The sequence below is a fragment of the Amblyomma mixtum genome, chromosome 9 (assembly GCF_055824585.1).
Source record: "Amblyomma mixtum isolate Tamu chromosome 9, ASM5582458v1, whole genome shotgun sequence".
Taxonomy (NCBI): Eukaryota; Metazoa; Arthropoda; class Arachnida; order Ixodida; family Ixodidae; genus Amblyomma; species Amblyomma mixtum.
The window spans coordinates 3624018-3695709 of record NC_143020.1 but is presented as its reverse complement, the minus strand read 5'-3'; the positions used below and the strand labels follow the sequence as shown (position 1 = coordinate 3695709).

General features: G+C 49.0%; 2 protein-coding genes across 2 annotated transcripts; both read right to left on the bottom strand.

Annotated features, from left to right (window-relative positions):
* Positions 1-13979: 13979 nt before the first annotated feature.
* Positions 13980-19234, bottom strand: LOC149328100 (uncharacterized). Its single transcript, XM_089561423.1, has 2 exons — positions 18178-19234; positions 13980-14085 (listed from the first exon to the last, which is right to left on the bottom strand). The coding sequence occupies exons 1-2, from the start codon at positions 18549-18551 to the stop codon at positions 13980-13982; spliced, it is 480 nt and encodes a 159-aa protein (XP_089417549.1). The 5' UTR covers positions 18552-19234.
* Positions 19235-37693: 18459 nt separating this feature from the next.
* Positions 37694-65590, bottom strand: LOC149328099 (uncharacterized). The gene is made up of 8 exons (XM_089561422.1): positions 65519-65590; positions 64545-64592; positions 64376-64411; positions 64102-64204; positions 58020-58174; positions 57057-57110; positions 38601-38750; positions 37694-37955 (listed from the first exon to the last, which is right to left on the bottom strand). Exons 1-8 carry the CDS (start codon positions 65588-65590, stop codon positions 37812-37814), a joined length of 762 nt encoding a protein of 253 aa, XP_089417548.1. The 3' UTR covers positions 37694-37811.
* Positions 65591-71692: the final 6102 nt, after the last annotated feature.

Genomic DNA, 71692 nt, shown 5'->3' with positions numbered 1-71692 from the left:
TCCGCCCACCGTACGAGGCAGAATTAAAAAAAAAAGGGCGGGAGCCGGCCGTTAATTCGATTTAATTTGGGAAATCGGCCATACAGGGCAATAAGTAGCAGTTTCTAAGAATGCTAGGAACATGTAGATCGAGTTCCCGCGGCAAAAAGACAAGTTCAGATTTCTCTTCAGTGCACCTTTAAGGGTAACGCAGAGGATTCCAAGAGAAGGCAAGCGTAGCAGGGGGCGGCAGGAAGTTAGGTGGGCGGATGAAATTAAGAAGTTTGCGGGGATACGTTGGCCGCAACTGGCAAAGGACAGGGTTACATGGAGAGACATGGCAGAGGCCTTTGACCTGCAGTGGGCATAGTCCGGCTGATCAATATGATAAAGATGATGATATCTGGAGACGACGTTTTAACCTGTTCTGGTACCGAGGGAGAGATCGCTGCTTTTTATAGCGGCACGCGTCGGCGTACTAGTATCCACGGTCCATGGTGGGTGCGTTACCTTATGGACCATTCGGAGGTCGGCTTCTCGTGGACAGAGGATGGTCTGATGTGAGCGTAACTAGGGAGTGGTTGCCACCAGAACCAAACGGAGGGCGGTTACCGTAGAAAGAGGAGGGTATAGTCAGAGCGGAGGATTGTCACACGGTCAGTTTGAGCAGCTGCTCCGACGTGCGCCGCCGAGGAGGGGGTCATCGGAAGCACTGCGCGCCTATTATAGAGCGTCGGACTGGAAAGGCGAGGTAGCCAGAAAGCAAGTATGCGTGTAAAACCAGAAACAGCCCTCTAGGACTATGAAGATAGGAAATCTCTTTCATAATTGCTATCTTAATATACCATGAAATATAAATACATTGTCAGCTGTCACTGAATCTCGCGTTACAAAGTGATACCATCCTGTGACTTTTTTCTGAGTTTTAAGCTTATTTCTGAGCCCAAAGAGTTCCAAGGAAATCCATTTCTATTTTGATGGCTGTTATTTAAGGCTCACGAATCAACCACACTCAAGGCCTTTTATTCACAAAATTCAATAACTCCTAGGCTGCGGTACCTTATACCGCAGCGTCGCAATCGATTCTGTTCGTTTTATATCAAATGTAGTTAATTCTACTTGCATGAATCTTGCTCTAACTATTTAAGCACGACTAATGGCGGCTTCCATGCAGTGCGGTAAAGGTAAATAATTTTTTTTCACAATCAAAAACTTTTGAGAACAGCAATGCTGAACGTTCATTGAAGCCCTAATAAACAATAGAATTCTACATTTACATACTGCGCATGGTTCAAAGAAGGGACCGTCTTCAGGTGACAGTTACTTCCGCTTTTGCAGAGCTATAACAATTACACATTTCGTTGCAGCGATGCTTATGTTATAAGTAGGTGCCTTTCCGATATAAGATAAAACTACTTTTTAGCAGCCGACTACGACATGTATAAAAATGAAAACCTGTTACAAGAGATAAAAAAAGCCTGTTGAATATCATGGTTCTGGCAGTTTTGCCGAGTTTAGTCTTCAGACAGCAACAACTACCCGTACTTACTGTCAAACGTTGTCCTTCCGTACACAGCTGCTCGATTTCAAGGTTCTGGATGCACTTAAAAATACGAAAAACAGACAAGCATTCAGGTCATACTCAGGTCAACGCAGGATACCCCCAAAAAATGGTGTAACGGAAGTTGCAAAGGGAAGTGTAACATTCATCATCGGTAGTCGGCGAAAATACGGGGGACACGATAGTTTTAATGGCTCCGTTCAGCGGCCTCGCATTCTCTTCATATCACTTCGGAGACACCGAACGCTTAACGACGCAGGCCCTAGCTTTAAAAGCTCAGGCCTGGGACTTTACGCAGGCCCAGGGTGCCCCAATGCTGTTTTCCAATGAACCTACTTACGCAGTTATATGCAAGTCAATAACTAGAATGCGAAAGCCAACTGGAAAAAGTTTCGGATGTGATAACAACCACAGGAGTGATTTGCTGGTTTATATATGTCAGGATGAAATAATGATGTAATCTATTTTCACAGTGTGACCTGCAAAAAAAGTTCCGAGGATACCTAATTACCAAAGTGTTTGCAACGCAATAGCAAGAAACTGTTGATGCCTTTTGCCGTTAGTGAATAGTGACGTCATTTCCGCTCTCGTGACGCCACTTCTCTCAAGTCGACAGGAATTCTGAGGACGGCACTTCACTCCATTTAATGGGAAAATGTTATTACCGACGGCATTTTTTTTATCCCGATGAGGTTTTTTTTTGTGCTGCCGCAGTAAAAACAGGACTGCCTTTTCTACACTTACTTGGCCCAGGTAGCTGACGTCGGGAACGATAAGGGTATCAGGTTTCTCGCACGTAACCTGGACCATGGCCAGATAGTCCTCGCACGTCAGGCTGCTAAGGTATTCTGGCAGACGGTTTCCCGTGACGCACCTTCGCACGATGGATTCAGTCTTAGCTGCATGAAATCAGAGCATTCCAAGTTAACAAATTCGGCTGTACTGTCTGCTTCGCCGGAAGGAAACTGCGGCAAGCATGCCCTTACTGGCCTAATGAGTGCGTTTCGTTTGACGCACTCACCCCAGACACCGTGAATGCGCACGCTCCTGTCCCCTAGTGACCCAAACGACAGCAAATTAGATCCCCTGCAAAGCTTTCCATCTCCATACACGCTCGCAATACCGCCTTTGAATTACGGCCTCTTAGGGCTACATGACTAATGATGGCAGACTGTACTGTGCTGCTACCCATTGGACGTATACAATCCCCCCGCCCCCTTCAGGGCAAACACTGGAGCACAACGGCATCCACTCAGCTGTGAAGGCATACATCGGTGAACACTAAGATTCCGTCAGGGAAGCCGTAAAAGACTTGCAACACCTCTTTTCTTCTCAAAGTCCCCACGAGGACAAAACGCAGAGATGAAAACCAATTTCTTTAAGTAACGACCTTGAGTTGGAAAGAGAAAGTTTTATATAAGCAGCAGTGGGGCCTGCGTACTTGCAGCTCCTCTACGATGCTCAGTTTATCGCTTGGTCGTCTATCCCATCCCGCGGGCAGCAAGTCTAACAAGCGCGACAGTGACCACCGCCGACAGGATCCCGCTGCTAGTCGACTGGCAGCAACTGGGCCGCTACCACTGCCACGTGCTCATAGGTGGGGGACGTCAGCGGAGGAGAAAAAAAATGGCTGTGGTTTAACTCTGCTTAAACCTGGAGTGACACGATAGCTACAGCTGGCCGAGTGGAACTCGCTGAGTCGAATTGCAAAGTAAGTCTTTCGCCGCTGCGTTTCGCTGGGCGTTCGTTCTTCCTCTCCGTCCCTGGATACGGCTGTCGACAACGGCTGGGGGCGACGGACGCCGCCGTCGAGGAGAGTGGACGCATCCCATGTGCGCTCCGCAAATGTTCGATGTTTTCGTCAGTTCTGTCGTTTGTGCTCGCAAACTACTGTGCTATTTCAGCGCCGGAAGTCTTCGCGACCACCGCGATACCACTTTTTTGGCAAGTGAAGCCCTCTTTGACAATTTCTAGAGACTTTTGGACTCACGCCACCCGGCAAGGCGGCTCAGCCTAACCTGGTGAGCGGCTCCCCGAGCCGCCCGCAGAGTGTACGCACTGGCTGGCTTGTCGCGGTCATGATTCGCATGGTAGTAAATGTGGAAGGAGAGAGTACCCACCCTGAAGAGCTCTGCTCTCAAGTAGGTTGGTTTCAGGTTAATAATTGCAAAGTCAAGGCCCTCTCGCAGACAGGGGAGGGAGAGCAAGCTGGCGACACGAGCCGAGATGGGAGGCAAGACAAAGCTTCAGCGCAAAGAATGGCGATAGAGAGAGAGGGAAGGAAGCTGGCGAGGCAATCTGTTGACACGCAGCAGACGCGCCTCTCCCCCGAGCTCCATAAAATAGTGCTCAGACAGAAAGGTGATCTCAAATTTATCATGGAACGCACTGACGCAACAGCGGCGGACGCGGTGAGGATGACGGCAGGTTTTAAACCGGCGGAAGTTAAGGAAGATATCGCACTCCTCAACCACAAGCAAAACTCGATTGTCATCGGCACTGACAGCCCGGAGAGGACGCAAAAGTACCTAAAAATCGGCTCCATTCCAACGCCAAAGGGACGCGTTGAAGCGTTCGTCTACCTGGCTACTCCGGACGGCTGTGGGAAAGGAGTTATACATGGAATTCCGGTCTCGCGCACCGTTGAAGTCATTCAAGATATGCGGAAGTGCTCGCGTAACACGGAGGTGATGGGAGTCAGGCGACTTGGCCGTGAGTCTCGCGCCATATTGTTACTCTTTGAAGATGAGACAGTGCCACACTGGAATTATTATGGAGGCATGCAGCTACGCTGCCATCTCTGCAAGAAGAAATATGAGGTCTGTGTGACATGTGGTCAATTCGGACATCGAGCCGACGTATGCCCGAACCCAAAGAACATTAAGTGTCGAAGAAGTGGAATAAGCAAACCCCTCAGGAACATACTTGTGACACAAAGTGTGCCCTCTTTAGGAAAGGGCCCGTACTCGGAGACAAGAAGCGCCGTGAACTGTACAGGACCCCGCACATAATTAAGAAGAGACAGTGGGAAGAACAAACGCAAGACAGTGAGAACAAGGCAGCAACAGACAGCGAGAGCAACGCGTCTTGACGACAGAGCAGACCAAGAACCAGGGCAGAGGGAGGATTTCACATGCGACAGGACTCCCTCCCGCGCCTTCAGTCGGGGACAGGCTCTGGTGGTCACGCCCAGCTCACTGGACGCTCCAACTCCCGAGGTCGCTCGAGTTCCCGGGACCGCCTCAGCTGCAAAGGCCCTTCAGGCTCCCGGGGACATTCCAACTCCCGGGGTCGTTCCGGCTCCCGGGATCGTTCCAGCTCCAGGGGCCACTCCAGCTCTCGCAAGCGCTCCGCTTCCAGGGGGCAGGACAACACTGGCAACAAATGGAACACCGGAGCCCGGCCCAAAATTGAGGGACGCTCTGACTCTCATCGGCAAGGGTCAACGCCGCCCACGGACAAGACCAACGTGCCGGATAAACACAAGAGGGTGAGCTTTGTAGATAAGGTCTTCCATACTCATCCACGCTGAGGGTCTGAGGACACCTTACAACTTAAACGCATGGTGCAAAAATCAACCGGTGCGGTTACGGCCCTTCAAAATGAAAACGCGGAACTTAAGAAGCAGCTGCAGCTTAAGATCCAGATAGATAAGAAACGACAGAACCCGAAAAACCCAGAAATAATACCCATGAGAGTACGATGGTGGTGGAGAAATCCCTACCACCACCCAGCAAGAGAAAATCGTTAGAGGGCGCACAACCAGAACTTACGCTAGAGGAAGTCTGCCATAAACTGGGGACCAACATTCAGGCCCAGATTCAGGCCCTGGATAACAAAATGCAAGCGCAATTTCAGGCATTGGAAACCAACATGCAAAGTCAAATTCAGTCGATTCTCTCCGCAATACAGGGACTCAAAGACGTAACACAAGGACACAGGAATGAGCTCTTAGCCATCAACATATGGCAGCAAACTGTGGAAAAGACCATTCAGCAAATTCAATATGGCCATTTACACAAAGAATAACAACTACTCGCTATGGCAATGGAACTGCCGGAGGTTTCGACGGAAAAGTCCGATCCTCCAGCAGATCCTTGCGTCTCTGAAGGTCCACCCAGAGGTTATCGCCCTCGAGGAAACTGAAGGCGCGTCAAAAATTAATTGGTTATCAAGCTTTTAACTCCGCAGGCGACAAACCTAATGTTACCACATTCGCTAGAAGGAACATTACGGCCATTGAGCATGACACGGGCATCCGCTACATACAGCACGTCCTCGTCGAACATATTCCGGCCAAAAAGACCCAACGCAGTTTTTTCATTCTTAATATTTATAGCACTCCAAGTCAAAAGAAAGTTAAATTCGACTCGCTCTTCAGAAAAGCGATGCGTATCGGCAACAAGCACGCGCTGGTTATTCTAGGTGACTTCAATTCCCACCACCCTGCGTGGGGCTACCCGCGACCCTGTACGAAGGGGAGAGAGCTATGGCTCGACATACAGCAAATGGGCTTCACCCTGCTCACGACCCCTCTCACCCCCACAAGAATGGGTAACAGCGTGTGCGCTGACACGTCCCCAGACCTCACCCCGGTGAAGAATGCGGGTACAGCTGATTGGTAAAAATCCTTGCTAAACCTAGGCAGTCACCCTTATATACTTGTCACGGAAACTGACATTGGCCCTGCCAAGCGCCAAATGCGCTCCCCGCGTATTATCGAATGGGACGCTTTCCGCGACGCTCGTAACCAGGACGGGAGAAAGGCAGAAATCACCAACATAGAACAATGGGCGGAGGAACCCCGCAGTGATGCTAAGAATGCGACTAAAACACTCGACGACAATGCGAAACTTGAAGTACTAGACAGCCGCCTTCATCATTTGTGGGAGGCCAAAGCTAGTATGGAAAAGCGATTAAAGCGAGAAAAGTGGAATCGCAGTCTAGAAGACGCCTAGCGCGCCACAACAAAGAGATTGAAGAATATGCACTTAGACTGTGCGATCAGAACTGGGAAGCAATGTGTGACCAGCTTGAGGGCAATATCGGCCTATCCTAAACATGGAACCTCCTTCGCCACCTCCTCGATCCAGAAGGTAGTAAATTCACACAGCGACAAAATTTACAGAAATTATGTTATAAACTTGAAGGTTCGAAACAGGAACTCCTCGATGCAATTTGTTGTCGATATATAGGCTCCGCCACCAAAATTCCTTACCACGTTATGAGGGTAAATCCACAGCAAACTTTGCGCCCCTATTCACGAATTCGAGGTCCGAGCAGAAATACTAAAGCTGAAAACCAAATCAGCCCCGGACCCGAAGGTGTAACCAAAAAAATTCTAAGAAACCTAGATGACAAATCTATAATAGCGCTGACCAATTTCATGCAAGAATGCTGGGAGAAGGGTGAGATTCCCAAACAGTGGGAAACCGCTGAGGTAATTTTCATACCTAAGCCAGGGAAACCGCTCAATCTAGAAAATCTAAGGCCTATATCCCTCACATCTAGCGTCGGCAAACTGATGGAACATGTGATACAAACGCGACTATATTTCATCGAAGACAATGACTTATACCCCCATTCGATGATAGGTTTTAGATCTAATTTGTCCACGCAGGATTTCATGATACAGCTCAAACATGACATATTAGGCACTAAGTCGCTCGATGCGAAAGTAATAGTGAGACTTGACCTCACTAAAGCTTTCGATAATGTAAAACACGAGGCGATACTAGTAATCTTGGCTCTTTTAAACGTCGGGGAACACACATACAACTACATTGCCAATTTTCCTTCAGTCAGGATAGCGCGCATCCACTTTGGTGAAAGTGAAAGGCAGCATAGGCACCTCGCAGGGTTCGGTACTTTCCCCTCTTCTCTTCAACGTGGCTATGATACGGCTAACCGAAGAGGCTGGAGGGGATAGATGGCTTGAACTTCTGCATGTATGCGGACGACATCACCATGTGGATGACCCATGGACACGACGCGCACATCGAACGTACGCTACAGAAGGCCATAAATGAGGTAGAAAACTATGTCAGCCGTAGGGGCTTGCAATGCTCGCCGCAGAGGTCTGAACTTCTTTTTTATCGAGCGCTGCATCAAAGACAAACTAGAACCATCCCTAACATCAGATTACAAACGCAAGGGGCGGAGATTCCTCATGTTGAAAAAGTCAGAATTGTAGGCATGATTATACAAAGCAACGGGCATAACGGTGATGCAATAACTAAGATGGAAAATTGCGCGCAACAAACGATGCGACTCATACAGCGGATTGCCAACAGGAGACACGGCATGAAAGAGCAGAATCTCCTGCGGCTGGTACAGGCGTTCGTAGTAAGCTTTATCTCGTATGCTGCCCCGTTCCTTGATCTTAAAGTTTCAGAAAAGGAAAAGATAGATGGAGTTATCAGCGGTGCACGAAACAAGCTCTAGGATTGCCCATCCGTACATCCACTCACCGCCTCCTAGAGATAGGCATGCATAATTCCCTGGAAGAAATTACGGAAGCAGTGATTACGTCCCAAATCGAACGCTTAGCCGGGACCGCAACCTGTAGGGCCATTCTAGAAAAACTCAATCTGAGCCGAGATAACAGAACAAAAGCCAAAGTTGACATGCTCGGAGAAATTCGGGACAATATAGTTGTACCCCCATTACCGAGGAATATGCATCCTATTCATCACTCACTGCGCCGGGCCAAACGGGCAGAGGCGCTAGAGAAACGCTTCCGTTCCTACAAAGACGAGGACGTGGTCTACGTGGATGCCGCTGAGTATGGTAAGAACACGATGACCATTGCGGTCGTCAATATTAAACAACTCCTCAAAATAAGTGCCTCCATACTCTCGGGTAACCCAGAGACTGCCGAGGAAGCTGCCATAGCACTGGCTTATGTAGGCACAAAAGCGAGGTACATCTTCAGTGACTCCAAAGTAGCCATACTAAAGACTTTCTCCAGCGGATAGATCCTTGTCGAGATACCAAGCCATCAACTGGCGCCGGTTACAAACTTACACCTTTCCAAACACGGCCCTCTGGAGTCTAATGTACTCAGGGCAATTTTCAGACAAATGCGCAAACTGCGACCTTAGGGCCACCTTGGACCACATACTATGGGAATGTCCTCAGGACCCCCGGGATGGACGAGGTAAAAGACGAAAGATCAATGGGAGACCTTACTACTGAGCTCCGACCCGGCGACTCAGCTACAACTCGTCCGACTGCCCGAAGCCGCCGCCGAGAGTCAAGACCTTTCGGCCCTCGTCTAGGCGGGTAGCCCTCTGGCTACCCTCTGTCTGTTGGACAATAAGTTTTCCTGTCCTATCCTATCGCCCCTGGACGCGGATTCACAGTTACTGGGATTCGCCGCTAGGGGGCCAACGGGAGCGGATGCCTGCAACGTCGGCTCCGGCAAACGGCACGTGCGTCTCCTACCCAATCTTTCCTACGGCCACTAATCTGCTCGAAAATCGTCATAAGTGTCTAAGGAGGACACGTAAGCCGCCCATTACGGGCAAATTCGGACCTTTTCTGAGAGAAGAGCGACTATCGGACCGAGACGCCAGACCGCACAGCAAGGCCGAACTCGGATTCCTCCCATCCGCCGACTCCGTCGGCGACGGCAGCCGTTGTCATGGAGGTAACGGTTGAAGGCCGCACCATCACCGCGGAAGAGCAAAACTCAAGCGACTGGACACCGGTTATATATAAAGCCTACGCCTCCCGACCGGCCAGTTCGCCGAAGCCTTAACGCTCCGACAACGCAACCTCAGACGCAGCTCACCCGAACGCCAACAACGCGTCGCGCGACGCAGCAGCCGTAACCGGCAGCGGCAAGACGCCGGCCCGCCTACCACCTGCGACTAAGGAGGCTCGCCTCGCAGTGCAGCGCAGCAAGCGGTTACCACTGCTCCCACCTAACGCTATTCGAGTAGTCGTTCGCCCGCGACGCGAACTACGACTCCAAGATGTCCCAAGACCCCGGCTCTTGAAGACAGCGCAGACCCAGCTCGATATCATTCCACCGGACGACTTCTGCCTGCGCATCCACCCGACCAACAATACTTTCACCATGGCAACCACACATTTCCCAACAGTCGAGACTCTCAAGACGCTGGACTCCCTCACCATCGGAGACAAAACATGTCCGTGCGCGACATGCGTGGCACCACCACCGGGGGCTGCCAGAGAAGTCATCACGAACGTCTATGACGACGAGACGCCAACGCAACTCTACCAAGGCATGGTCATCAGAAATCCGGAATACACCATACTAGCAGCACGACGCATGGGAAAGACACACTCCATCCCGATCATCCCCCTCCATCTAATACACGGGAGCGATCCACCGCTGCACCCCATACCGTGGCAGTCCGGATGCCTATACTAACTGCAGACAGCCGGGCCACCGCCACGACGTATGCCCGAGCCCCAAGACAAATATCTGCCCCTGTTGTGGAACACAACACTCCGAACAAGGCACTCTTTGCACGCCCAAGTGCATTCTGTACGAGGGCCCACACCTGACAGGCACGGGATCCTGCAAGGACGAAACCTCCACCAGCCACAGAAACAGCCAAACCACCAACAAACGCAGCTTGAAGACTTGGTCCTATCAAAAGACAATTTTCCCCAGTTGTCGTCCGGACTCACCCAGCCCAACCAAAACAAACAAGCGTGGACAGTACCGTTGAAACAAGTCTGGGACACTTCCCCCTCTTCACACAGGCACATGACATCCTTGACAGTACTACCCAGTCTGCAACAAGCCCTGGAAAAATCACGGGAGGAGGCAGCAGTGTCTAAAGTAGAAGCTACAGCAGCCCGAGGACAAGCCGCTGCCCTCCGTCAACATATCGCCAAGCTGGAAGCCCAGATAAGTGCTCTTGCCGCTGGTTCTACCATTCCACCTGCCCCCGCTCTACCACATCCCAAACTCCGCCCTCCCAGCCCGCCTACCGCCCATACCTCGTCCACCCACTCCGAGCCTAATTCCTCTCCTGATTTGCTAGCAATAGAGGTTGACACTGATTCCTTTACAAATTCACCTCCGTGAACAACGCCCCTTCCCTCCACACCCATCTCACTAAACAACATACCAACCCTGCTTAAAACGTTTGCAGCTCGCTTTGAGGCAAAATCGCAGGACGGTTTAACTCGCATCAAGGAGGAATGCGCACCCCTCAAAGACGCAGTAATCCGCATAACAGAAGACAACGCTGTTCTTAACCATCGATTCGACGTGCTCACGCAAGGATTCTCTGACCTCTGTAAAGATCTTGAGTCCCGGCTCCCAAAGCGTGACCTCACACCAAACAGACGCAAGAAGCCCAAAGCACCAGAAGAACAGGGCAACCCTATCCCTTCCATAGTTCAGGGCTCCCAACCCCCCGCTACAGCTCCCTCCTCCATAGATTGTCCTGATGGAAGTTCCAATCCGTAGTCTTACCCTCTGGCAGTGTAACTGCCGGGGATTTGGCCAGAAGCGTCAGGTGATCCACCAAATGCTGTCCTGCGCTACAGGACCGGACATCCTTGCCCTGAAGGAACCCTCAAACGCACTCACCCTACCCGGCTATGCTCCTGTTCTGCCCACATCTCCTACACCCCCTCGGGTAGCATTTCTGGTTCGTCGTTCAATCACCACCATCTCCAACTCTAAAGTGATTGAAGACATTGACCACCTTCTAATTGAGCTTGTGCCGCAACACGCTCGAGAGAACGGTATTCTCATCCTATATGTATATAGCCACCCTAAGTGCCTTCAAGATAACTTCGAACACCTCTTTACCCTCGCGAAGCGCATAGCCAACAAGTGTCCCTTACTCTCGTGGGAGACTTTTAACACCCCACATACAGCCTGGGGTTACCCACACGACACACCTAAAGGACGTCGGGTATGGTCAGCCGCTCAACAAGCCTGTCTCTCCCTGCTCACAGACCCCACCTTGCCTACACGCACGGGAAACAGTCTGTGTAAAGACACTGCGCCAGACCTCAGCTTCGCACATCGCCTTCCTCACGCCATATGGTGCAACACACAAGAGAATCAAGGCAGCGACCGCTTCATCATCGAGATTCTCTTAAACATTCAACTACACCGCAGGCCTCCCAGGGGCTCGACTCTCACAAAGTGGGACTCTTTCCGCTCATGTAGAACAGCTCGCGCCCATCACGGACATAACCGAATGGAGCGAGCAGCTGAAAAGCTATGTCCGATCCGTAACTCGTACTCTACCCGAAGACCGCCCAAGCGACACAATTGACTCCCGCCTCCTCCATTTATGGAACGCTAAAACAGGCCTAGAGCGACGCTGGCAAAGGCAGAGATGGAACCGGACACTTAAGCGTCGCCTCGCCCGCCTTAACAAAGAGATAGAAACAGCGTAACTTTCACATCAAAAGTGGGAATCAATCTGCAACAAGCTTGATGGCAATATGAGTCTGCCTCAGATCTGGAACCCCTTTAGGCACTTAATAGGCTCTGTTAAGTCTAATGTTGTAGGTACGAATTGCGCAGAAAAGACACACACAGGAAAAACACGAGGGAGACTGAAAGAGACTGAAAGAGCACTCTTTCAGTCTCCCTCGTGCTTTTCCTCTGTGTGTAGGTGAAGGAGTGCGATGTTGAATAAAATAGGGGAGAGGATGGCTCCCTGGGGCGTACCTCGTGCTTCCAGCGTGATCCTTGGCAGGCTGTAGTCGCCGAAGGTAAGCGTGGCTGTGCTGAGGCTGAGGAAGGCTCGGATGTAGTTGTACATCCTGGCGCCGACTCCAAGGTTCGTAAGGTTTTCTAGGTTAGCTTAGTGTGTACCTCAATAGCAAGCTCAAATTCCCGACATCCATTTCAGCCTCTACGCCGACAACATCACCGTCTGGGCAAACCATGGTAGTGATGCCCAAATAGAAGAATGCGTACAATTGGAACTAACCACCATCGACGCATATGTACGGAGCGTGGCTTGACCTGCTCCCCTTCAAAATCGGTGCTCTTTCTCTTCCGGCCCAAGCAACACGAGTCAGTCAATGTACCCATCTCCCTCGCCCTAGGTACCCATCCCATCCCGCTAGTACACAAAATCCGCGTGCTAGGACTGGTTCTCCACTCCCACGGTGCGCACGGAGAAGTCATAAAGACACTTCAAACACGCGCTGAACACACCACTCGACTGATTCGCCGCATACCGAACCGCTGGGCTGGCCTACGCGAGCGGAACACGACTCGCCTCACCCAGGCTTACATCATAAGCCGCACAACATATGCCCTTCCATACTTACCCCTCAAACAGAAGGAGAGAGACCGGGTTAATGCGCTCCTACGTAGTTGCACAAGAACGGCTCTCCGTCTTCCCCCCAGCACATCCAACGACCGACTCCTCAAATTTGGTGTGCACAACACCTTTCAGGAGCTCAAGGAAGCTACCTTTAAGGCACAAATATCCCGTCTATCCAACTCAGCGGCTGGCAGTACTTTATTGTCCCAGTTGAGCCTGACCCCAATTACAGAGCTACCGAGGGGGTCCCCATTTCTGCTACCTTCCGCTCTAACCCGAACGTAACCCCCATCCCCAAGAACATGCACCCTGAGCGAGACAGAACGCCGAGCAGCAAGGGCTCGGTCCCTCCACAAACAGTATAGCGAGGACCATGAGGTGGTCTATGTGGACGCAGCGGAATATACGGCAGGCTCCCGTATGGCACTGGTGGTAGCCGAAAGAATGCAAAGCTTATAACGTCCAGCTCAATCATTACCAATTCGACCACGGAGGCAGAAGGGGCAGCCGTCGCACTTGCTCTCATTTCTACATCTGCCATAAAAACTATCTCCGATTCCAAATCTGCCATTTTAAATTATACCAAGAGCTACATATCCAGCACCGCTGCTCGTTTACTACGTTTCTGGCAGCCCCGGCGCCTCATAACCCTCATCTGAACGCCAACACATGCTGACCTCCCTGGCAACTAGGAGGCTTATTCCCTAGCCCGAGATCTCACATTCTGGGCAGGAGTCGAGCCCCCTCTACGAGCCTCGGAGCGCCTGCTCTCCTTCCGTGATATTCTCTCGTACTACCTAGACAAACGAAGGGAATACGCACCCCCATCTCCATCCCTCACCATAGCGCAGGCTGCACATTGGCGACAACTACAAACCCGGACTGCTCCATGCCCAATACTGCTGCATGCACAATACCCAGACCAATTGCCGTCATCATGCAAACTTTGCAGCAAACCAGGATACTTCTTATACACCCTCCTATATGCCCCACATTCCCTCATCCCCCATCACCAAACGCGGCGGAGTCTTACTGGGAGTCTCTTCTGACCAGCTCGTCCGCTGAAGACCAGCGCCGGATGGTGGTGGAAACTTTTATTTTGTGAAAAAAGAGTTTGGGAGCCACAGAGTGACCCCGCTACATGGTCGGCGTCCCTAGTTCGGGACACCGCATGACGAGGCCCCGTCTCTCGCCCGTTTCACCAGAGCCCTTTGGGACTCAAGCGAGGAGCAGTTGAGGAGGGCAGTCTCCCATGCCTCTCTGGAAGGGGTAGGGGAAGGGGGGAGGTGGGGATTTTGAGTACATGCCCACACCATGTGGAAGATATCACAGGTCTCCCCACAGTGCGGGCATCGCCCATCCGTGTTAGGATCGTAATGTTTTATTATTGCAGGACAGAGTAGAGTACCTGTCTGCAGGCGCCTTAAAGTTCGCTCCTCCTTCTTACTCAGCCCTTTTGCCGGGGCCGGGAAAAGGCGGTGGTTGTCGCTATAATGTGTTAATATTTCCCGGAATCGCAGCAGCGGCTGGTTAGTCTCCGAGCCAGAAGAGCTGGGATGAGGAGCCCGGTGAGTAAGCGCTCGGGCAGCCGCGTCAGCGGCCTCATTACCTCGTAAGCCCTGGTGGCCAGGAGCCCAAATGATTCGTTTGGGTGTTGGATCAGTGGCAGTCCGTCGTAGAATACAAGCAGCTAAGGGGGAGATCTCCCCTGCCAAGTAATGTTCACATGCTTTTCGGGAGTCCGTGATGATTATTCTCGAATTGGCGTGGGCGGCAGCAAGCGCTATCGCTACTTCCTCGGCCCGCATTGAATTCGGGGCTCGAAAGGAGAGTCCATCAACGTCCATTTCCTGGTGAACGACAGCGGCCGAGTAAAATCCCGTGGGCAACGGCCCTGCTACGTCTACATAGTATACACCGGGTCGGGAGCCGTGTTGTCTCTCAAGAGCCCGAGCCCGCGCTTGACGTCTGTTTTCATGCATGTCGGTGTCCATGTTAAGGGGGAGCGGGAAGACCCAGAGCATATGGCGCCATAGTACTGGGATACGCTCCGCCTCCTCTGGAGTGCAGTCGTGTTGAATGTGTAAGCGGTTTAACAGGCGGCGCCCAGGAGCCGTCTGCGTGAGCCGCGTGTATTGGTTCACGAGGTGGGCCTCCCGCAGCTCCTGGTAGGAGTTTAGCACCCCCAATGCCTTGAGTTTGGCATTAGAGGTAGCCACCGGGAGATCCAGGGCTCGCTTAGTTGCCTTGCGGATGATGGCGTCTATTCGCGCCTCGTCTTGCTTAGTAGTGCGGAGATATGGACGGCGTAGAGTATCCGGCTAGTCACGAAGGCATAGACGAGCCGAAGTGCGTCCCTTCCCCGCAGACCACCCCGCTTGTTGGAAACGCGGCGGATCATGCGCCCTACCTGTTCGCCTACTCTCTTGAATTTCGCAATAGTGTAGTCCGGTCTGAGTCTCTGGTGAATGAAAAGGCCCAGAATACGGAGCTCCTCCACCTCTCTAATAGGACCTCCTGACAGAGAGATGTGTATTCCTGTCCTATCCTTTGGGTTCGCTCTGACATGCAGAAGCTCTGATTTCGCTGGAACACATTGGAGCCCACAGTCATTAGCATACGCATCGACTATGGAAGCAGCCTGCTGAAGGCGGTCCTCCATGTCCGCAAGGCTCCCCTGAGTGGTCCAAATTGTAGTATCATCTGCATATAACGCGTGTTGAATGCCTTCCAACCGGGCCAATTGGCTTGGGAGGCGAATCATAGCAATGTTGAACAGGAGCGGTGATAACACTGCTCCCTGAGGGGTACCCCGTGTTCCCATCATGTAAGGGCCGTATTCCTCGCCCTCAATCCGAAGAAAGGCCTGGCGATTAGACAAGAAATCTCTTACATACGCGTAGGTCCTAGCCCCACAATCGGTAGAACTCAAGTTGGCCAGGATGCTTCCGTCTTTCACATTGTCGAAAGCCCCTTTTAAATCAAGGGCGAGGATGGCTTTGTCATTGTGTTGCATAGTTGTGGGTCGTATTACATCCCTGTGCAGCTGGAGAAGGACATCCTGTGCAGACATGTGAGGGCGAAACCCGAACACGGTGACTGCAAAGAAGCCCTTACTCTCCAGGTATGGAGAGAGGCGATCCCGTACCATCGTCTCCATAAGCTTGCCCGCACATGAGATCAGTGATATGGGCCTCAGGTTGTCCGTATTCACGGCCTTACCTGCTTTAGGGATAAACGTCACAAGTGACGTTTTCCACTCGGGAGGGAGTGGACGCCCGTCCCAGATCTGGTTGATGTATTCTAATAAGTGAAGGTAGGCTGAGTCCGGTAGGTTCGCCAACAGGTTCACTGTTATGTGGTGCCGTCCCGGAGCCGTACCCCGGCGCATTTTTGCTAAGGCCGCCTTAAGGTCGTGCAACTCAAAAGGGGCATCGAGTGTTTCATTAGGCCTGCCAGAGTACATGTACTCTGGCCCAGGCGGGTCCTCCATACGACAGAGATATATGTCGCACAGAGTGTCCGCAAGTTGCGCCGTCGTACCTTGGAACCCTTGCAGAGCCCGCCGGAGCTGCTTTTGCGTCTCCCCTCTCGTTTGGGAGGGGTCGATTAGACTGCGAAAGAGACGCCACGTCCCCTTCGAGGTCATCTGATGAGCTGCGGCGTCGCAGCGTGCTTTCCAATTTGAATCTGAGAGCTCGGCAGCATACGCTGCAGCCTGCTCTGTGAGTTTGGCTATGCGGTCGCGTAATTTGCGATTAGTTTTCTGCTTTTTCCACCGTTTAGTTAAGCTCCGGCGCGCCTCCCACAAATGCAGGAGGTGGGTGTCCACTGCGGGGATCTCTTCGGTGGTTTGTAGTGTTGTGACGTGTCGTTTCTTAATGTTGTATATGTGGTTAGCCCACTCCGCGTAGCCGCCGGAAAATAGTACGGGAGGGATAGTGTGATTCCGGAATTTGTGCCAATCGGTCAGCTTGGCCTGACCCCATTTTTTGCGCGCTGCCTTTGCCTCGAGTGTAATCCGAAGAAGGAGGTGATCGCTGCCTAGAGAATCTCCCAAGTTCTCCCAGGCAGCCTCTCTAGCATTTTTAACGAGAGAAAGGTCTGGACACGTGTCGCGGGTTACCGAATTCCCCACTCGAGTGGGATACGCCGGGTCCGTGAGCAACGTGAGGCTGAGGGTGGAGATGAGCTCCGCCAGCTTACGTCCTCTTGCCTGTTCGAAGTGGTAGCCCCAATGAAGGCTGGGAGCATTGAAGTCTCCAACGATCACTAGAGGCTCTTTGGCTGCCAATTTTATCGCGCGAAGGAAGATTTCATTGAAAGTTACGCGCGGCTTACGCGGAGGGCAGTATATGTTGAGGATATGTATTGACGGGTCGCGGCGTCTGAGAGGCAGTACTCGGACCATTGTATATTCTTGCTCGGTACTCAAGTCTAAGTCGACCTGAACCACAGTGTAAGCCTTATTCACCAGGATGCACGTAGAGGGGCCCCCCTGAAAGGTGCTGTAGCCTGATAATTTAGCGTCTATGCCGGGCTCCTGCAGGGCAGTGAGCGCCGGCATGTCACCTAGCGACTGCAGGTAAAGCTGGAGGTGTGACCGCTTTTTCCAAGCTCTGAAACTCCTGCAGTTCCATTGGATGATCTGGAATTTTTCAAAATTTTTAGCATTCCTATCACATCTGCTAGCCATCTTGTATTTATTTAAGGGCGATCGGATTAGCTCTGGCCGGGAGGCGGCGCAACCCCAGTGAGGGGCCGCACCCTCCCACCAGCTGCCGAGCCTCAACCATGTTCCTCCGCTGCCTGGCGGGAGGCTGTCTTACGTTTAAGGTGAGGGGAATCGCAGCTTGTGGCGTTCTTAATTTGGGTGCTGACCCAGGGCTGCACGGCTTTAAGGACCGAGTCAGTGACCTGGGTCATAAGGTCGGGAAGTGCTTGCGTTAAAGCTGCCTTGAACATGTCCTGGAAGGTCTCGCGGACTGCCGACATGATTTGATTCGGGAGGGCCGCCACTTGCTCCTCCAGTTGCTCGGTTTGGCGCTGCAGTGCCTCTAGGCCGGCAACGCGACCAGTAGATCCAACTACCGTGTCCCCGCTCTGTCGCGAGACGCTAGTGAGGCAAGATGCTACGGGTTATCCGTCATCCTCGTCGTCTGGCTCAGCTTCTTGCATTGGTTCGGATGACCCGGCCTGTTTGGCCTCTAATTCCTGAATTTTGCGCGCTAGAATTTGGTTCTGGCGCCTGAGCTCCTCTACCTGCTGCTGTAGGGCGGTTTCGGTAAGGGAGAGACGGGTAGGGGAGGGACGGGTAGGGGGCCCGGAGACTGCCCTACTCCAACTGCTCACCTGTGGTTGGACGGGTGCCAAGGGCGGGAAGTCCCTGGCGTTGAGGACCGGGAGCACCGCCTGGGTCGCGGACTTGACTGGTTTCGATGGCCCGGCTTTGGCCTTGGTTTCCTGATCAGCTGGCGCTTTCTTGGCCTTGGGCGGAGGAGCCTGCTTGGGCCCCGTCTTTGTCTTCGATTTGGATCCTGATGGGGAGCTGGGTTTGATGGCTTTCCGGAACCGCCCGGCACAGCCAGGAGCTCCGGTAGGGTGGCCGCCTCTGCAGATGAGGCAGCTCGGAGCACAGTCATGTTCCGCCGGGCCGTCAGGAGTGGCATCGGGAACCTGGACTCCGCAGCGTTTGCAGCGCCCCGGCTGCGGTCGCGGGCACGCATCGGCCCGATGGCCCACTGTGCCACAGCGGTGGCATGCAGGCACTGTTTTCTTGTACAGGCGAACAGGGAGCCGTTCGTAGCTGTACAACACCGTCCGTGGCACCTTAGTCCCCGCGAAGGTGATCACCGCAACCGGGGTTACCCCAGCTTGCGCACAGACACCACATTTGGTTCCGCACAGAGTTTTCTTTTAACACTTTCAGATGTTTCGTCAGGCGAAACACTCACGACCCCGCGACAGAACGCACCGGAGAGTTTGGGGTGTCCCCGGAACGGTAGCTCGCGTTCCCCAACCCGCAGCACAATATCCCGGAGTAGCTTCTCCGCGGCGTCGACTGATTTCAACGCCATACTAGCACGTTTTGGTCCCAAACAGGCCACACCGCAAGTCCTGCATTTGCGTCGTCCCCGAGGATGCTGCGGATTGCAGCGCCGGTTTGTCCAGGACCAAAAGTTGCTCTTAGGTCGACCGTGTTTCGCGGTTTCAGCACCACGACGATGTCGTCTTTTAGAGCGCAGCTCTTTGGCGTCCGTTCCTGGGTTTCGCGTCGTCGTCGGCGTCGGCCTCGTAACCAGCTCCGCCCCCCTTTCATCCCCCAGCGCTATCGGCGTCAGCGGCATCAGTCAGTCGCTGCTATCTCTTCCCTCCTCCCTTTATCGTGTTGTCCGCTTGCTGCGCGCGCTTCTGCCCCCCTCGTTTGCCGCTGGGTGTACACGCCGCCCCCCTCCCCCCTCTTCCTGCGAGTCTCCGGTTGTCAAAGCGCCGGCTCGAACTTAATTCCTTTCTTCGCTCCTCCTCTAATGCAACCCCTGTGCGGTGGCAATCAGAGAGCCAGATCGGTGGCGGCGGATCTGTATATGTGCACCGCCCGAGCCGAAATTGCGAATACGTGTGAAAAATAAAAAAAAAATTCTGTGATAGCACATACATGTGTTGCTCGATTTCTTTGCCTCAATCTATCGAAACGGTGAAACAGCTTATTTGCTGCGCTCAAATTTCGCATTAGGAAGTAACGTAATCGTCGGTAATTTTTTCGATACGCGGCGTGTACTGCGGCCGCCACCGGGGTTGCTTGGAGCGCTTCGAGGCTACGTTCAGCGCACTCCCGCCCTGCGTATGCGTAGAGCTAGACGGCGCCTGTTGCTGGGTGGCACCAGCACCAGCGTCCCTCGATGCCGCCGCCGCGTTCTTCTTTCCGCGCCAGACGCGAACCATATCTTCAAGGTAATCGTCCTCGGTTGGTAGAGGATCCTCGCCTTGAGTCGTACCCTGGGATTGGTTGGTATCCATCGTTACGATCCGCAAGGACTGCGGGTCGTACCCGGTGACTTGATTTGGAGCCGCCGGAGCCGAGGGATCCCCGACCGGGGCCATCGCAGGCCCCGGCGCCGTTAGGCTTAACACCACCGCGGCGTGACGAAAACTTGAAATGCCCGAAAAGTGGTCAAACATTGGCCCCACCTTTACAAACGTGGTGTAGACGGGTGCCGCTGAGGTTCCTGGAGACGATGGTACCAGGCTTACAGGGGTAAAATTTGATGTATCGCAATTGATTGTGATCTATCACGGAGCCGACGCGGCATGCGACCGCTCCCGTCACCGACGCTCGTGGCGCCTCAGCGCCGGATGACATCTAGAGCTCACAGAAGGATTGCGCTCCAGGGGCTATCCTTCGCGCTGTGAGGGTGCCTCCTCCTCACATTGAGGAGGCATGTGTCATGAAGGGGGCTTCGCTCCCACGATTTACATCATTGGCAATAAACATATCCACCACCACCACCACCGCAGGTACTGCGCAATTTCCTTTCCTAAAATCCATTTTCTTCAATACGGCCCGCTCTTTGTTGGTTCTTCCGCTGCCACTTCCTCCCTGCCTCTACAAAATGATGACGGGTGTCCATTGAGATATGCCAGAAAGTTACTGCGTGATTTCCTTTCCTCAGATTCATTTTTCCCTACGGCCCCTCTTTGTCTTTCTTCTTTCACTCCCACTTCCTCTCTTCCTGTACGGTGCGGTTCAGGTGTCCACCGCGGCGGTTGCTAGGCAATGGTTCTTGCGGCGTCTCCGGCGCACAGCTGCAGCCACGGGTATACGGCCGAGGTGCGACCGCGCTCGACGGGGCGAAGTGGCTGCCGTAGTGAAGCTATCGCTTTAATAATAGTATCAACACACGTCGCAGCCATCGACCAAGCTGAAACAATGACGACGACCAATGTGTGCAAGCCACTGAACTGCATTTAACCGAAGAGAACTGACTCGTTATGCAAATATACTGGCCTCAACGCGAAGGAGGCTTCGCGTCCACAACCTCGCGCAGATGTAAATGCAGAATGAAACTAAACATAGGCGCCATTACAAATGTACAAACCAATGCGGTAGGTCGACTACTCAAAACTCATGTGACCATCTTTTTGCAATCAAAACAACACCTTTGTGGACTAACGGTTGGCCTGCCGCTATATACTTCCCGATCACATATGTCCACTGTTCAAGCCGTCGCGGAAAGCACACTTTTATTTTGTTTTTCTTATTTGCATGGCCCTCCTAGCATAGAGTGAAGCCATCAGGCTCATTGATTGTAAAACATTTTATTCGCCGGGAAGAGCTTGGCAAGAGGTCGCGTTAAGTGGTCGAGAGTACATAGCCCTCGACGACTTTGTCAGCCCACTCCACCGCCAAAACTTGCGTTCTGGGGTCAGAGCTAGCCAGCACGGTCTCCCACCGCTCGAGAGAAGGAGCTGTAACTAGATCACCCGGAGGTGGCTCTATTTTGCAGTCCCACAGGATGTGATCGTAGGTAGCACGTTGGCCACGGTGTTTGCAGTTTGGGTCGTAAAGATCGGGATAAATGTGCGCGAGGAGTGATGGGGTGCGTATCGATCTCGTCTGTAGACGACGCCACGTAACCTCTTGTTCTTTAGTAAGTCTTTTGTCTGGAGGGGGGAAAATTCTCCTCTCTAATTTAAAATGATTGGTGAGATCATGATATGTGATCATTGAGTCCTTCGTGAAATTCAGGGAGCCAGACTCATCCACTGCCCGGTCGACGAAACCTCGGGCTTTATTGTGGGCTGCCTCGTTCCCCGGATTCCCCGAATGGGATGGGACCCATATCAATTCGGAATAATTTGGTGAGAATTTGGTTGCGTTAAGGATTCTAAGGGAGGTGTTTGTAATTCGCCCTTTAGCGAAATTATTGATACCCATTTTGGAATCGCTGAGGATGATGCTCCCTTGGGTATGTGCTAGGGCGAGGGCTATAGCCGCCTCTTCTGCCGTTTCAGAGGATTTCGTTTTGATTGTCGCCGAGACGATGTGGTCACCATTCTCGTTCACAACCACAATTGCAAAGGCATTGGTATTTTTGTATTCTGCCGCATCTACATAAAGTGTTGCAGCGCACTGTCTGTATTTCTTATGTAAGGCTTTGGCTCGTGCTTGTCTTCTACCCTCATGGTGTAAGGGGTGCATGTTTTTGGGGAGTGGTTTGATTAGTAGGGCCGTCCTATAGTCGCGGGGTAAGTCTACTTTATCATCGTTATTCGTAGGTTGAAAGTTAATTCCGAGCCTGGTAAGAATACTCCTGCCAGTTCTGGAATTGGCTAATCGCGCTGTTTGAGCCATTAAATGGGCTTCTTTCAGTTCATTGTAGGTGTTATGTATTCCTAACCTCATAAGCCTTTCGGTTGAGGCATTTAGTGGGAGTCCTAACGCAGCCTTATAGGCCTGCCGTATCATGCTATCCAATTTGCCCTTTTCTGCTTTCGAAAATTTGAGATAAGGGGTGGCATAGAGTATCCTGCTTAGCGCAAAGGCCTGCACTAGGCGGCATAAATCTCTTTCCCTCACCCCTTGTGTGCGGTTAGCTATGCGGCGGATTAATCGCGCCGTCGCTTCTACCGTGCGTTTTAGCTTAGTGAGTGTGTCAGTATTCTTTCCATTTGTTTGTAAATACAACCCCAGTATTCTCATGGTCTGTACCTCTTTGACAGATCGTCCATTAACATAGACGTTTATTTGCGGGGGGGGGGGGGGGGGGGGGGGGGAGGGGGGCGGGATGTCGTGGTACGCCTACCTCTTTGTTTACGACGGATCACGAAGAGTTCAGATTTTTGCTCAGAAGAAGTGAGGCCGGATTCCCATGCGCATGCCTCAATGATGTCCACTGCTGCTTGGAGTGTGTCTTCTATGTAGCCTTCGCATCCTTTGGTTACCCAAAGTGTGATGTCATCTGCATAGAACGTGTGATGTAGGTCTGGTATTTGTGCCAGTTTGGGGGGAATTTTGATGAGGGAGAGGTTAAAAAGGAAAGGGGACAGGACGGAGCCCTGTGGCGTTCCTTTACTTCCTAGTGTGATTGGGGCAGACTCTATTGTTCCGACCCTTATCACTGCTGTTCTGTTAGTGAGGAAGGATCGGATGTAGTTGTACGTCCTTTCTCCGGGGTTGATTTCTGAAAAGCTTGTCAAAATAGCTTTGTGGGTGACGTTGTCGAAAGCTTTAACAAGGTCTAAACCCAATATTGCTTTCGTTCCTGTTCCCTCGTCAGCTTCAATTATGTCCTTGTTAAGCTGCAAGAGTATGTCCTGGGTAGATAGTTGGGCCCTGAATTCTAACATTGTTTCAGGTAGGAGGTTCGTGTCCTCCGCATAGTTTTGGAGCCTATTGAGGATGACATGCTCCATGAGTTTGCCTAGGCATGATGTTAATGAAATTGGGCGTAGATTCTCAGTGCTGAGTTTCTTACCCGCTTTAGGAATAAAAGTGATTTTCGCGTGTTTCCACTCTGGTGGTGTATTGCCTGCATGCCAGCATTTGTTCATAAGGTCTGTAACCGCCGCGATCGACGTTGCGTCTAAGTTCCTGAGAGTCTTATTTGTTACTTTGTCTGGTCCTGCCGCAGATGTTGTCCGCAGTTTTCCATTTGCGTACCAGACCTCTGCGTCTGTGATGTCTGCGTCTAAATTTGGATTAGGAGTCCCCCGGTAGTCTGGTTGTGTGGTACCATCATCCGTGTTTAGATAACGTTCTGCTAGCTCTTTGATTAGGTCTTCAGTTGTACCCTCATATTTATGTATGAGTCTGTACAGTTGACTTTGTTGCACGGGACGTGTTTGTTCTGGGTCGAGCAGGTGTCTTAGAAGATGCCATGTCTTCTTATTTCCGAGCTGTCCATTGACGCTTTCACATATTTGGTTCCATTGTTGTGTTTGGAGAGTAAGTGTATGTTCCTCGATTCGCCTCTCGATTTCAGCGATCTTTTTGCGTAGTCGCTTGTTGTGTTTTTGCTTCTTCCAGCGTTTTTGGAGGCCTTTTTGTGCCTGCCACAGGTGTAACAGCTTTGAGTCTGCAATCTGCTCCTCCTTCTCAACTGGCACCACAACGCTAGTGGAGCTGACATCCTCATTTAGGGAGATAACCCAGTCGCTAAGGTTAGAGATCTCCTTTGGAGCTGTTTTGTCGCGAAGTTGCCTGAACTTGTCCCAATCCGAGGTTCGTATTTCTTTTGCTTTGTTTTTAAGTTTTGTCGTGGGGAAGGTGATGCTAAGGATGAAGTGATCACTACCAAGGTTTTGCCCGGTGTTGACCCACTTTGCGTCCTTGACGTTTTTAGAGAGGGATAAGTCTGGAGATGTGTCTACACATACACTGTTACCCATGCGTGTGTGGTCGCTCGGGTTGTTTAGCGTTGTGAGCCCTTGTGACTGTATGATTTGCCAGAGCAGGTTCCCTTTCGGAGTTGCTTTGGTATATCCCCATGCTGGGTGTTGAGCGTTGAAGTCTCCCACAATTATTAGTTGAGCCCCAGCAGCCAGCTTTACTGTGTTTATCAACAAGTGTGGGAGTCCATTGCCTTTGTTTCTGGGCGGGTTGTATACATTAAGGATGAAGAGATTTGAGTCTCCTTTTTGCCTTGGTACTATTTCAAGTAGGGTGTAATCTTCTTCCGAATCATTTATAAAATGTTGAATTGCGGTGATATTTCTATGCACCAGAGTGGCTGTGAAGGAGCCGGCTGCGTTACTAGTATCATAATGAGGTGGCAGATATGCTTTATAGCCTGGCAGTGTAGCCCTGCCGCTAGCTTCTTGCAATGCAATCACGTCTGGGGTTGGAACAGACGGTGCTTGTTGGATGTGGAGCTGCAAGTGGGCCCGCTTGCGGCGGAAGCCTCTGCAGTTCCATTGCCAAATTTCAAATTTTTTGGCGTGGTGCCATGCTGGGTTATAGATGGTTGTGGCGTCGTGGACAGATCCAAGATGGGGGGTAGGCGGGCCTCGATAGTTGTAAGCCTATCCATTATTTGCTGCATGCAGGTGGCTATTTGGGATACCTGTCCCTCTAGTGTTGCAAAGCGAATATCTATCTCTGCAAATTTGGTAGTAACGAGGCCTTGGAAGGTTGCTTGTTCTGTTGATATAGCGCTAGTTCTCTCTGACAGAGTATTGATGTCTGCCCTGAGTTTGGTAGGCGCTTTCGACGGCTGCGGGGTGTCGGCTTCCGAAGCCTCGGCCTTTCTTTTGGATTCCTCGCCTTCTTTTGTAGGAAGCGGTCTTTTAGTTGCTATTCTGGCGTCTGGGTCCGTCGCGTTATGGGCCGAAGACTGGGACGCGGTGGAGGGAGTGTGGCAAATAGCGTCTGTTTCCATCGCATTATTGGTCGAAGCCTGGGACGCGGTGGGTGACGTTCTAGCCGCAGTGGCATTCTGTACCTGATGCGCTTGTAACAGGCATTTAATGTCAGCCAACTCTTTTTTAAGGTTGGCAATTTCTCTGCCTCGGGATTGTAGTTGGATCTGAAACTCCTTCTCTCGAGCGTCAATAGATTGGGAGGCCTCTGCTGGCCAGCTCACCTTTTTGTTGGAGCGGCTATCGCTGCGTCCGCGGCTCGAGCTTCGCTTGTCGTTCCCTGCAGGGTTCCCCAGGGGCGGGAAGGAGCTGGAGTTGCTCCGGCTGTGGCTTCCTCCTTTTCCGGTAGCACCGTGTTCTTTCTTCCTGGACCTAGACTGGTGTCCGTGTAGTGATGAGTCGTTGTCCCCTTGCTTGGGTGCGTGGTTGCCATGGGGCGTTTCTTGTTTGTTCTTGTTGATAAGCCGGAATTTGCAGTTCCGGCTGCCTGTGTTGTGGCCCCCGTTGCAGACGATGCATACGGGTTGGCAGGTTGGCTGTTCTCCCTCAGGTGGAGGCGAGTGATTTTCTCCGCAGCGGCGGCAAAGGTTCGTTGTAGGTTTGTAGCAGACATCGGCCCGGTGTCCTACCCTCCTGCAGTTGTAGCATACTTCATGTTGCTCCCTGAAGGGGTGCACCCGAAAGACGCCGCACTGATAGATTACTTGGCTGGGTAGTTTCTTTCCAAAAAAGGTGATTTATATTGTTCTGGATTGCCCGATCCTTCGGGCATCCACAACTTCTATTCCTTCGTTTCTATTTCCGAAGCCTTGGCGAACCGCTTCGGGCGAGTCTCCCGCGTAGGCGTTGCAAATGACCCCTTTTACCGAGTCTTCGGGCGCCGCCACGTACGACGTTACGTTGTAGGTTTGACCTTGGAGGTTCAGTTTTTTTATCTTGGCGTATGCAGTCGCCCGTTGACGATCGGGCGTGCATAGCGTGAAGGTGTTGTTGGCCGTATTGACTCTGATAATGTCTTCATTCTTCACCGTATCATACGGCACCCTGGCCACCTGGCAGGCGCAGAAGAGTAGTAGTCCGGGCGCAAAATCCCTCAGATTCCAACCTTGTGGTCGGCAGACGATTTTGTAGTCATCGGTCGGTAGCGCGGGAGAAGGGCTTTCTTGCTGAGTGCAAGTAGCTTTTTCCCGTTCTTTCGCGATGGAAAATTGGAATTAGACTTGCCTTTGCCGTGCCCCTGCGCAGGCTCGTCGTCGGTTGATGCGGGCCCTTTATTCTTCAGGCCTCGTTGTCGGTCGCGGTACCGAAGAATGGTTTCCGATTTTCCGTCCTCGAGCTCCGACGCTGATATTTTCTCGCCTTCCACGGCGTACTCCATCTGTGTGGGTCCCTGGGCGCTCAGTTCCCGGCGGAGAGGTGGCGAGCTAGGCCGAGCTCGATGGCTAGTCCGGCAGTCAGCCGGCAATATGCCTAGGTGTCCGTAGATTGGCAAAATCCGGCTTCAGCAGGCACTGGACAATGGCCCGGATGTCGTCCAAAATATTCGAGCCCGAAGGCTGACTCTTTCTGCCGAAAAGTGGCTTCGAGGCGGGAGCCCATGCGAGACACGTCAGCACAGCTCCGTCCTCTCATCAGGCTCATTTTAGCTGACTCTACTAACGTTTTCAACCCGCCGCGGTGGCTCAGTGGTAAGGCGCTCGTCTACCGAGCCGTAGTACCCGGGTTCGAACCCGACCGCGGCGGCCGCGTTTCGATGGAGGCGAAACGCAAGAGGCGTCCGTCCGTGCGCTGTGAGATGTTAGTGCACGTTAAATCCCCAGGTGGTCGAAATTATTCCGGAGACCTCCACTACGGCACCTCTTTCTCTCTTTCTTCTTTCACTTCTACCTTCCTCCCTTCCCTTACGGCGCGGTTCAGGTGTCCGCCGATATATGTGAGACAGATACTGCGCCATTTCCTTTCCTCAAAAAAAAAAAACAATTTACAATTTACTAACGTTTTCATATTCTGTCAGGGAGGTAGCTTCAAGCCGCAGTCCCCTTCCCGTGTCCTCTTCTGTCTGCAAGATGAGCCTCGCTAGGCAGAGCTGTCGGCCTCCTCATCTGTTGTTTTCACGACATAGGCCGGCAAACCTCCTTCAGCCTCGAAAAGCAACTGAACATCTACACTTCTCCATTATTTGCGGGATTTATCGGACGTCCCTCAGTCTCCGCGCTGCAGACACCATTCCTATACTTTACCCTTCTGTGTGGGCCTGCTCACTTATCCACTGTCTCCTCCATCCCTCCCACTACAGGAATGCTGTGGGAGAATCAGCTGACTTGAGCGGCAACAAATCCTGCTTTCTGGGCGGCGGCGGTCTGCTAGCGCAAGTGAAGGCCTTGCCTCTGTGCTTCTCTGGCCTTTCTTTCACCAATATTTTTTTTTCCACTGTTTCAAGCAGCCAGATATGTGTTTTTCATTTTGAATTCATTTATTTCAGCGAATATAGAACGCAATCCGGGGGAAAAGACTAAAACTGTTGAGAAGCACCTTTTTTCGCATTTTTCAACACATCTTTTACTTTCCTGTTTTTGTTTTTTTATGTGCTTTATTGTGACTGTCTAACATCTGTAGCCGTAATTCCACTCCTTCTTTTTTTTTGTCTGGTAGCAGTTGTAGTAGCGTGATTCTCAAGTTGTTCGTATGGCGGCATTCAGAGCGCTTAGCAAGTATTTTGTTCTTTTAACAGCTCCCGGGTTAAAACATTGTCGATGTTCCACATGCCTCTTTTGCCCGTTGCCTGAAATTTGCAGCCTCGCGTTGTTTTCTGTAGTGAAAATTGAAGGCATAAAGAAATTATCTAAGGGCGGCAGTCCATTGCTATAAAATGACGTTATTGCGAAACTCTCACGTGGAATACTTCAGAGAGTAAGAAAAACTTAACTCCCGCAGTTGGTATAGCCCTTAGCTGAACCTCTCAACATAGGTTTTCGCCAAATAAATTGCACTCAAGACATAAAGACTCCTTCGTAAAAATCTCTGCCCGATGTACGTACAGAAGCTATGACCTCGCTGGTCTTCTGGAAGCTTAGATGCCACGGTATCGTTTAGCAGATACGCCAGCGATTGTACCTTGTCGTCTGTGTCGGAGATAATGCACTGAAAAAAAAAGTAATTATTGAGGACAAATCTTTAGTTTACTCTGCTCGTGCCCATTCGAAATGAATGATAAATGTACGCAGCCTGAGAATAAAGTTCCAGTTTCGTTATCTGCGTGCGAAGATGCAATTTTCGTTGCACTAGATAACAGAATATAGAATTCAATGGCTTCTTTTTTTTTTCAAAGAACTCACTCTTATCAGGTCGCGAAATTTCTCTGCATCCTTCTCCTGAAATGAGATGACCAGTATGCGACAAAAATTAAACCCAGTTTCAAAGCCTACGTGCTCACTCCGAAATCTTGCGGTATGAATTATGGCCAAAACGTGTTAAAACTAGCGATAAAAAAACAATCACTTACGTTGAAAGGGGTGCAAATATCGATGGTCTTGTTCTCGTAACAGTCGCTCTGGCAGAAAAACGCAGTTCGTTAGACTGGAGAGTACATTTGCGTTGTGTATATGGGTAACGTCAATGTTCCGAAAATAGAACATTCGGAAGACGACACTAGTTATTATCACACTGACTAAAAAGTCATTGAAACATTGCTTTTAAACATTACTTCATAGCGGCATTTAAAATAGTCAGTATTGTAGGTCATCATTCTGTGTTCATTAATAATAGCCAATGGAAAAGGGAATGCAAGATCCCTAACTTAAATGTGAATATTTGCTATATTTCTTGTGCAGTAATGAAGAGTTTCATGATTTTGCATAAATTAAATGCGTAAATGGACCTACCGCACTGATAGTAAGGACATCAGGCGAAGTAACGGTAATGCAAAACGCTGCAAGAAAAGGAACCGTATGCATATATTGTAACGGCATAAGAGTGTCTAGGAAGCATGTTCGGACTTCATTTCAGGCGGTGTCAGCAGATATACATCGCCCACAACGTAAGCACAAGGAATAGGCAACTTTCTGTTCAAAAAAGTAGCGAGCTAAGCCATTTGGTAGATGGGCACGCCCAACACAACCAACCGGAAGCTATACCTTTGCTCTCGGTCATGGGAGTGTTAGTAGATCTTGGTGCAGAGCTATTTGGTCACTCATTCTCTTGAATTGGTTTGCGTTGGTTTATGGGGTTTAACGTCCCAAAGCGACTGAGGCTATGAGAGACGCCGTAGTGGAGGGCTCCGGAAATTTCGACCACCTGGTGTTCTTTAACGTGCACTGACATCGCACAGTACACGGGCCTCTAGAATTTCTCCTCCAAAGAAATTCTAGCCGCCGCGGCCGGGATCGAACCCGCGTCTTTTGGGTCAGCAGCCGAGCACCATAACCGCTGAGCCACCGCGGCGGCTCTTGAATTGAAGTTAGCGCTATTAGGAAGGCAATAGGCAGAGGACGACGCAACGAAAACGAACTCTTCTTTTTGTCGAAAGAAGAACGACTACAAAGAACAAATTTCTTGTTTGCTGTGTCGTCCTCTTTCTGTGGGTTTCCTTACAGCACCAGCCTCAATACCATAGGAGTTACCACTGTGCGTGGAATGCCAAAAGACATTTTTTGCTACCAAAGGTCTAAACACGAGCCCTGATGAGACGGAATTAAAGATCTGGAAACACTCCATAGACACTAATTTTAACTGCATATTTTCTTCTTTCAAATAATGCACTTCTTTTAATGCACTAGCCATTAAAATACATAGTTTACCACGTGGTATTCAGCTACAAGCACTATATAATTGAATTTCTTCTCTACGCTTTTTTCATTTTCGTTTTCTTCAACCGACCGATGGCTTTAACGCGTAGTGCGTCACTTGAGCCACAAAAGAAAACATAAAATACTGTCTTTGATACGTACTTCTAATTCACTACAACACTTCAATTAACATGCATCAAGAGCTGGAATGACAATGAACGACTTATCATCAGTTATATGCTGTTTGTTTTTTTCTATCTGACGTGACCTAAACACTACCTATAACACTATCGTTCAGCCCATAGAGTTACTATGTTCAGCCACGGGGGTAAAGCTGAGCTAGCAAAGCGGTCCACGCTTGTAAGTTGCCATCTTGGACGCCATCTTAAAACACACTTTTGTGAACAGCATAGTTTTTTCTCGCAATGTCGAGGATGGGTGAAGTATGAACTTGAATTCGGAAAACTGCGGCAGAGAAATTAATTATATGTCACTCTTACTGCGCATATTTTCAATGTTTTAAACATATTTTGTAATCTTTAGCTTACTGGTTGTGGTCATTTCTTTTAATGTCGGACGATTGTGAACATGTTCCGGAGTGAACGCTCTCGGAGTTTCGATTTCAAATTTCTGCTTTCGAATCTGATTGCAAGTTGCTTAAGCTATGGAATCAAGGCACTTAATGCAAGGAGCTGCATACGACAAAGAGTAACTAGCGTCTCGTGCACCGCGCTGCAACCTTTGTGCGTTGATGCATGGAAAAAGCTCCAAAAGGATCGGGCATTTCGCATCATTTGTGAGTAAACGCGGGAAGTGATACATATACACGTTTCGCGAGAACTGTGTACTGCATAGCGTGTGAACGAAAATCTCCCACTCTCGGGACTCTCTTTAAAGGCGGATGACACCAGGCGAATGAACCTTGGTGCCGTTTATTTTTTAACGTTATTTGTGTTTCTTAACTCCATGTCCTCAGTCTGCTTGAAAGGGTACACATTGGTGCTACTTATAAAGGATGTAGGTGTTCTTGCTTAAATGCGTTTTTATTACTTTTACGTTTTTTAGCCCTAATGCATGCGGCAATTAAAGGCAACGCTGTTGAAAGACGCGGGTTCGATCCCGGCCGCGGCGGCTAGAATTTCTTTGGAGGAGAAATTCTAGAGGCCCTTGTACTGTGCGATGTCAGTGCACGTTAAAGAACCCCAGGTGGTCGAAATTTCCGGAGCCCTCCACTACGGCGTCTCTCATAGCCTTAGTCGCTTTGGGACGTTAAACCCCATAAACCATAAACCAAACCGTAACGCTGTTGAAATGAACGGCCGCGCAACGACAACGGCGCAAGGACAATGCATGCGCACTCTACCAACATGTTTATTATACGGAGAAGAGGCACACTTATGATCTTCAGCTCAAGCATGTGACACCGCGCATTATCCCTCCGAACAGAGCCAGTGACAGGAAATGGGGCATGAAAACAAGACAGCATACATGTAATGGCAAGACCCATTTTATCCCATGCGTATAAAGCACTAGCGGCAGTAGATTCTCATAAATAGGCTTTGAAACCAGAGGAATAAAAAACAATCTCAGGATAAACGCAGAGCGCTCCTGTCGTTTTTTTTCTCGTACTTTGTGCCGTCTTTTTGCGCTTTAATTCTGGTCAGTGTTTTACCGTAGAGTCATACATTACCAGCAAAAGCACACACACAAAAGCACCATGACAACCAACCAAGCACCCATAATTTAGTGCGCACAATGCTAGAGATGAAACGGGAAGATTCCGGAGCGGTACATGCTGTTGCATGCGTTTCCACCTCCACCTTGTTTCACTCGTTCGTGATGAAGCTTTGAGCGTTGCTGCGTACTATAAAAACCATTACGAGCACGTCCCGCGCCAGAAAAGACACAGCACAGTCTTCCTCGGCGAAGGAGAAAGATAAACAAAATGCGAGAGGCCCGCGGTAATTTAACAAACCTTCGACATTTAATATAACAAAATGCTGAACATTCAAAACAAACCAGGCAGAGCAGTTGCTCCATTTACCTTGGGCATACGTCTCCTTTGCGAATTGTGTTTGTCCTTTTGGGGCTAAAGCAAATTTCAGACGTGTATTTGCACTCGGCAACAGAGGACATACAAAATCCCACGCGCTCTACGGACGAAATACACTCCAAGCGCGTCACAATAGCGGTACTTGCCTTCGAATAACAACTCACTAGACACAAGCCACCTGTATGAAATTACGGTCGGTATGCGACACTACATGCAATTGGAAATGATCCAAACGCGGCGATTTTCGCGGTGTTTACAGCAGTTTAGAGCCGTCGAGAGCTACTCCGCATACCGCCATCTTCCCACGGACTACGTTGCCAGGTTCGAACTCCGTTCTTTGTCCAGATTTAGCAAGCGTCAAAACAGCTGGCAACACACGCAAATCATTGGATCATGGCGGCGTTCATGCGTTGCCTACTGGTACGCATGGGCTCAAAGGAAGCTTTCCCGTTCAGCTCATGAAAACGAAACCGAAACAGCATCGGTTTGGTTTGGTTTATGGGGTTTAACGTCCCAAAGCGACTAAGGCTATGAGAGACGCCGTAGTGAAGGGCTCCGGAAATTTCGACCACCTGGGGTTCTTTAACGTGCACTGACATCGCACAGTACACGGGCCTCTAGAATTTCTCCTCCAAAGAAATTCTAGCCGCCGCGGCCGGGATCGAACCCGCGTCTTTCGGGTCAGCAGCCGAGCACCATAGCTACTGAGCCACCGCATCAAGAAGTTATAAATAATTTAGCGGTCGTAGGTGGCTACAAAAGGTTGATCACTCTCTAACGCGTCACTTGAAAGAAGAAAGCACCCAAGCAAAAATTTGTTGTTTCTGCCCCTTTCAGAAGCACAAGAAGCTTTAGTTTATTAGGGAATTGAAGCATATCTCAGTTCAGTTGCCTCAGTAGCATGGCTGTTATTGTTATGCAGGTACTTGGTTTATCGATTACTGGCCAATAGGCAAGCTTAACTCCAAACCATATTGCAGTGTGAAAAATAACGAGCAAAAAATTATATTCTTTCACCAACAAATTCACCCTTTTCTTGCACTATTCATGCTCTACATCTACTTCGATAGCGCACCAACAATATAGAAATTTTGGATAACTTACCTCGGGAAGCAGATTCCGCGCGCATGAAAGCGGCAAACACTAACACGAAGAAAGACGTGGTTCTCATGTTTCCTTGTCGACAAAGACGACTGCACACAGGGTGTCTTAATACGTATAGCGACAATGCTTTTGTACGACGCTGGCTTCCAGTACTCGCAAGTGCAGCCGCGTGCAACGTCCTACAAAAATAGAATCACGTGGTCCGTACTAAAGGCGGTCGCTGCGAACGTAGCAGGTGCAGTGATAACCGGATGAAAATTAGAAAGAATATTTTTTGTCTGCGTCGATTTATATCTCTCTGTCATAACAACTCACCAAGGTGAAGCCGCGCCATGTGGCAGGATAGCCTGTAAAAACATCTGCGCAGTGAACTGCTGCCGGCTCATCCTCGTGCGTCAGCGAGGAAAAATCATCACGCCCGTGCCCATTTGGCCGAATTGCTCCTCGAAGTGCGCTCAGCTGCCATTGCCATTGGCAACTTGCCAATGCAAGTCAGTCCTTACAGCGCGTATGGCTCTGTATACCGGTGCCTTATACGGAAACGCATAACTCAAGAAAAGAACTGTTGATACTGTTAAAAAGGAAGATAAACACTAAGTCTGGTGCAGTATATTTTGTAATGCGTTAGTCCCGTGGTACCTTAAAATAAAGCAAGCAACTATTTCCTTGAGGTGTATGCTGTGTTCGTTCAACGGCGCTTTACGTCCTGGAATGACTCGGGCTATGAGGGACACCACAGTGTAGGGATGCGCGTAATTTCAACCACCTGGGTTTCCTTAATGAACGTGCACTGATGTCGCGCAGTATGCGTTCCTGTAGCATTTCGCCTCGAAAGCAATGCGAGTGCCGTGTGCGAAGTTATTTGTAGAATAAAGAGCTTAATGCGTATTTTAGGGCTGCCGCAAATTAATGGTTCGTTGAGAAATATTGTAGGTTCGTTTTTTTTTCAACTCTTTTAGGTCTGTTTCAATATTTCATCTAACTTGTAGATTGCTTGGGTGACGGCCTTTTTCATACTTTCCGGGCTTACTCTTCAGATAATGCACAGCCTTTGACCAAATAAAAGAGCCGAAACACTTTGGTTGTAAGGAGCGCAGCGGAGCTCTTATTTGCAACACTCTCGAAGTATTTGCTCTCGGAAGGGTAAGAGGGAGAGTTCCTCCCATCTTCAAGAAAGTTAATTTTTTAGGATAACGATATCCTCACAGCATGGCTCAGAATGCGAAGCCCTTGGGATCTAAGCGTATGAAAAAAGACTGTATACTTACGAAACATATACAATATTCGGTCTACACTCTGAACGCGATTTTAGTGGCACCGACTCTTGACGGGTCACTCAGGACGAATAGAATTTTGCCTGTACCAATTGGGTAATACGCTCCAATTTATAAATAGACCACACTCACCGAAAAAGGAGCTCGTTTAAGTTCGAAAAGACCAAGAAATGGAAGAACCGGTGCCGCGATCAGCGGCCGGTTATGCAAGTAAATTGTACTTCAATCGATCGACATCAATGTTTGGGTGCGGATTCCAGATCCAACCGTTGCGACGACACTGGCAGCATCGTTTGGATGAGCGAATGTCGATGGACGGCTCCGGAATAATTTAACTGAAAAAAAGAACAGCAGTTGCTAACACTGAGCGTCTGCATCCCGTATTACTTCGGTGGCCAACCGCAACTGTCAACAAAATTATATTTTAATGTTTCACTATATCAAACAATACACATATCAAAATTCTAGACCTCGTAATTTTTTCTTGTGATGAGCTTCTTGTTTAAGTAACAAGAAACGTTTAAGCAGTGGACTATACTTTTTCGTCGAGGAGGAATTCTGTGCGCGGAGGCTGATTTTGGGCGGTGCTTCACTGCGGAATTAAGTTGTATCCGACTATAGAGATCTTTAACGTGCCCCAGTATCGCACAGCACACGGGCACCGAGACGCATGGGAGCAACAAAAGGTGCATCGGAGAAGCCGAGATGCCGAGCCGGACGCTGCACGTGGGCACGAGGCCAGAGCCATAAACGTGCGGGGGGTGGAACCGAGGGCGAAAACGCTCTAGCTGAACGCTGGCCGCAGATGCGCTGCACGACAAGATCCGGCAAATTCTAATATCAGATGTACCTGCCGGCGACTGTACGGCAGTGTGGACGTAGGCAATAGCATTCAGCACCGCGTACGCCGAAAACTGCCGCTGAAATCCGCTTTACAGGTGGTGACCGTCCGCAAGTTATGCAGCACAGCTGCTAATGACGCTTTCGTTGGTCGGGCAGCGTTGAACACGATGGTGAAGTAACCAGATCACGTCATCACTCGCAGATAGCTGAGGGGCGCGCTCACGTCTATCACGGCAGAAATCGGCCGCAACAACTCCGATCTGACAACGCATTACCGAGTATATCGTGACAAGCCTTTTTCCCAAGGCTGCTCTGCGCATGCGTACGGATCCTCCTTCAGATACACTGCTTAAAAATGAAACCGCCTGCTACTGCTAGGCATGCGCAGATCACGTTAGTGAAAGGCACATGCGGCAGCTGTCAAGCACACACTTACCACTTCGCACGCGAAACTGGCGTCTTCCACGTGCGTTTTCAACAAGTAGCAAACGAATTTTGTCCACTTCCCAGAGGGCGCCACGTCTTGTGAAAAATGCGGATTGTGAAGAGTTTCCCTTTGCGTGCTAGCACATCCCTGCTAAACTGCAGCACAAGAACTGTAGGTTCCACACTTTCCTTCATACTTGCCCCTCATAGACCCTCTACAGGCTGTGACGTCAGACCACGTGACTCGCGGCTGCTCCGACCGCTGTGCGCCTACCGCCGCTTCGCCACATGCGGTCATGTGATTATGCACCTTGTAGTGGTGGTTGAAACATTTACTGCAAGCAATGCAGAAGGGGCAAACCCTGCCTCCCCTTACATGGCACGAGGGAAACCTTAGGGGGTTGCACCTCACTCGACGTTCGCTTAAGGAGCCGACGTCGCTCTCGCATGCAGTTTTGACATCAATGAGAGCGCGGTTAATACTGTGGCTGAAACGCCTGCGAGGCATTTCAAGCGTCTAATCAAGCTAGCCAAGCGTAATGGAGCTTTCTTTCTGTCTGACTAGATTTCGAAGCATACGAGAGAAAAGAGGCACTGGTTATGGCACACATGACGTAGGCCAACAGGGGATGTCTTTTTTTTTTTAATTTGTAGTTTTTCATCAAATGGGAGATTAATAAAAACAGAAGAAAGAAACACCCACATGCCGCCGGTGAGATCTGAACCCATGACCTGCGAGTTTTGCGTTCGACCGCGTTCCTACGCAGCGCTCGTAGTATTAAAGGACGTACCACGTCCGCCGCTGAGGATGATGGCGGCGCTGGTGAACACACTAAAGTTTCGCTTACACTACACATCAATACCATCCAATGCAGCAGATTGGACAGCCGTCGTCCTAGCAGTTTGTGAAGCACCAGAAGCTAAATTCGGAGATCATGGACTCGGACCCCACCGGCGGCATGTAGTTGTTGTTTTTCTGCTTTTATTAATCTCCCATTTGATTAAAAACTACAAACTAAAAAAGGCATCCCTTTCCTCGTTGGTTTCAAAGGATGTTAGTTTCCGGCATGTAGCTTTAGAAGAATTAAGCAACTAGCAATTTTCTTATTGCAGACGTCATTAGCAACTTTCTACAGTATTACAAGTTTATCCGGCGCAACAAACACAATTCAGGCGCTGCATTTCCCCTGCCACATTTTTTTAAGTCGGTGTGCCACCGGGTCAGCTACCGTTTCTGGTGAGCTACAGTTTCGTATGCCCAACCAACCCCCTATCCTGAAGCGTCGTTCACAGAATCGGACCCGGCGACGGCAGACGCCATCGCTATAGCCATCACGATCAAAATTAGCAATACCCAAAACACAGCTGTGACATTTTTAGGCTCCCAAGCCACCTGCGGAGCCCACTGTAGTGGTCGTGTACCGCGCGCCACTCTCCGCGTTCTGAGCAGCCATCTCCAGCATAATCACGTCATCACCTGAGCCCAAGGACATGCACTTGTCTAAGGCAGTATTAGGGCCGACGCGCTAGCTCGAGAATATAACTTCTGAACGGCGTACAGAAACGGCATCTTATACCGCGTCTCAACCCATTTTTCAACCCGCCTAGAGACCGTTCGCCTAAATCAGCGACTCTACACCTCGCCACATAAACAGCATTCCCCGGCGGACTCCTATCAACCAAAACGCATCCAAACACTGACTTTTCCGAATCTCCACCACCCACACCGCATTCACCCTACATTATGCGCAGATACATGACCCTGATGTGGCCTTATTAATATGTTCACACATATTACATGGACATGCACAGCAAACCCCAGCCTCTTAAGCAGCCCATCGTGGCGCAGAAGAAGTTGGAGGTGACGCTCCCTATGCCACCCTGGGAAACCAGGGGGCGCTAGTCACCAAAGCGTCGGCGGAAGCTGCTGGAGTCCTGAACTGAGCGCCCCACCCACAATCATCTCCGGCCACCTTTTTTACAATAAAATTTTATTCTCCGTTTCTCTCTCTTGATGCAGTGAAAGGTTCGGTTCACCAGCGCCACCCTGGCATCCCAAGGGGCGTTCATCGCCATCTCCACGACGTCGGCCAGAGGCACAGGAGTCTTGGGCTGAAGATGCTGATGGTGATGATGTCCACAGTCTTAATGGCACACACCCATGGCGGGATTTTGGCAGGACTCCGCCTGCTTGCCTTCAACCAACTTCTTCTTCCCTCTGAATAAACGTTTTTTTCTTTCCTTCCTATGGGAAGTTTTGCAACTAGTAGCATGAAAGGGCGCTGACATCTGCGAGGAGATAAAAAAAAATTCTTCTTTCTAGTCACCCACTGTGGGCGAACAAGCGACATTAGTAGCTGCACTGTGACCACAACCCCAAACTCACCTTATATAAGCGCCTACTCCAAACAGAAAATGAGCCGAGGCAACGCACATCTCATATGCTTGAAGTCAGGCAGCAATGAAAGGCACACGTGCGACTCCTCAAGTAAACGCGGTAAACGTCGCCGTTACTACAGACTTCCATTTTTTCAGAACTACCACAATCTGGTTTAAATAAATTTCTTGGACATTAGAAGAATCTGGAAATTTGGATCTCAAAACACTTAACTAATGTGGACACCCAACGGTTCCATTCAGAGAGCGGAAGTTAGCGGAAGTTATCTAAAAGCGCTGTCAAAACTGTGAATGAAATAGGTCGTTCTTTCTTTCATGCGAGAAGTCAGAGGGCTAAGAGAAGCTGTTTTTTTTTCTCAGCCGACCTTGAAAATTACAGAAGGGCAGCTCCCGCAGGAGCACGAGCCGTATAGCAGACAACTCTTCCACAAGAGGGCGCTGGACCCTAACAGCGTCACGCGCTCCTCGAGGCCTTCTTCCAGACGAAGAAGAAGAAGACAGCTACGATGGAAGCTCGGCCGACGAGAGAAGACCTACCTTCGCCAACTGGCACCGGTCGCCCCGCGACTCGGACTTCCATCTTGCGAAGTAAGGATCTACGATCGGCAGGCTTCTGCCTGAGCTGCGCATCTGGGGCCGCTTTAGCCACCGCCACCACCGCGCTGGCCTGGCTCGCTGTTCACTGGGCTGCCAAGAGGGTGAACACAAGTGACACTGGGACGAAGTTCTGCTGCCCCAGCGAGGCAGCCACGCTGTTCGCCGCCATCGACGCCAACCAGCAGCCGTGCACAAATTTCTTCGCGTACATCTGCAAGAACGCCCTCGAGGAAGGCTTCGTCCAGCGCGACGTGGCACGCGACTTGCTGGTGAGCCGCTTGCGCACGGAGACCACACTTCTAGTTTCCGCGAGGGTGTACTAGCAAAAAAAAAAAGAACCGCAACACAAAAAGAGAAAAATTATGTCCGAAGCACTAGACACGTCAGGTTTACAGTGTTTCCGGTCGTATCCCTGCCGGTTTATACCGTTGCAGTGAAGCAACGTCTGGCACGCCTTACAATATCATGGTTTATGGGGTTTTAACGTCCCAAAGCGACTCGGGCTATGAAGGATGCCGTAGTGACAGGGCTCCGGAAATTTCGACCACCTGGGGTTCTTTAACGCGCACTGACATCGTACAGTACACGGGCCTCTAGAATGTTGCCTTCATCGAAATTCGACCACCGCGGCCGGGTTCAAACCCGCGTCCTCCGGGTCAGCAGCTGAGCGCCATAACCACTGAGCCACCACGGCGGTTCTTACAATATTCATGTTTCGTCGGCAGCGCCAGTAGTAACGCCTGCTTCAGAAATACGTTGCAATTTTCTGCCCTTCCCGGGTATTTGGAAGTGGCTGCTGTGGTGTTCTAGTCGCAAAAGCCCTCCTGTCATAAGTATCGGAAGCGAAGATAGCACAAACTGTTTCGGATTTATGGAAAAAAAAATGGCGCAGTAACTGTCTGACATTTTGGTGAACACCCGAACCGCGCCGCAAGAAAGAAATAGAGGAGAGAGTGACAGAAGAAAGGATGAGATTGGTTTATTAGTATATAAGGGTATACCGCCGCAAAGCGACTCAGGCTATGAGAGAAGCCGTAGTGAAGGGCTCCGGAAATTTCGACCACCTAGGGTTGTTTACCATGCACTGACATTGCACAGCACACGGGCGTCTTTTACGTTTGGCCTCCATCAACACGCGGCCGCCGCGGTCGGGTTCGATCCCGGGTACTCCGGCTCAGTAGCCGAGCGCTCTAACAACTGAGCCACCGCAGCGGGAGCTATGGTGCGGCAATTTTAAAATATGGCTTTGAATCGAGTCTGCAGCCAATACTTCTGACTGGTATTGATTTGCAAACAATTTGCATTCCTTATCGATTCGCTCATTTTTGGAGAATTTTGACGCCATAAAAATCTCCCACCGCCCAGGTGGTCGCACGAGACAGTTTTGTGAAATGCCGCCTGGCGTGATAGATATCAAATTCACCACTTAGTTAACACTCTCGAGATTGAGGCTCTCAGACTATGATAGCTGAAACCATGTGCCCTTTATACTTGGAAGAAGAAAACAAACTCCGTGTTTCTGTAAAATTTGCCGAAAAATCGTTCACTATTCAAAAAGGCCTTCCCTTTCTCAGTACTTCCATATGTATGTTAGATAATCAAAGCATGCTTGCTCATTACGGGTAGTGTTGCGAACTGTTCGGTTTATATTTGGACCTGATAGGATGGTGAATTGCTATTGTACTTTTTGAGAAGAAGCCTAACATTTTTCAAAAGAAGCTCTGGTCAGATTCAATTGGCCGCAGTCAACAGACACCTTCATCTGCTGATCGCAAAGTTACGGGTTCTATCCCGGCCGTGGCGGCCATATTTCTACATACGCAAAATTCAAAAACGTCAGCGCGCTGCGCGATGTCGGCGCCCCTTAAGGAACTGGAGGTTTGAACTCCATCCGTACTCACAGGGCGGCGGTGCGAGCCCTAGCGAAGAATGCCCTCGTTGAGGGACTCCTCATTTTCTATCGAACAAGAAGTTGTATGCCAACTAGCTCCACTGAATCCATTGGAGATCAAAAAGTTGGAGAAGGCGATTACGACGCATGCTTTTGAAGCTGGGTGTAAAAGTTTCTCAGCCTGCTTGCTCATGCGCAGTAAGCGTCGCGTGGTAACGGACTGCAACTCAATGGCCGGCAGCTGACAGTCGCGCCGGTGGTGCAGGCGCTTTCACCGCTACGGAGTCTCATTGGCGATGTGTACTTCGGGGCGTTAAAACCCCATCATTCGCAGTTGACATTTAACAAAGACAACTCACAGACGCTTCTCAAGAAACTAAAAGGTCGGATTAGTGCACTCGGTTCAATCAGAGATGGAATGTCTGAGAAAAAAGGCGAAAGCTTTAGAAAACTACGCTCTCTCAGGTTTTTTCGCGTCGTTCGGAAGGTTAGAAAATAAATATGGGAGCTGGTCTATAAGTCCTTGCCAAACACAGACAGCAATTATTCAAATCGACAGTGAGAATGGGATGAGAAAACGTAAGTGAACTTACCTACTTTGCACGTTATTATCATTGAGCACAAAAATAACTCGCAATTTAGACATGATATCATGATTTGTTGTCAATTCATAACACTCTTAAAAGAATGCGGCAAGAAATATTTAGCGTGCCGTATTCTCGCAAGCTGCCTTTTTCATTCCATTCTAACTAAGGCAGAGCAAAACTTATATCGGAGTTCTGCTCATCTTGAGAAGGCAGCTGGCATTCTCTCTCTACAACTTGTCAAGGCATAAAAAATAGTTCATAAAAAAAGGGGGTGGCACTTTTTTTAGGCCTGTAAAAATTTCGGCACATCTGTTTTTTATATCTCAAGATACTCAAATCTGGTAATTGCTAAGTGCGGTGATGAGAGAGAAAGAATGAACAATTGCAAAGTGGACACACGTGGGTGTTGTTTTGCGTGATCACACAATTCGAATTGGTATCTACTTATAGCCTAATTAGCTAACATTAGACAAAAGCAAGTTAGATGTGCGGTCGTAGACGCCCAGTACTTTTACATGAGACAGTGGAATGCAAGCTTTCAATTTGATCACAATGTGTTTATTTATATTGTAACCTCTTCCCTACCGGCCAACTCTTGACATCTCTATATTTATATACACTGTACTGTTCGTTGGTCCAGCAGCTATCTATACCGGTTAATAATCGGGGAGAACTAAAAGCGCACAGCAATTTTCTGTTAGCTTCGCCACCCTGTCTTATTCAAGCTCCTGGAGTACCCCGCCCGGAAGGGGGAGGTGGGGGGGGGGTTTAATTTCTTAACTTAAATTCAGCAAACCTCAGCGACCAAAGGACACGAAAATTATAGGTGTACAGTTAAAGGCGCGATGAAAGCACAGTGGGTTAATGATAATAAAACACGGGTTATTGATATTCCTACTCAAAATCAAGAACATGAGAAACATGAAATGGCCATGAACAGAACATGTAATGCGAATGCAAGATAACCGACGGTCGTCAAGGGTAACGGACCGGATTCCAATAAAGGGCAAGCGTAGCAGGGGGCGGCAGAGAACTAAGTGCACAGAGGAGACTAAGAATTTTGCGGGGATAATGTAACCACAGCTGGCACAAGATGAGGTTAAGTGGCCAGTTACGAGACAGCCCTTTGCCTTGCTGTGGGTATATTTAGGCTGATAATGATGCTTTCAGAATTTTAATTTTTCTTTTTTGCGTACCGCCGACGGCATACTCGGCAGTTTCTCACCACCTAAAATTGAAAAAGTGAGTTCCGTGCTACTGTCAGCAGGCAAGCTCAGGCAAACTTCTGGAGTGTTTAAGCGCTCGAGCTCGAAACTTCTGCTGCACTTTACTCGAAGCCTCCATTTCAAAGCCGTTGTGCGCGAACGTACTACAGTCACATGACCTCAGTTGACCAGTCGGAACTAGCGCCCACTTTCCTAACCACGTAGGTAATATTTTGATTTCTTAGCAAATGAAGGCGGAGGTTTACACATTTGACAAGCTGTAAGAATGGCGAGGCGAGCTTTACCCTGGGCAGTTCCCGGAAAAACTGGCCAGCGTAGTTCCTGTTGAATATCAATCAACCACAACCTGCATGTAAGTATCATCAACGGACTAACCAGTGGCTACGAACAGGAGCAGCTCCACATGACAGCTGTGTCATGAAAAGGTCTAGTGTCGAGACACCGCGTCTTGTTCTACTTAAGACATGTGGCGAACAATAACATTATCTTCGCTTTAACTTTTCTCGAGCTTGCAACATTGTTAGTACTGCGCTGCCTACAAAACGCACCCAAAAGGTGGCTACCGACAACTCTGTTCTTGATTACCGCTAGATGTCCTTAACTACGGTGAATGACGCAATGGTGTAACGCCAGTGTCCTTGAATGGCCGCGTTTCGGAGATTTGGGTTCCTGCAGGGCATCGTTGTAAGTTTCCGAAGAGATCTTGAATTAGGCGCTTAGCTCTATGCCCCTATTGAGTTTTGGAGCAAGAGCTCTACTCCTCATGGCACAACTTCCGATTGCGATACGGATGGGAAAGTGACCTTCAATGCCTCACAAGGTCAAACCAAACATAACGGCAATTCGCCGCGGTAGCTGAGTGGTTATGGCGCTTGGCGGCTGACCCAATAGAAGCGGGTTCAATCCCGGCCGCGGTGGTAAAATTTCGATGGAGGCAAAATTCCAAAGGTCAGTGTACTGTGCGATATCAGTGCACGTTAAAGAACCCCAGGTGGTCGAAAGTTCCACAGCCCTTCACTACGGCGTCCCTCAGAGCCTGAGTCGCTTTGGGACGTTAAACCCATTAAACCAAACCAAACCGAACATAACTGCGGGGTGGTATGATCCCAAGATGTGGTAGTATGTGATCACATTATTGTGACTACTGGGTACCGGACCTTAACCTTTACCGATGACCTCGGACTTGACCTTTGATATGATACAGTAGACGCCACATCGACAATGTCCTTCCATGTCTCCCAAGTTCAAACAGAACCTAACTGTCGTGGTATGGCCTAATCTATGTTAGTACGACCACGTGATCATATGGCTTTCAACATTGGGAACCTGACCTTAGCCTTGGATATTGACCTTGAAATTTGATTTTAGACGTGGACACCATACTTAACAGAGATTACGCTCGTATAACTAGCTTCGAGCCAAGTTGAATGCCAGCCATTTTTTTTTGCAGTTGGATGTCACCTCTGAAATCATCAAGGGCACCCAGGACTACGGCAGTGAGGCTGCAGCCGCACTTCACACCCTTTACACATCATGCATCAAAGAGATATGGCAGGAGGACCAGCGAGCCAGGGATGTTGCGGCGGCCGTGCTAGAAATCGCCAACACCACCACGCGAACAAGTGGCGCAAGCTTACTTCGTTTGGGCCTTGCGGTGAATAAGCGGTACGGCCTGCCGTTCATCTTCGAAGTATTCAGCTCAGTAAGCCAAAGACCATGGGTTATGTTCGTTCGAAGGACACCTCGACTCGGCGACTACAAAAAGAATTGCGATGTTTCCTGCTACGGTGTCACTCTGTCCGTCCTTAATTCCCACTTTGGCACTAATTATAGCAATGCGGACGTCTCGAAGTTGGAACAGAAATTTCCGGCTGCCTCGCCAAGACGATCATTCGTGCATTTGAAGGAGATTAGAGATGCTTTCGGACATCTTGAAGCATCCCAATTTAAGACCATATTGCTCGAGTTCCTTATACATGTCGACCGTGCGAAAATAATTTCTGTCATAGCTAAAGCGGGCCTCTTTGCTGACATTCGGCTTCTGATAGACGCGCACCATCAGCCGCTGGCGTCATTTTACCTGTTGCTTCTTGTCACTCTGCAAGCCATGCGCTACATTACACAGGACAGCACGCTAAGTTCGCCTAATATGCGTAGCGAGGACGTCTGTCAAAAGCACGTACGCCGGAGCTACCGCCTATGGCGCATAACGTACGTCGCGGCACTCGCGACTCCCGCGAAAGACCGGCAGCTGCACAAAATTTTCGAAGCCACACGGCGACGGTTCATTGACTATGACCCACTTCGGCGGCTGATGGCAGCGGGAAACGACACTGACCACTTCCGGGCCGTAGTCGCCAACGTAACGCTCATGCTACCTGGAGACCTGGTCTTCAGAGAGCCAGCTGTGCCCCACCTGACCTCCCAGGGATTCCCCCGGAACTTGTTCTTGTCTTTGAACTTCGAGTTCGAAGCTAGAAAGGAGACATTTCGACGGGGCGTGCCCTGGTTTCGTGACAACCCGGACAGCAGAACGGCGGACCGCATGTTCTTTGCCAACGAGACCAGTCTGTACGTGTCATCACTGAGCTACGGGTGGCTGAGTTCCGGGACTACTGACCCACTGCTCGCCGACGCTGCGGTCATTGCGAGTCGCATGGCCGCCTTGATGTGGCTCAAACTGATCAGCTGGAAGGACTGGTCACGAGAAACGAAGACAGCTATACAATCCCACAGGTGAAGTTAATACGGAAAGGAAGCGATCGCTCCTGAAAGAACGCGTTCTTGCATGCAGCAGACTGTTTTTGTTGCGGCTCCCGTCACGTTCGAGATGAAGTTTACTCTATTCCTTGCACGCTAGCGGCGTGAAAATGGTTACAGAGTAAGTGGCGTCGGAGGCATTCGCCTTCGCTGCGAACGTATTTTCAGACGGCTCTGGGGCACCGCTTCTGGCAAATTGCACATGCTTTAGTCGAGGGTTTGACGGCCTACCGTCTGGTCAGGTATTATGGTGATGAGTTCTGGTCAGCGGCCAAGGTCAGTAAAGATGCAATTTTTTTGCACGTTTCGGGAGCGCTGTAACAATTACAGCGAACAATTACAGTGAAGAATTATAATGAACAAGGGAGCCGTAGTGCTCCCGAATCTTCAAAATTTTCTTCTTTATTTACCTTGGACAGTGACTAGTACTCGTCATTGTACATGCTTGACATGAAACCCGTGATTATCATTTCTTTGGTAACAGCTAAGCCTTAATCGCTTAAGATAGCCTCCGTTGCTTATGCGCCGTGAAACCAAAAAAACACTTCGTTTCACAAATTGTGGCAGTAAAACGAGTCCGTTCTTCCTTTCTGTCCTTTAGTTTTCGCGCGTCTGTAATTCGGCAGTGCAGACCATAGTACGAAGTTTCTTTGAGAAAGCACTATCGGCCTTCTAACCTGAAAAATGCAGTTTTGTGATGTAGGCTCTGAAGTTAGTCACGCGATGCGGAAAACTGCCGGAAATAAACGCGACTTTGAAAGAGGGTCACCTTGACGAACGCGGAGAAATAAAATTGCCGTGAGTGAGTTTCGAAACAGCCGCGGCGCGAACAGATCAGCTTCGCTGGCCACTGCCCGAGAGCGCTGTGCCATCGCCGCAGCCGATCAGGCCTCGTGTTAAACTGCAGCACACACTCTCGTTGCGGATTGGTAGTCGGCGTCATCAACTTTCATATGTACGCAAGTCGGTTAGTTTGTGCGTAAATTCCGCATCTGTTCCCTGAAATGCGTGCCTGGCTTTTGATAATGTAATTCCCGATTGGGTTTTTGAATTGGTCGGATCTAACAGGTGTCTCAGCAGACCCCACATTCTGGAAAGGCTCATGCTCCTTTCCATCTCGTCACATCTGCTACACCAATTTTGTTCCCATAATTTGATCGCATAATTTTCAATTTCCTTGCTATGTCTAGCGACCCTCCTTCTAAGATTACGGTTCCATTTTTGCTTCTGTAGTCTGAGCTCCATGACATGTTTTGCCTCCCACATGTGAAGCAGTTTGCTATCAGCTATCTTTGGGGCATATACCCCTTCAAGTATCTTTGTTGCATCTCCAACGTGACGCATGAGGGTCTCCGTCCATTTCTCTATGTTAGTGATCTTCCCAGTGGCAGCTTTTTCTCGCTTCTTCCTAAATATTTCCTATTCCGTTACTCGCGGTTGACGCGCACGACGCGTCTTAACTCCTTTTTTAAGGATCGAGGCCAGAATGAAAAGATCCCTGCCGAAATGTTTCTCTGAATTGTGCCATTTTAGATGTCACATTTTTAGAGAACGTCAGGTCAGGGGAGGTGTCTGCGCACACGCTGTTACCCACCTTGGATGGACTGCTAGGGTCCGTGTGTAGGGTGAGTCCCAGCTCATGCGCGTCCTCCCATAGCTGCCTGCCTTTAGGATATTGTTTAGCGTAAGCCCATTCCGGGTGCCCGGCATTAAGTCACTGACTTTAAGTCACTTCACGGGGTTAGTCTCGGCTGCCTTAATCGCGTTGCGAAAGAGGGCCCTGAATCTCACCTTTCTCTGCTGTGGGGTACTGTACATATTTAAGAGGAACACGCTCGGCTCCTCTTTTCGTCCAGTAAGGATTTCTAATAGCACTGCTTCAATTTCGCTCGAGTTGACTTCGTGCTCAATTGCCGCAATGTTCCTCTTAATCAACGTTGTGACGCGAGATCTCTCACCTCTGTCACTTGAAAAAGCTTGGTATCCCGACAGTTTTGGTGCTTTTGCGCGTCTCCTGCAGGGCTATAGCTAGCGGTTTCTCATGTAATAGCGTCAGATATTGTTGCACTAACGCCCGCTTGCGTTGGAATTCTCGACATTTCCACTGCCAGATTAAAGACTCAGTTGGTGCGCCTCTAACCATTTTGGAGCTGGTCAAATTGCTCCTCTGCTTTTTGCTGCCATACTCCGATGGCAACTAATTCTGCCCGTTGCCTTTGCACTTCAACCGTAAGGGCATGTACCTGTCTTTGCGTCTGATTTATTGCTCACAGAATTTGGGCCATGAACGAATCAAATTTAGCTTCCATTTTGGCTTCTAATCTTTTCTCTAGTGCCACCAACGAATCAGCGTCCTCCCCTTTTCGTTTAGTAGGAGGCGGCCTAGCCGATTCTACAATCATTTTTTCCTCCTCCGGTGTCGCAGGCTGTGTGGGAGTCACAGCCTTAGGCGCCGGGGATGTTGATCTCGAAACCAATTTTGGTGGCGCGCTGTGGGGTGAGGGGGACTGCGTACGCGCCTACAATTTTGGTTTATTCAATTCCTGAGTGAGCTTATTAATGATCTCTTTAAGCTCCCCAACCTCTTTCCTTAATTTATCGATCTCCTCGTCCTTGTCTTTAGCCTGGGAAGCCCCCCTGTCAAAGTTCATCCTTTTACGGTCCCCGCTCGGACTCCGCTTCTTAGTCCATGGGTTCGCCGGGTCTCTGAAACACGATCTCCCCCTGGTCTGGATCCGGAGCGGCCCCTGGTGCGGGAGCTCGAGCGGCCGCGCTGCTGCGGCTTGCTTCCTGTAGTGTCCTCCTCCTTGGGTCTAGGAGGTTACGTTAGGCCGTCTGGATCCGGAGCGCCCTCTGCTCTTGGAGCGCGTACTGCCCCGACGATGGTGCTGTCCGGGATGCCTTCCCGTGGTCTCTTCCAGGCTCGGGAAATCTTCGGCACGGAAACCCTCGTAGTTGTTGCCGCGCTTGTCTCTGGGGCGACCTTGGCGGGTGGAATTCATCTCCAATGTTTGCCGGGTCCCGTGTTTTGGCGAACTGCCGCCGCTTTGCTGCCACCGCCTCTTCACCTCGTAGGGCGTGCGGTAGAGCTCCTTGCATTTCTTATCGCCAAGCAGATGTCCTTTGGCGAACAGCTGACACTTGATCTCGCATTGACGATTTTCGAGCGGGTTTTTCGCCCCACAACCGCGGCACTTTACGTTTTTAGGGTCCGGGCAGAGATCGGCTCGGCTGCCCATTCTTCCGCATGCGTTGCACACTTCGTATTTTTTCCGGTAGAGCGCGCACCGTTGAGCCAATGGCGTGATGAGCACCCACATCGGGACTTTGCTGTCTTCGAACAGTATCAGGACTGTCTTCGATTCCTTGCCTAATCTTCGGACCCCCAGCACCGGAGGGTTGCCGTGCGTCTTGAGACGGTGCAATATGTGCGCCTCCGAGAAGTAGAGGCGGACGTCGTGAATTACGCCCTTTCCGCAGTCCTCCGGCATGGCGACGTAGGTGGTTATATCTATTCGCTCCCCTTCGAAAGTGAGTTCCTTCAGCTCTACGTATTTTCTTTTTCGCCCGGCGTCTCTCGTCGCCACGAGAATAGACTGTTGGCGTGTATTTATGGAGACGATGTCCTCTCCCGCTGCGTCTTGGTCGACTCCGGCAGCCTGGATTATAGCGTTCGCCAAGTGCGCGTTCCCGTGTTTCGTCAGCAGCGTGACGCCACCGCTGGGTCTCATGATTATCTTTTCGGCGTCGCTGGGGAGCCTGATGTTTTGCCTTTCCACCGACTTCGCCGCCATTTTCCATCTCGCGAGCTTCTCGGCAGCCTGCCGCCGCTCCACGATGCGCGTCTCTTGGTTGGGGCTAAGGTTAGGATTAGCCTCATTCGGCGCCGCTTTGCCTGTTTTTTTGCTAGTGTACCACTGCCCGGGCACATTTAGCTCGCTCGGATCAATGTGCGTCCCTTCGACGGTTTCCATCATCGTGCCTCAGCAAAACGGCCATCTATAATTTTGGAAAGGGCAGGATCTCGCCGGAAGCGGCAAGGATTCTGGCCAGTAGACAGCTAAACAGAAAAGTTAGCCTAATTTGGACTCCCGCACACGCGTCCATTCCTCGCAACGACGCGGCCCACGAGTTAGCCCGAGCTTTCTACTTCCGGCTAGCTGTGGAGCCGCCCGACTGCCAGAACATGGACGAGCGTCTGCAAAATTATACGGAAATTATTGAAAGTTATAGGTTACAGAGGAGACAGGTGCCACCACCGCATAAAAGTCTAAACAACAGGGAGGCAATCGCATGGCGACGCCTCCAACCTGGGAACTTCGTAAACCCGGTCTGGGCCTATCATGTTCACAGAGATAAAGAAAACGATAAGTGCAAGCACTGTGGGGCGAGAGGGACTCTCGACCACATAATCTGGGAATGCGCTAGCTCCCCAGGGGCTAACGAAAACATAAATTGTAAAGAAACCTGGGAAGCCCTGCTGCGGAGCAAGGCCCCTGCTTCACAGCAACAAGCCATCCGCCTGGCGGAAGGAGCCGCGAGGAATCAAGACCTCTTCGCCCGCTTCTAATCGCGGAGGTCCCAACCCGTGACCAAGGCCTGTGTGCCGGGGACGGGGAGTAGGGGGCTTCCTTATCTGGCGGAAAATAAAGTTATCATCATCATCATCATGTGCGCAAGTCACGAAAGGAAAAGAAAGGCGCTTTCAATCAAGTTTTCAGGTATACGTAGCTTTGGTGTCCACCTGCAAAAACCTGCTTTCCCACAATGTTTCGTGCTTAACTGCCTGCAATGCTTTTCACCTTTATCGAAGGACTAGACACTGCGTACAACAAAAAACTGGCCTTTGTGTAGCGTGTACACAGCTACAGACGAGACATGCCCTTAGAAAGCAGCGATTACATTCAGGGACGCAGTGTTTCCAACTGATAGAGCTCACTCACAGTTCGCTAACGGCTGAGATACATACCGCAATAATAAAGCTGGTCTGGTTTCGTCAAAGAGCCTCTACCAGACTGCAACAAGAAAACACGATACTCCCCCTCTTATTACCACATAACGTGTACGTGTTAATAGCGCTGAGCGTACAGCAGTGAACAAAGATATATTTCAGTTTTCAGAATTTAAATTCGTTTTACTGTGCTGGAGGTTTCGCTCAACTTTGGGACGGCGATAATTTCAGACTTCTTGCATAATAGCAACCAATTTTATCGTCATAACAAGCGAAGTGTTCCAACGAAACTTTTAGTGTGTGAGCACTTATCCGATGGGTAGCAACCCCGGGCAAAATCGTTCGTTCTGTTACATTGTTTCTTCTCAGTTAGCCTAGCGTGAGCGCTCCTTCCCGCGCACTGCCGGTTGATCGTCATCTTTTACGTAGCACAAATCGATGCTTTCTCACTGATGCGAGTGTAGTGAACATTCTGTGTAGTTTTTTGAAGTACTGCTTTCTGCGCTGTTCGTAGTTATAAATGCGTAGTATCTGTCTCGCATATCTCGGTGGACACCTGATCCGCGCCGTAACGGAAGGGAGGAAGGTGGGAGTGGAGGCAGAAACAGAGAAAGAGGTGCCGTAGTGGAGGTCCCGGGAATAATTTCGACCGCCTGGGGATCTTCAACGTGCACTGACATCACACAGCACACGGGCGCGTATTGCGTTCCGCCTCCATCGAAACGCGGCCGCCGCGGTCGGGTTCGAACCCGGGTACTCCGGCTCGGTAGGCGAGCGCCTTAACCACTAAGCCACCGGGGCGGATGATCGCTGTGATTTCATCTAGACCTTCATGAATTAGGGGTTGTAGAGGGGGTTGAGTGGGGACCTGGTAAGAAGTCACATTACATATTTGTCACGTGTCTAGGTATGTGGTTACATTACGCCATTGTCCCTTGATCTGGTGTGACGTCACATTACGTCGTTGTCACGTGACCTGTCATGACGACACACTCGTAGGATGTCATCACTGGTCCTACCAATTAGTCTTGGCGTTACCTAATTAGATTTATTTAGGTGTGACGTCTTCATCGCGAGACTTCTCAGCTCGTGACGTCACATGGTGCCGTTTCTTGCAGACATGACATTGAAAGTGAGTCATCTAATGATTTCGCATTAAAACAGTCTCGTAATTCCTATTTTAAGGTTATTTCTAGCAATACTTTCCATGCAGGGAATGCGTGCTGAGTGCCTCACACGCCGAGTACTTCGACGACATGCGCCGTGTGGTAGGGCTGAAGATGGGGCTACAAATCGCCGCCATTGTCGGGGCTGCGGGCACAGCCCGTGGTGACGCCGTCAGACCAGCGGACGCAAGAGCTAGCTGGTACACAGTACAGGACGCCTGGAGCCTCTACCGGATATCCGAAGCCCAGTTCTTCTACGCCCGCTTCGCCTACTACCGTTGCAGCATCGCTTCGCAGGCTAGAGCTTTAGTGAACGAACTTGTCAGGGACAACGCCGACTTTGCCACAGCGTTTCAGTGCCCCGTGGTTGATTACGGTGACTGCGTGAACATTACTAGGCCGAATGATTAACATAGAATTATCTGAATGTGTGGTAGTGAAGGACATAACCGCCTAGTTATATTGCTGGATCTTATTCAGTTCCCACCTTGTTTATCGTTTATTTATGGTCTTGTTTGCATAGGCTCTTAACCAGGTTACTTTGCAGATGTGCGGCCACTGTACTGTAGAAATCTAAAATCTGATGATAATCTTAATTGCTCTTTCCTGTTCATGTATGCTGCTTAGCTTGGCTTAGCTTTTTACGCTTTGGAGACATCTCTAATTTGTTATATCCACGCAGGTTCAAAGACATATTTCACGTTACGAGCTCTTCCGCCACCTGAGGGGGTTTCAAAAATTTACCTGGTTTCGTCAGCAACCATCAAGTGAAGAAATATCACTGCAAGCAATTTTGACCATTTATGAGCGTGAAAATTATGCATCATTTAACGACACTTAAACGTGTAATTTTCTTCTACTATAAATGTTCTGAGGAGCAAGCTTGAGAGATAAGAAAACTTATGGGGCTTTAAATACGCCAAATTAATATTGCCGTGTGTGGAATTTCCACGCGCTGTTATTCTGCTCTGTGATCTTCGCGTGCTGAGGCCAGCGTGTGTACGAGCATCTCTGTGAGGCTCACCCGTAATCCAGCAATAACAGTTATTCGGGCTCTTTTTTTTGTCACAGGTAATACGGGACTTACTCTAGCTCCACGAATGCAAGTTGCGCTTTAGATTCACTGCTATATTTGAAATAATTGAGAGAAACTGTTCTGCCGATGGCAACACAGAATCACAGTCGTATGCCGTCGTAATAGAGCAGCTTTTGGCGCCCAACCTTTGTGTTTGTGTTTGTGGCACCAGACAGAATCACCTCGCCGAAATCCCTGCATGATTCCTTCAACATCGCAAGGCATTAAATGTGGCGCCCAACAGTAAATCGCCGTTGAGGCGGAAGAAATCTATGCGAGGTGCTCTGCGCACTTCCGCTGTCTAAGCCTTCGCGAAAGCAACAGAAGACGCAACAGAAGCGGGCTTCAAAAAATGTGACGTAACTGCCTTTTCTAAGTTATTTCGCTCCTCCATGGTGTAAAATTGATGAATGAATGAATGAATGAATGAATGAATGAATGAATGAATGAATGAATGAATGAATGAATGAATGAATGAATGAATGCTCAGTCGCGAGTGTCTCACTGTGTTTCATTTGGGTGCCACAGAATTTAGGTCCATTAGCAGTGCATGGCCAGGTTAATTAGAAACAATTAAAAATAAAAAACAGCCGACAACTTAAATTTTCTATGACTTACTACTTTTTATACTCTTTGCACTTTTGTACTCTACTAGCTGGTTTCGTACTTTCTCCACTCCAAGATCTTGAAAGTAATTAGGCGTGGTAGTATTCCACGAACGGCAGAAGTGGCATGATGCTGGAGTGAATGCACTAAAAAAAAACAGAGTTATCACTGGTAGGCTCAACTATTTGTATTCGTGAATCGGTGCATCCAGTGAATTTTACTTTAAAACAGTGGCTTCGGATAACTTACACGTGAACCAACGCTTGTGCTACGTTTTTTGTGCAAGTTCAGTGTAGGTAGAAAAACACCTTTATGTAATTTAATGAACAGTGTGTGGAGGTAGCCATGAAGGAACAAGCGCATTCCATTTCTAGAAATTGCCCACACTGAAGGATGCCAGGGATTCTGGATATAATAACGCTGGCAAAAAGACAATGTTTTTTTTAATCCGATATTAAACCGCTAAAAGAACTTAATGTACCGCCAACAGTCCTGAATAAAACCAAAGCGCAGTTTTTAAGGTGCCGTGGTAAATGGTGCATGTAGGCTCCACATAGGGCCATCTGCATATGCCAAGCTCTTTAAGGGATGCCTGGTGGTTTTATGTCAGGGCTGAAGGCTGCCTGACCTTGGACGCCAGCCTTGAGCCAAGCAGCCTGGCATGTGCTCACGGTGCGATGATTTGCCGAGCATCCTTTGCCGATTTAGTCGGCTGCCGACGAGGAGCCACTTAACAGCCCATGGTCGATAGTCGGCCTGCGCCGCCTGGAATGTCGCATATAACGTCCGTTAAACGTGTGTTTTATTGAAAAGTAGCGTAAGATTCTTTCAGCTGGCAACATTTCTCCGCGGATACTGAAGCAGACAACTGTCTCAGCGAAAACAAAAGAGTATTTTTCATCACACTCTTTTTTTTTTTCGCTGAGACAGTTGTCTGCTTCAGTATGGACTTGCCCGGCTACAGCTTCCGTGAGACGGCGTTTACTAAGAAAGGTTGGCCTGCGATGGGACGTTGCAGACGACTGTACCTAGTGGACTCTAGATAATCGCTATATCACGAACTTTTGCCGCTTTTTAAGCGAAGCTTGTTTGCACTCCTTTTTATAACTTTCTTTCCTTTTTCATTATGCCTGACGGCAAACAGCTCGAATGAAAAAAAAAGAGTATTTCTCTCTTCCAATCTCCCATATGCAGTGCCGTCTACATAAAGTGGAACGGTAGACGAGAAGTAGTCCTACGCCATCGCTAGCAACGACAACAGCGTTCGCCACTTTTTGTAAAATGTAACCTTATTCTATACCACCCAGAAAAAGGTAGTTAAAAATTTCTCTCCCAGAAGTTATCTTGGATTAAGTTCAGATTTCGTGAGGTACATTAGTTTATTAGTTATCGCTATCATAAGGAAGTGTCATCTTCATGTCGCCGGTCAAAAGGCTAATTTAGCGGTAATTAATGTTTTTCATGCCAGTGGAATAATCTGAAGTAATCGTCACGAAACACCGTATCAGGACCTTTTTCATAAAAGAAGCAGTCGAAACTTGAGGGTCCCCCTTTATCCGTGTCCAACATTCTTGGGCCACATTTTTTAGTATTGGAATATTGTAATGTGCTGTTTTCTAAATACTGAAGGCAATAGTTCATTCTTCGAATGTTAACAAAATCTTTCTTTCAATGTTTTTCCATCGCTTGCACTGAGCAGTCAAGATCGCCATAGAAAGACAACGGGGAAGGTTTCTGGTGATAGCAAAACCATTAATGACAAAAAAAATGCCAGCCTGCTGACGGGAGAGTTGAATATATATCGAGTGTTATAGTAATATCTTACAGTATATAAAAAAAATTGCGCGCATAAAATATTTCCCGGAAAAAATGCTTTTCTCCAGAATTTCTGGGTATGATAGCTATAAATTTGCTTGCTTTGTAGCATATAACATGTATAGCAAGACTATTACTTTCCCTTAGTTGATTCACGAAGTCAGAGAAGGTTTTCCACTGCAAATATTGCGTGTCATTTACGATTAGCGGTCACGATTAGCATAGCTTCGACGAATATTCCCATGCAGCTCGCTTTTTAGTGCGAGCATCGACGTATCTGAAACTGACTCCGCATTTTGAGCGGAACGTTTTATTTACCTTGCTGTCTAAGGCAGCTTAACGTTAAAAATAAGTTAATCTTGAAAAGGTCAATGAAAATGGGAACGGCAAGCTCCGTCTGTCCGTATACGTGGTGGAAGGTGGCGACGAACTTTCACAGGTTAATCTCGGATATAACAAACTTTCGTTCTTACCTCGGATATAACGAACTCTTGTGCGTGGACCTCAGATGTAACGTACTTAGTGCGTTGATCTGGGATATAACCAACCTAATTCTACCACCTCGGATATAACGAACGTTTGGCTTCTAACGCATTCAAACGATTCACCGAGGGTCGCCTAGGATTTTTTTTCGCAATATTCACTTCAAGATCCCCTGCAGATGCGCTTTGCAACCTTGTCGCCACAGGCGACGGATATCCATACTTTGTCCCTCGCTATACTCGCTATACCATCCATACTTTGTCCCTCGCGGAGGCTAACGAAAAGGGTTCAGCCTAAGGACAACGCAGTGAGCTGTGGAAAGAAAAATGATTGGTATAAGGTGATTGGTATAAGCGCGCAGAGTGGGTGAGAAAATTAACGCGGGTTAATGATATCCCAGTGGAAATCAAGAGGAAGAAATGGGCTTGGGGCAGGGTACGTAATGCGAAGGCAAGAAAGCGCTGGTTCTCAAGGAGTAACGAAGTGGATTCCAACAGAAGGCAAGCGTAGCAGGGGGCGGCAGAAAGTTAGGTGGGCGGATGAGATTATGAAATTTGCGGGGATACGGTGGCCGCAGCTGGCAAAGGGACAGGGTTAATTGGAGAGACATGGGAGAGGCATTTGACCTGCAGTGGGCGTAGTCCGGCTGATGATGATGATAAAGATGATGATATCTAGAGAGAACTTTTTAAGCTGTTCTGGTGCAGAAGGAGAGATCGCTTATTTTTACAGCGACACACGCCGGCCTAGTAGTAGTCCCTGGCGTATCGAATCAGTGCGTTGCCATGGAAATCACTCGGAAGACAGTTACTATGGACGGAGGATGGTCTGACGTGAGCGGAGTAATCCGTAACCGGCAAGTGATTACCGCCAGAGCCGTACGGAAGGCGACTACCGTGCAACAAGGAGGGTAGAGTGAGAGCGGAGGATTGTAGCACGGTGTATCTGTGGTAACTGCTGCTAAACGCGCCGCTAGAAGGGGGGAGCATCGGCGGCACTGCGCGCCTGTCATAGGGCTACGGTCTGGAGAGGAGAGCCAGTCAAAAAGCAAGTACGAGTGTAAAATCAAAACAGCTCTCTAGAACTATGAAGATATGAAGTCCCTTTCATAGTTACTACCTCGATATATCGCTAAATATAAATGCATTGTCAGCTGTCACTGAATCTCGGGATACACAGTGGTAATCAACCTGTCACTTTTTTTTCTGAATTTTTTAAAGTTATTTTTGCGCCGAAATAGTTCCAAGGAAGTCCTTTGCGATTTTTATGGGCGTTATTTAAGGCTCAGGAATCAACCACACACAATGTTTTTTATTCACAAAATTCAATAGCTTCTAGACTGTGGTACTTTATACTGCACCGTTGCAATCGTTTCTGTTCATTTTATATCAAATGTATTTAATTATACTTACATGAATCTTGCTCTAAATATTTAAGCAGAACTGGTGGCAGCTTCCATGCAATGCGGTAAATGTAAATGTGCTTTTTCTCACAAGCAAAAATTTTTAAGAGCAGTGCTAAACACTTATCGAAGCCGCAAGAAACAACTGAATTCTATATTTAGATACTGTATATGGTTCAAAGGAGGAACAATCTTCAAGTGGCAGTTACTTCCGCTTTTTCAGAGCTCATAATTCTGCATTTCGTTGTAGCGACGCTTATGTTATGAGTATTTGCCATTTCGATATAGAAAACCACTATTAACTGCTTTTTAGCCGCCGACTGCGACATGTTAAAAATGAAAACTTGTTACAAGAGATAAAACAAGTGTTGAATATTATGGTTCTAGCAACTGTTCCTAAGTGTATACAGACGGCAATAACTGGCCGTACTTACTGTGAAAGATTGTCCTTCCGTACACAGCTGCTCGATTTCATGGTTCTGGGAGTACTTGAAAATAAGAAAAACACACACGCGTTCAGGTCATGTTCAGGTCAACGAAGGTGAATAAAAAAAAAACAAGATGTTGCACACGGCAATCAAAAGTGGAGATTTTCCAAGCTTGTGTTAATTAACAAGCTATTTAGTCAGATAAGAAATGTTGTTCAGCGTCTACTAGCACGCTCTCACCGCCATCTCATCGGTGATATCAACAATGAGCATCCGCATCGACCTTTAAGAATCAGGGTGAAAGCACATTAGTCGTGCATAGTTTGCTAACTGAGCGCCAGAAAAACGGAAGTATAAAATTCATCATCTGTAGCCTGCGAAAATACGAGGGACACTTCAGCTGCGCCTCAAGGATATGGCGCGACAGTTTCAATGGCTCCCTTCAGCGGTCTCGCATTCTGTCCATATCACTTCGGAGACACGAACCCTTAACGACGGAGGCCCTAGCTTTACAAGCTCAGGCCTTTAACTTTACGCAGGCCTGGGGTGCCTCGATGCTCTATTCCAGTGAACCTGCTTACGCAGTTATATGCAAGTCAGTAACTAGAATGCGAAAGCCAAGTGGACGAAATTGCGGATGTGATAACAACCGCAGTCGTCATTTTCTAGTTTATATATGCCGGGATGAAATTCTGATTTCATTTTATTTGTGAGACCTGCAAAAATGTTCACAGGATACCTATTGACCATAGTGTTGGCAACGTGATAGCAAGAAACTGTTGGTGCATTCTTCGCAAGTGACATCAGTTCCGGTCTGGTGACGCCACTACGCTGCAGTTAATTGGAATAACGCGGTCTGTGGACGGCACTTCATTTAATGGGCGGCATTTATTACCGACAGCACATGTTTGTCCCGATAAGGCTTTTATGCTACCGCTTTAAAAACAGAACTTCCTTTTCTGCACTTACTTGGCTCAGTTCGTTGACGTCGGGAGCGTTAAATGTAACGGATTTCCCACACGTAACCTGGACCATGCCCAGATAGTCCTCGCACGTCAAGTTGTAGAGGTACTTTGGCAGAGGCTTTCCCGTGGAGCACCATCGCACGATGAAATCAGTCCTAGCTGCATGAAATCAGATCGTTTCAAGTTAACAAGTTCGACTGGGAAGAAAACTGCGGCAAGTATGCCCTTAACGGCATAATGAGCGGGTTTCCTTTGACGCACTCACCCCCGGCACCGTGAGTGCGCCTCCTCGTGTCCCCTAGTGACCCAGAGGACCGGAAATGGGATCCTGTTCAAAGCTTTCCGCCTCCATAGACACACGCAATACTGCCTTTGAATTAGGGCCACCTAGGGCTACATGACTACTGATGGCAGACTTTCTACACTGCTGCTACCCCTTCGACGTCTACAGTCCCCCCGTCCCCTTCAGTTCAAACACTGGAGCACAACGGCATCCACTCAGCTGTGAAAGCATATATCGGTGAACGTAAAAATTCCGTCAAGGCAGCATGAAAGACTCGAAACACCTCTATTATTTCCAAAGTCCCACGAGGACAAAACGCGGAGATGAGAACCGATTTCTTGAAGTAACGACCTTCAGTTGGGAAGAGAAAGTTTTATATAAGCAGCAATGTGGCCTGCATACTTGCTGGTCCTCTACAATGGTCGCTTTATCGCTTGGTCATCTGTCCCATCCCGCGGGCAGCAAGTCTAACTAGGGCGAGAGTGACCACCGCCGACAGCATCCCACTCCTTGTCGACTGGCACCAACTGGGCCGCTAACTTTGCCGCGTGCACAGAGGTAGGGGACGTCAAAGGAGGAAAATAATATAATCACACGTCGTAGCGATCGATCAAGCTGAAGCGATGACGACGACCAATGTGTGCACGTCAACGGAGGAAAATAATAGAATCAGACGTCGTAACCATCGATCAAGCTGAAGCGATGACGACGACCAATGTGTGAAAGCCAATGAACTGCATTTTACCGAAGAGAACTGACTCGTTATGCAAAGATGCTAGCCTCAACGTAGCGAAGGAGGCTTTGAGTCCACAACCGCGCAGATCTAATGCAGCATGAAACTAAACGTAGGCGTCATTAAAAATATAGAAACCAATGCGGTAGGGCGACTGCTCAGTACTCATATGTGACCATCATTTTGCCATCAGAATAACATCATTGTGGACTAACGGCTGGCCTGCCGCTACATACTTCCCGATCACCTATCACCACTGTTCAACCTATCGCGGTCAGCGCACTTTTATTTTGTTTTTCCGGACGAATTACCATGGAGGCGAAATTCTAGAGGCCCATGTGCTGTGGGATGTCAGTGCACGTTAAAGATCCCCAGGTGGTCGAAATTTCCGGAGCCCTCCACTACGCCGTCCTTCCTCATAGTCTGAGTCGCTTCGGGATGTTAAACCCTATAAATCGAACCAAATCAAAACAATCTTTATTTGCATGGCTTTCCTAGTGTGCAGTGAAGCCATCAAGCTCCTTCTAGCTTACTTTACTAACGTTTTCCCATTATGTCAGGAAAGTAGCTTCAAGCCGCAGGTCCCTTTGCCCAACCAACTTCTGTCTACAAGTTAAGTTAAGCCTCGCTAGGCGAAGCTACCCGCATTCTCATCTGTTGCTTTCACGACACAGGCCGGCAGACCTCCTTCAGCCTCGAAAAGTAACTGAACCTCTATATCCTTCATAATTTGCGAGATTTATTGGGCTTGCCTCAGTATCCGCACTGCAGACACCATTCCCATACATTAGCCTTTTGTGTGGGCCTGCTCACTTATTCCCCATCTCCTCATTCCCTCCTACTACAGGAATGCCATGGGAGAATGAGCTGACTTGAGCGTAAACAAATATTGCTTTCCGGGCGGTGGCGGTCTGCCAGCACAGGTGAAAGCCGTGCTTCGGTGCTTCACTAGACTTTCTTTCAGTAATTTGTTTTCTTTGCACTCTTTCAGGCAGCCAGATATGTGCTTTTCATTTCAAATTCCTTTATTTCAGCGCATTTAGAGCGCATCAGGGGGAAAAGACGAAAGCTGCCGTAAAGCACATTTTTTCACAATTTTCAACACTTTCCTCCACATACTTCTGCTCCAGGAGACTGCGCACCGGGCAACCCTCCCCAGCTACACATCTACACATTCAGATACCACTAACACACCCAGGGCGTCCACACTTATCCACCGCAGCCTCACCTACAAAACTCATCACATCATGTATGAGACGCCCTGCGTGATCACTGAACTTATACATCACACACATTCACTTCCTTCTATATTTATAGCAAACATATACCACCCGCCGTCCCAGCCGATCGCCTCGCTAGAATCACTTCTGCGAGACCTATATCATCTAGTAGGGAAACATCCCCTACTAATTGGCGGTAACTTCAACAGTCAGCATACTGACTGGGGATACACAACCACGACACATCGAGGTCGCAGGCTCTGGCTGCTCCTGCAGAACTTCCAACTCACTGTGCACAACACGTTTCAGACGCCTACGCGGATCGGCAACAGTGTCAGCATGGACACCAGTCCGGACCTGACGCTGAGCCGCTGTATCCGCGGCGTTACCGGGAACAGAACACAACATACACTGGGCAGTGATCATTACATTATACAAATCACTGTCCCGTACAAACCACCCCTTCACGCAAATACAACACACAAACTCATTAACTGGGATGCCTTTCGCGCTGTACGCTCCGCCCTCCCAGACACTCCCATTGCGGACATCGACGCATGGGTGCAATCACTCAGGCATGACGCTCCCCAAAACACGCGACACATTGAAACTACAACCGAAACCCCTACACTCGACACACGCCTAGCCCACCTCTGGGAAGCTTATCACAGCCTCCTGGAACGCTGGAAAGCCAACAAACTTAACAGGACACTTAAAAAGCGGCTGGCCGCGCTGCAGACACAAATGCAACAACACTCTGAGGAGCTCTGCCGGTCCAACTGGGGACAGATATGTGACGGCATCGCAGGAAACCTGTGCAGCAAACGCGCATGGCAACTCCTCCGACACCTCATTGACCCCACACGCACCAAATCAGCAACACAGCACCACGTTACACTATCACACACGAACACATTGACGATCCCGACACCCTCCTAGACACACTTCAAACCATGTACACCTCTCCAGGTGCACCCACACCTCTACCCCACTACACAGGACAAGCAAATCCCACACTCGACACCGATATCACGGAGACGGAAGTCAGAGCGGCCCTCGTGATTCTCCGCGCCAACTCCGCACCTAGTGCAGACCAAATCACAAACTCCATGCTCCGTAATCTGGACGACCGATCGATCACCCAGATTACGAAATACTTCAACCAGTGCTGGAGGGAGGGTAGCCTCCCGCAGTCGTGGCGCCACGCGAAGGTAATATTCATACCCAAACCCAACAAGCCACTTACCATTCAAAACCTTCGCCCGATTTCGCTAACCTCATCCCTCGGGAAGCTCCTCGAGCATGTTGTGTTAGCGAGACTCACAAGTCACATGGCGGACAACAATCTTTACCCGCATAGCATGATGGGATTCCGCCCTCATCTATCCGCACAGGACGCCATGCTGCAACTCACACACGACCTTTTTGACCCGCTTTTTCCAGGTCACACCAAGGCAGTCTTAGCTTTGGATCTCTCCAAAGCTTTTGATCGCATTGAACATCAGGCGATCATGACTGCCCTATCCCCATTGAATGTGGGTGTGCGCACATATGCCTACATTCAAGCATTTCTCACTGACCGCACGGCTGAGATACACTTCGGACCTTTGTCTTCCCCCTCCTACACGCTTCAGAGTTTCGGCACCCTTCAAGGGTCCGTCCTTTCCCCCTTTCTCTTTAACATTACCCTCATCCCCCTCGCCCGAAAATTGGCAACTATTCCCCATCTGAAGCACACTCTTTATGCCGACGATATCACCCTGTAGACCACCTACGGCAGTGACGGCGACATAGAGAACACCTTACAGGAAGCAGCCACCCTCACCCAAAATTACGCACGGACCATCGGACTGTCTTGCTCCCCAGAGAAGGCCGAAATACTTCTCATCCGCCCTAAGAACCACCGCTGTCCCCGCTCCCCCATTGCCATTGAACTGAATGGTGCACCGGTACCTGAGGTTGGCACCCTCCGTGTATTGGGCCTGCACATCCAGAATGATGGAAAAAACACCACCACTCTGAAGAAACTCAAGCAGGTTGTAGGCGCGATATCGCACCTCATCCGCAGGGTTTCGGGACATCATAGAGGCATGAAGGAGCGTGACCTGTGTCGCCTCATTCATGCCTTTGTCCTCAGCCGTGTGCTGTACACTACCCCATACTTACAACTATCCAAACATGGCATAAACGCTTTGGATGCTTTGATACGCAAGGCATTCAAAGTAGCAGTTCATCTTCCTCTCAACACACCCACTGACAAATTACTATGCTTGGGCCTCCACAACACGATCGCGGAACTCGTGGAGGCCCACCGACAGGCCCAATACATCAGGCTCACAAAAACCTCCACAGGTCGGTATATCCTGGACTCCCTCGGAATCAGAATACCTGCCAACGACCCAACCCTCCTCGCCATCCCACGATCCCTTCACCGGGAGCTCCTCATCCGTCCGCTCCCGAGGAACATGCACCCGTCCACCATGAGCAGCGCCGCAGAGCCCGTGCGCAGGCACTCCATCGAGCGTACGGCTCCGAGCCGGACGCCGTATGGGTGGACGCTGCCTGCACGGGTGATGAAGCGACAGCAGCTGTGGCGGACTCCTTTTTATCTGCCCTCATCACACTACCTCTCCCTCCAAACACCTCCCCACAGGCTGCAGTGGAAGCCGCCATTGCACTCGCAATCACCCGCACGGAAGCCCGGTACATTTTCAGTGATTCAAAAACTACGATTCTAAATTTTGCTCGAGGTCGAATCCATGTCCCTGCTTTTGGCATACTGGACTCGCCCGATGCACCCCCGCCCCGCCAAGTGGAGCTGATATGGGTGCCTGCGCACTCCGGGAATCCCGGAAACGAGGCCGCCAACCTTTTAGCCCGAGGTTCTTTAAACCGGGCTCACGTGGCCTCGGATGCGGGGTTCACGAAGGAGCGCATGCACTCATTCAGTGAGCTGACCCAGGTATACAGAGCCTCACGCTAGCCCTACCCTCCGCCCCACCCCTCCCTAGATAACAGACACGCAACACTCTGGCGCAGATTACAGACACACACTCTCCCCTCGCCCCTTACCCTAGCCCACTATCATCCCTCCTTCCCTACTCCGGCATGGCCCTATGCCCAGAACCCCTCGCTTCATCTCTCCACATCCTTTCCCTCTGCCCGGCGGACCCTCCCCCGCGGGACTTAGAGAACCTAAAGACCTGGGAGGACTGGGAGACCCTGCTGCGCTCGGAGGACCCGGCCGTGCAGACCATCGCCACGGGCCGGGCTGCCAGTGTTATGGACCTCAGGAACATAAACACTTGAGTGGAGTGGGGTCGTGCGGGGACCCTGGGGCGTGCCCCGAATTCCTGTTGTAATAAAGTTTTTTCTCTCTCTCCTCTATTTGTAGTGTGTTTTATTTTGATGATATAGCTTCTGTAGCCTTAATTCCACTTATTCTTTTTTGTCTAATAGCAGTTGCAGTAGTGTGATTCGCAATTTGTTCGTACGGTGGCATTCGGAGTGCTTAGCAAGTATTTTGTTGAGATAACAGCTCCCTGGTTAGAAAAACATTGTCGGTGTTCCAAATGCCTCTTTTGCCTGTGACGTGCGATTCGTAGCCTCGCGTTCTTTTCTGCACTGAATATTTAGGGTATGAAGAAATGATCTAAGGGCGGCGGGCCATTAGTATAAATCACGTTATATAGAGACTGTCACGTGGAATACTTTGGAGAGTACTGCAATATTTGACTCCGCCAGTCGATGTAGCCCTTAGCTGAACGGCTAAGCATAGCCTTTCGGCAAATGTATTACACACAAGATATATAGGTATTAATTCGTAAAAATCTCTGCCTAATGTACGTACACAAGCTCTGGTTTCGCTCCTCTTCAGGAAGTGTAGATGCCAGGGCATCGTTTAACTGATACGTCAGAGCTAGTACCTTGTACTCTGCGTCGAAGTTGGTGCACTGAAAAAAAAAAGAATTACTGAGGATAAATCTCTTATTTTACCCAGGTCGTACTTGTTCGAAATAAATGTTCGTAACCTGTGAATAAAGTTCCATTATCTGCGTGCAAAGATTCAATTTTCGTTGCATTATTAGCGTACAAAATTCAATGCCTTTTTTCAAAGAACTTACGTTTATCAGTTCGCGCACTTTCTCTGTGTTATTCTCCTGAAACGACAAGACAAGTATGCGAAAAAAATTAAACACATTTTAAATACCTACGGGCTGACCCGGCCTCTTGCGGTGTGAATTACGGAGAAAAACTTGTCAGAATTAGCGATAAAGAAACAGAATCACTTACGTTGAATGGGGTACAAATATCGATGGGCTGGTTCTCGTAACAATGTGTCTGGCAGAAAAAACGCAGTTCGTTAGGTTGGAGAGCACATTTGCATCCTGTATATGGGTAAAGCCAATGTTCCGAAAATGGAACATGCAAAAGAAGACGACAAGCCACGGTGGCTCAGTGGTTAAGGCACTCGGCTACTGAGCTACTGTAGCCGTGTTCGAATCCGGCCGCGCCGGCAGCATTTCGACGCAAGCGAAACTGAAAATGCGCCCGCGTGCTGTGCGAAGTCAGCGCACGTTAAAGATCCCCAGGTGATCGAAATTATTGCGGAGACCTCCACTATGGCACCTCTTTCTCTCCTTTCATTCCACCTTCCTCCCTTCCCTTACGGCGCGATTCAGGTGTCCACCGAAATATTTGAGACACATACTGCGTCATTTCCTTCCCCCCCCCCAAAAAAAAAACAATTTAATTTAAAAAAGGAGACGCTTAGTCTTTGGAATAATGGCTAATTTTTTCATGCTTATTTTAGAAAGCATAAGTGAATTTTTGAATATAAATAGGTTTAGGTTTGGTTTGGTTTATGGGGTTTAACGTCCCAAAGCGACTAAGGCTATGAGAGACGCCGTAGTGGAGGGCTCCGGAAATTTCGACCACCTGGGGTTCTTTAACGTGCACTGACATCGCACAGTACACGGGCCTCTAGAATTTCTCCTCCAAAGAAATTCAACCGCCGCGACCGGGATCGAACCCGCGTCTTTCGGGTCAGCAGCCGAGCAAATTGCTGTCTTTGAAACATAGTCATAGTCATATTGCGGCGTTTCAAATGTTCAGTACTACGGGTTAATATTTTGTGCTCATTATTAATAGTCAGTGGAAGACATAATGCTAGATCCCAAGTTTAAAAGCCAGTAGATTGGTCATTTCTTGCGCAGTAAGGAAGAGTTTCAGGCTTTTGCGTAAATTAAATACGTAAATGGTCATACCGCGTTGGTCGTAAGGAAATCTGGCGTAGTAATGGTAAGGCGAGGAGCTGAAAGAAAAGGAACCGTAGGCATATATTATAATCTCATAGAAGTTTCTAGGAAACGCGTGCGGAATTCGTTTCAGGCGGTATCAGCCGATACACATCGGCAACGGCATAAGCAGAAGGAATAGTCAGCTTTCAGTTCAGAAAAGTTTAGAGCTGAGCCATTTTGTAGATGGGCAAGCACAACATAAACAACCGGAAGCTATCATTTTGCTCTAGCTCATCGGAGTTTTAGTAGAACTTGGTGCTAGGCTGTTTGGTCACTTTTTCTTTGAATTGAATCTAGCGCTATTAGGAAGACCACAGATAGAGGACGACGCAACAAAAAAGAACGCTTTGTTATCTCGAAAGAAGAACGACTACAAAGAACAGCTTTCTTGTTTGCTGTGTCGTCCTCTTTCTGTGGTCTTCCTAATAGCGCCAGCTTCAATTTCATAAGAGTTACCACTGTGCGTGAGATGCCAAATGACGTTTTTGCTACCAAAAGCCTGTAGACGATCCCTGATGAGACGGAAGTAAAGATCTACAAACAATCCTCTTAAAGAACCATAGACACTAACTTTAAGTGAATATTTTCTTCTTTCAAATGATGTGTTATCCATTAAAATGCATATTTTACCACGTGGTATTCAGCTACAAGCACTAAAGATTTATACTTTATTTTCTTCTCTATGCTTTTTTTTTGGTTCCGGTTTCATCAACCGGCCGATGGCTGTGACGCGTAGTAGGTCACATGAGAGAGAAAAGGAAACACAAAATACTGTTTTGATACGTAGTTCTAATTCACTAACCTGCATCAAGAGCTGGAATGACAATAAACGACTTATCAGTAGTTATATTGCTGTTTATTTTTTTTCATATCTCACGTGACCTACACACCAACTATCACACTATCGTTCAGCTGATGAAAACGAAACAGAAACAGCATCAAGTAGTTACAATTTCGCGGTCGTAGGTGGCTGCCACGGGCTGATCATGTACACTACCGTCTAACGCGTCATTTGAAAGAAGAAAGCACCCAAGCAAAAATTTGGTGTCTCTGCTCCTTTAAGAAGCACAAGAAGGTTTTGTTTGCTTGGGAATTGAAGTAGACCTCAGTTATAGTCACCATACCTCAGTTGACTCAGGAGCATGGCAACAAGGCGAGAGTTCGCGCACGCGCACGTCGGCAGAGCGTCGTCTGCTACGCTCTTCCGAGCACGAGGACACACGCCCTGCCACAATATCAGTTCGCAAGATCCCGCCAAAGCGTAGAGCGCATGCACAAGATTAATATGTGAGACTGCATGAGACGTGATTCCTTTCTCTCTCTCTCTCTTTTTTTGCCTATTACGGCAGGCCAGCCTGACGATTTGCCTGGATTGCGATAAACGGGCTTCCAACCGATGCCTTTTTATACCGTCGAGACACTGCAAGGCTGATTAAAGAGCTGGTTGGAACCCCGTCTATCGCGATCCAGGCAATGGTTTTAATGTGCTGCTATATTTCTTTCCTTTTATTTTTTCTTATCATAACTTTGCATCGCCAGGCTGGCCTCCCGTCATAGGCAAAAAAAGAGAGAGAGAAAGAAATCATGTCTCATGCAGTATCACATATTAATCATGCGCATGCGCTCAACGACTTGGCGGGGTCTTGCGAACTGATATTATGGCAGGGCGTGTGTCCTCGTGCTCGGAACAACGTAGCAGACGACGCTCTGCCTTCGTGCGCCTGCGCGAACTCTCGCCTTGTTGCACGCTTATCGCCTTTATAAGGCGGTGATTAGCAGTTCGGTCGACGCTCGCGCTATATTATTAAAAATCAGGGCGACTGTACAATAGTTGGTCTACACTCTGAAGGTAATTTTGGTGGCACCGAGCCTTGACGGGTCGCAGAGGGCAAATAGAACTTTGTGTACCACGCTCCAATTCAAAAAGAGACCATGCACTCTCACCGAAAACGGAGCTCTTTTAATCCAGAGAAGACCAAGAAAAGAAAGACTGGTGCCGCCATCACCGGCAGATTTTGCAAGCAAAATATACTTAGTCGACATCAATTTTTGCGCGATGATCCCGGAACTAACCGTCGCAACGGCACTCGCAGCATCGTTTGGATGAGCGAATGTCAATGGAGGGTTCTGGAATAATGTCGATCTTTAGTACGATACAACTTAAAAAGACAGCAGTTGCGAACACTGGGCCGCTGCGTCCTGTATTACTTCGGTGCCCAATTGCAACTGTAAACAAAATCAGCTTTCTAATGTTTGACTATATGAAACAATCCAAATATCAAAATTCTGGAGCTCATAATTTTTTGCTTGTGATAAGCTTCTTGTTTACGTACGCTTACGTTTTGTGAGCTTGGGACTGTTTTTATGTGTACAGTGATGACGAAAAGTGTGCTTGTCTGCATATACCTGGCATACCCAAAGATTATATTACATACCTCGTGATATCCACTTTTATGGAGAAAGATACTTCTGATTTTTGTGGGCATTTGTGTGCACACTAATAGTTTTTTTGGTTTGCTGCCTCATGTAGCCGAACATTTTTAGTCCCCTAGTACACAATCAGGTGCACTGCAAATTCACAAAGCTTGGAGTGTAGTCTGCGTAGCTTAGATTGTTTCATTTGAGGCTAATGTAGCAGATATGATGCTTTGTATTCAACTGAAATAGCAAATATATTTCACAAAATCCTTAGCTTGGTACTGTGACCTCCAATGTTTTGGCGACAGATTTTGGCCCTATAACTGATGTCATTTTTTTCTCAGAATTCGGTTTGATTTGGTTCATGGGGTTTAACGTCAAAAAGCGACTTGCGGGACGCTGTAGTGGAGGGCTGTGGATAATCTCGACCACTCTGAGTTCTTTTTATCATGCACTGACATTGATACACAGGCACCTTGCATGCCGTGTAGCCTCCACAGCCGGGATCAAACCTTGGATTGCCTGGCTCAGTAGTCGAGCGCCCTAACCACTGATTGGTTAGAGCCCATGCGGAATTACATCACATCTGTCTTCAAAATGATTTGCAGATGCCTAGGGTGACAATTTCATAAATCCGGATTTTAAAAATTTTGTTTCCAATTTTTTAGCAGTTTCCTTACCTAGAAAACGTTCGCCATTTGTGTTCTTTCTCCGCTGGAATGATAAGAACTGTTTTGAATCGAAGTTTGTTTTATGGGGTTTAACGTCCCAAAGCAACTCGGGCTATGCGACACGACATAGTGGAGGGCTCGGGAAATTTCGACCACCTGGTGTTCTTTAAAGTGCACTGACATCGCACAGCATGCGATAAATGGCGCCTATATGCAGTCACTTTCCGAAAAGTTCTATGATTTAGTACAAATAGCACGTCATTGAAGGTTTTGATTCCTAGTTGGAGCTAATTTTTGTCCAAGCAGAAACTGCTTTAGCATGCACGTTTTTCTCCACTAAGTGCATTTTTTAGTTACATGACTACTATTTAATGATATGTTTTGTGCTCTGTTATATTCGCAGGCCAATCGAAATCAAGTGGGGACCTCTCCAGAGTAGTTGTCTGCCATTCCTCGTTTTGCGTGGAGTGTGCCTGCTCCTTGGCTTTGTCACAGTGGTGGGGTACCTGACTAGGTAATAAAGATACATAAGAATAATGGTGGTCTTGCCCAGTGCTTTCTTATATTTACACAGCATTATTACATTCAGCGTAGAACTTACGGCACCTCCCTCCACAACCCACAAAGATATTGGATGAATATCTATTCAGCTGTTGAACTTAGTAAAGCGCAATTGAAAGACAGGGGCAAGAAGAAGAAGCACACAGGACAAACGCTTGACATCAACGGTGTCATCCTGTGTGCTTCTTCTTCTTGTCCCTGTCTTTTAATTGCGCTTTACTAAGTTCAACATGTATTACCAAGTCGCCCAAATTTCTGCATCTATTCAGCGCCCTTTAAATATCTGAGAGCGATCGTATGTTTCCAAAATAGGGGCATTATATAAACGTCCACTGTCATCAAAATGAAGCTCATATGGATATTCTCTGGCCATAATATGAACTTGTGAGAATATTATATGGACATCTGATATTTTATAAATTATATTATATGGATATCCCCTGCACATTACTTGGTTGGCTGGGTAATGCGCCTGACAGTAGATATGAGAACCTGTACTGGGCCGTCAAGGACATGATTTTGCGCCTCGGCCTAGACTTTCACTGTGTACGTGGCCACTGCTTTGATGGGGCGGCGAATACGTCCGGTCGTTTTTCGGCTGTGGAAAAAAGACTTAGTGACTGTGAGCCATGGTCATTAGTAATCACTGTTTCGATCTGGTACTGCAAGAGGCTAGCATGAGTTGCAACATAATTGGAGACGCTCTTAGCACTGTTAAGGAAGTTTCCAGCGCAGTCCTCGACTCCAAGAAACGCAAAAGTTTACTAAGCGCTAACATATAGTACTTCCTACAGGACGCGAGTCAGCTCTGGAGAGTAGATCAAGGTCAAATAACTACTGCCGCTTTTCCCAACGCGATGAACAGTTAACTAGAATCAAGTCGATGCAAAGTTTCGTTGAGAATTACGCCAGAGTCTAAGAGACACTCAAGGACCCTTGCAAGCACCAGGTTCAGTGACCGAAAGCAGCAAGGCTATATTTAGAGGTTATGATCGGCTTTTGGAGAATTTTAAAACCTTGTTATGTATCCACATTTGCGTAGCCTTTTTTGGGCCTTGTGAAGAACTAGCAAGGGCTCTCCAGAGCTCAACATATTGCGCCGCAGGTGCAAAAAAGGCAGCAGAGACTCTCTGCGAGGCGATCTCCCAGTTGTGCCCTGAAACTGCGTTTGAGAAGCTGTGGCAGCACACGAGCACAGCAGCAGCGCGCCTAGGCTTGAAGGAACCTCGTATGTCAAGGCCTACAAAACCTCCTGCGAGGTATGAGACGAGTGATAGACCTGTCCAGCCAGTTGGACATTAAGGCCGCGCTGCGCAAGGAGTATTGCGCTGCTGCCGACTGAATCCCAGTGAAACAAAACATGCGTTTTGAGCAGCCGGGCATGGAGCAGCTCGTAAAACTAGAAGACATCTTAACCAACGCCACTGGATGTAGTCGGTATGCAGCAGAACTAGAGGCAGCTTTGGGAGTGCAAGCAGTTCATTTTGACTTGCGCAGACTCTCGGCGCAGCTTACGCTATTACCAACTGTTCTAAACGGTGCTGATTCCACTACAACTCTGGGCATTTTGGAGATCCTACAAAGGGAATCGCAAAACATGCGTGAGTTGAGGAATCAGGTGGAGAGGTATGTTCAGCTTCTGTTTTCCATACCAGCGTCTGTCGCTTCTGGGGGACGCGCTTTTAGTGCTCTGAGCAGAATAAAAACAGATTTGCGCAACCGAACAACTCGAGAGAGGTTATCGGCCCTTTTGATTTTGCATACAGACAAAGAAATAACAGCGCTCCTAAGTTTAGACGACGTCATCAGGGAGTTTGTTGTGTGCAGACAGCGGAGCGAGCAGCAACCTTTGGTCCCGCCAAAGCACCTAGAAAGAGCAGCACTGTTCAAAATGTCTCCTGCTTGAGTAATATTGTTGGATTGATTATTGGTAACTGTATACATGTACTGTAGCGCGTTTGCTTGTATTGTGGTACTTAAATTTCCCTGTCAGAAAAAACCATTGGAACCAATTGGATTTCCAAATGGGTCCAATTGGACTAGTTGAGTTTCCAACTGGTTCCGATTGGAATGGTGTTCCAATTGGACCATTTGGGTTTCCAATTGGTGGGCCCAATTGGTCTTACCCATTACATCCAATTGCACCGCCCAACTTAACCCAATTTTACCAATGAATGTTTGCATTTGACAAGCAAGGTAGAACCAATTTGGTTCCTATAATAAGAGCTATCAGCAGCTTAACCTACTAAATTGTACTCATCATCTGCACCACCACTGCCGCTGAAGTTGAATTAAATAACTGCACTCAGTGGGCAAGCGCCACTGGCCCCAGCATGAGAGCCTCAATAATGGGGTATATATGTTGGAGCAGAAGTATGTTCTCTGGATGAACATATTGAGCTAATATATGCTACTAGTGCCCGAATGTTGCTTGCGTGTGATGTATTGGCGCCTGTAGACTTTGATTTCCATAAAAACATGTTACTCTCAA

What these genes read in the sequence shown, in the direction of transcription:
- LOC149328100 (XM_089561423.1), bottom strand. Translation starts at nt 18,551, where the DNA reads ATGCGTGCCCGCGACCGCAGCCGGGGCGCTGCAAACGCTGCGGAGTCC. An exon ending in TGGCACCCGTCCAACCACAG is followed by an intron (nt 14,086 to 18,177) that starts GTGAGCAGTTGG and finishes TACCCCTTCCAG; the next exon opens with AGAGGCATGGGAGACTGCCC.
- LOC149328099 (XM_089561422.1), bottom strand. Translation starts at nt 65,590, where the DNA reads ATGCCTACGGTTCCTTTTCTTTCAGCTCCTCGCCTTACCATTACTACG. An exon ending in ATTTCCTTACGACCAACGCG is followed by an intron (nt 64,593 to 65,518) that starts GTATGACCATTT and finishes TTTTTCTGCCAG; the next exon opens with ACACATTGTTACGAGAACCA. An exon ending in ACCGGTGCCAGTTGGCGAAG is followed by an intron (nt 37,956 to 38,600) that starts GTAGGTCTTCTC and finishes ATCTCCTCGCAG; the next exon opens with ATGTCAGCGCCCTTTCATGC.